The following is a 60,948-nucleotide window of genomic DNA, read 5'->3' as shown; positions in this document are numbered from 1 at the left end:
ATTTAGATAACAGGTTCATAAAGTATTCCACTGAAAATAATCTTGTATATTGTCTTTGGCTATTTGAATGAATTAATTATATAAACTAGTTGGGGATTCAGTCACTAAAACCATCTGAAAAGTACCTACTCTCAAACCATGACAAAGTGACATTTCACAATCATACCAGTTGTTTCCAAATGTATTTCTTACATTTAGTTATTAGATGTTTGGTTGCAGAGGTCTATGGGGTAGCGTGTCCCTTAAATTGTTTGGAATCAAACATGAGTCAAATGAATACAATACAGAAATCATTAATTCGCAAGTGAGTTGATTTACTTTAAGGTGAAGGAGCAATACCTACAATTCATAAAAAAAAAAATGTATTATACTCTGAAGAAAATGTGCAAATAAAGCATTGAATGATGCCTAAACATGCTCTCTGATGCAGGCATTTGGAAAAATATACAGTTAGAAATATATACACATCCAAAAGTAGCAGTATTACTTGTGTGGACATTAGCAAGTGTTGCTTGCATAGTTTAATGCATGCATAAGCAATTTCATGCAAAGATTGCTGTCATACATTTCATCATGGCGATCACTTTTCTGAATCTAAGTCAGTGCATTCTACGCGGGGAAATCTGCTTGGTAGCGCATAAGCCAAAAATGTGCACAGGCACAAGCTGTGATGACACAGAGAAAAACAGAAAAGGATAGGGCGGATCCAAACGCACCATATAAGGTGATCTTATAAAGACGTCCCCATGTATTGTCTTTAGCAATGTCTTTGATGGCCTTGAGTGTATCTTTTTTTCACATCGACCCTGTGTTCGTCTTAAGGAATGTTTCGAGATGTCTGGCAGTCTGAATGTGGTCCCCTGTAAGGCCTTGACCACCCGCAGTGACAGTGGTCACCAGTCGGGGGCAGAGGTGAGTGGAGTTGTTAGGGCACTCTGGGGGGCTATTATGTCACACTATGATGTCACTACTATTCCAAAATCAGTACAACCAGAGGGAGAGTGAAGAACCACAGTCCCAACCTTCCAAAATCTTTGAGCGATGTCACCTTCCTTGTATATTTCTAATGGGTCCCTTTAATGCTATTGGCAGGTATACACTCACCTCTAGTCCTGGATACATATAATGTCCTACATAGGCTAGCAAAATGTTGTTGCACAATCACTAATGTTAAATTGGGATTATGTTATCATACTGGGAGTTTAAGTTAAAATGAAAACCAAGAGTTGTTAAACTGGGATTATTCATTACGTAAATCTGGAATTGGAGTTGCTCAAACTGGAATTATCAGTACTGGACAACTAATACCAGTGAATTTGGGATTACAAATGTACCTGCATTGATAGTTCTTAATATGAGATTTGACATACATTACCACTGACCTATACTGTATCTAATTAGCTATTAACTGGTATTATGATAGGTATTGGTGTTTGTTTCATGGCTCCATATATTTAGATGCTCTGCCTGGTGTGGAATGTTTGGAACGATTTGAAAGTGGACCCAGAGGTTTTAAAAGTACAAAGAAGTCAGAGATGTAAAACACAGCTCGTTAACGACATCTGGTGACTGAGTAGTGTTCCACGTGTGATCTATTGTGTGACTTACAGGGATTCTCATCCTTACACTGCTTAACAAACGTACTTGCTCGCTACACAAGTTCCTTTCGACGTCTGCCCAAGACGAACCTTGTCAAAGTATGCTAAAGAACCAGGTAAAAATGTCATTACATGTGCAGTTCATATAATAATCCATTTGATTAAAATCATTTTTCAAAAAAAGAATTAACAACGCAATCCATACAAAGTGCTTTGTTACAATCCATTACTATATAATAAAGTGGACAGGGGCAGACTGTCATGTATGGCAGCTTGCAATCATCTGGGGCCAATGAAAAGCTAGAGGTGCTTTTCAAAAGTCGCTCCCAAAGAGGAGATGTAGTTCAATCTTTGAGACACCTTAGAGCTTCACTTCAACGATTGTTTTGGGTCCCCAAAGATATTTCACTTGGACTTCTGGGTGGTTCGTGAAGAATTGATGGGGATCTTTCGGGATGGCGGCAACCTCTTTTCAGGAGGTTTTTTCCCGTTAGCAGAGGCTTTCTCCACTCCACCTGTCTCTGCTCCGGAAGACTTGGACTTGGCGGAGGACAGTATAGAGTGCTTGGCTGGGTTGGACGTCTTGGAGGATTCCTTGTCTTTGGCCGAGGGTGTGTTCATCTGGGCCTCTGGGTTCCCCTGCTGGGCCCTCTTGGCTGCTCCATTCCCCACCCCTTCTCCAGTCTCCTCCCCAGCCCCCTCTTCTGAGTTGCCTTTAGCCTCGCCTGTCCCTGCTTTGGCCGTCGTGGTTGGCTTTCCCCCGTCCGTGGACCTGCGTGTCTCTTTCTGCCTCAGGGCACTCTTGAAGAAGTTGAGTCCCTTTTCCTCCGTCTTGCTGTTCCTACCAGGTCCCCTGGGTGACGCTGCTGAGGCCGCTGCCACGCTCACACTGGACGATCGCAGGCTGGTCATGGAGGAGCTGCTGCTGGTGCTCCTCCCCCCAGCCCTGCTCTCCGCCCCTCGCCCCGCCCTACCTTCGCCCCGGCCAGCGGCACACACTTCTCCTCCCCGGGACACACCACTGGCCCTGGAGGAGGGACCACCGTGGTTCACCCCCCTCTCTGACACTGAGGTGGTCCGCGACGTCTCCCGACTGGCGCTCCTCTCGGCTGCTCTGGTTCTCGCTGATGCGGAGCTCCTCTCCACCGTACCTCTGGGTGACGTCTTCCTCGGCGGGTGTGCCGAGGAACTCTGGGACCTGGGGGAGCCTCCCTTCCTTTGCTTTGCTGTTTCAGGGTGAAGTGTTTCTGGGGTCTGCAACGGCTCCTTTTTCGTGGGGGTGGCTGTTTTGGCTAAGGAGGTCTTGCTATTTTTTTTGACTGCACCCTCACTTTTTTCTTTGGGGTTGGACACTGTGGCCGCCACGCTCTTGGCTTGGGTTCGAGAAGGTGACGATGCGTGGGTCACAGAGGAGGTGTGGGAGGGGGACGGGGAGGGGGGTGGTCGGGCGCTTCTTGGGGCTCTTCTCGGTCTCAACAGTCTTTGCCGAGTTTCTCCTGGCCCCGGCACCCTCCTCTCCCCCTGCTCCTCGTTGTTTAGGCTCCTTAGCGATTGCTCCTTGACCCGGGCTGCCTGGCTCCATGACCGTGGCCACGTTACTATTACCCCCTGCCGGGCTGGAGCTCCTCAGCTCAGCCTGGGGAACGGCCTTGGAGTGCACCTGCTCCAAGAGCCTTTTAGCCCCTGCATTACCATCCAGCATCAGGGGTGTCTTACCTCCAGCCCTTACCTCGGGTTTCGCCGAGCCGCTAAAGCAGGAGGTGGAGACCTTGTCATCAACCGCCTCGCCTATCCTCTCAAGGGTGGGCGAGGAGGAGTGGGACTCCAGGGAGAAGCGCGAGGGAGAGTTGGAGCGCAGATGGAGCTTGGTGGAGAGGGACCAGGAGGGCTTCGAGCCGTTCTCGCTGAGGGCCAGAGGGCTGGCCATGTTGGAGCGCGAGGAGAAGGTCTGTCTCTGGATACTCCGCACCGCCGGGCGGGTAGAGAAGCCTTCTCAACAGAAGGGGACAGAGATGTACAACTAAAGCGTTGGTGTGGAGTGGAATAGACTGAGTGCATGTTCATCACCTCTTTTATCAGTGGGTTTCAAGCTAATAAAGTCTGATATTATATTATTATATTACAGAATGATACAGATTGTTCAGCTTTGCAAAAACAACTGAAAGTAGGCTAATGTATAAATAAGGCCTGCAGTGTCATCGTAACAATATATTTTGTATCAATTTTAGTTCCAAGTACTATCATTGTGCAAACATATTTGATATAGCAGAAATACAACATCTTGACAAATATGCATGAGAGGCTGTTTCTCACCATCGTCTTCGCTGCGTTCCCCAGTGAACTCGGCCGACTCCGAGAGGGAGGCCAGCGAAGTGCGTCTGGAGGAGCCAGATGAGGCCTGGCTAGGAGGACGACTCCCTATCAACCTGCTGATCCAGTGTTCACACAGAGATGAGCTGGTCGAACCTGGGATGAGTAAACAAAAGACATATACTGTATGTATACAGTTGAAGTCGCAAGTTTACATACACCTTAGCCAAATACATTTAAACTTAGTTTTTCACAATTCCTGACATTTAATCCTAGTAAAAATTCCCTGTCTTAGGTCAGTTAGGATCACCACTTTATTTTAAGAAGGTGAAATGTCAGAATAATAGTAGAAAGAATGATTTATTTCAGCTTTTATTTCTTTCATCACATTCCCAGTGGGTCAGAAGTTTACATACACTCAATTAGTATTTGGTAGCATTGCCTTTAAATTGTTAAACTTGGGTCAAACGTTTCGGGTAGCCTTCCACAAGCTTCCCACAATAAGTTGGGTGAATGTTGGCCCATTCCTCCTGACAGAGCTGGTGTAACTGAGTCAGGTTTGTAGGCCTCCTTGCTCGCACACACTTTTTCAGTTCTGCCCACAAATTTCTATGGGATTGAGGTCAGGGCTTTGTGATGGCTACTCCAATACCTTGACTTTGTTGTCCTTAAGCCATTTTGCCACAACTTTAGAAATATACTTGGGGTCATTGTCCATTTGGAAGACCCATTTGCGACCAAGCTTTAACTTCCTGACTGATGTCTTGAGATGTTGCTTCACTATATCCACATAATTCTCCTGCCTCATGATGCCATCTATTTTGTGAAGCGCATTAGTCCCTCCTGCAGCAAAGCACTCCCACAACATGATGCTGCCACCCCCATGCTTCACGGATGGGATGGTGTTCTTCGGCTTGCAAGCCTCCCCCTTTTTCCTCCGAACATAACGATGGTCATTATGGCCAAACAGTTCTACTTTTGTTTCATCAGACCAGAGGACATTTCTCCAAAAAGTACGATCTTTGTCCCCATGTGCAGTTGCAAACCGTAGTCTGGGTTTTTTATGGCGGTTTTGGAGCAGTGGCTTCTTCCTTGCTGAGCGGACTTTCAGGTTATGTCAATATAGGACTCGTTTTACTGTGGATATAGATACTTTTGTACCGGTTTCCTCCAGCATTTTCACAAGGTCCTTTGCTGTTGTTCTGGGATTGATTTGCACTTTTCGCACCAAAGTACGTTCATCTCAAGGAGACAGAACACGTCTCCTTCCTGAGTGGTATGACGTCTGCGTGGTCCCATGGTGTTTATACTTGTGTACTATTGTTTGTACAGATGAACGTGGTACCTTCAGGCATTTGGAAATTGCGCCCAAGGATGAACCAGACTTATGGAGGTCTACAATTTTTTTCTGAGGTTGGCTAATTTCTTTAGATTTTCCCATGATGTCAAGCAAAGAGGCACTGAGTTTGAAGGTAGGCCTTGAAATACATCCACAGGTACACCTCCAATTGACTCAAATAATGTCCATTAGCCTTTCAGAAGCTTCTAAAGCCATGACATCATTTTCGGGAATTTTCAAAGCTGTTTAAAGGCACAGTCAACTTAGTGTATGTAAACTTCTGAGCTACTGGAATTGTGACACAGTGAAATAATCTGTCTGTAAACAACTGTTGTAAAAATTACTTGTGTCATGCACAAAGTAGATGTCCTAACCAACTATAGTGTGTTAACAAGACATTTGTGGAGTGTTTGAAAAACAGGTTTTAATGACTCCAACCTAAGTGTATGTAAACTTCCGACTTCAACTGTATACATACTATATACATCATAAATGTATATATTAGACATACAGTATAAAAATATTTATATGTGCACATATGTATATGTCCATGATTTTAAATCACGTGTCTCAGTCGGGGAGGACATGACATCTACTCCAATTTGCTTACCAACCCAATAGGTCCACAGACGACGCAATCGCCATCACACTGCACACTGCCCTAACCCATCTGGACAAGAGGAATAGTAGCTATGTAAGAATGCTGTTCATCGATTACAGCTCAGCATTCAACACCATAGTACCCTCCAAACTCGTCATTAAGCTCGAGACCCTGGGTCTCGACCCCGCCCTGTGCAACTGGGTCCTGGACTTCCTGACGGGCCGCCCCCAGGTGGTGAGGGTGTGTAACAACATCTCCAACCCGCTGATCCTCAACACTGGGTCCCCACAAGGGTGCGTTCTCAGCCCTCTCCTGTACTCCCTGTTCACCCATAACTGCGTGGCCATGCACGCATCCAACTCAATCATCAAGTTTGCAGACGACACTACAGTGGTAGGCTTGATTACCAACAACGACGAGACGGCCTACAGGGAGGAGGTGAGGGCCCTCGGAGTGTGGTGTCAGGAAAATAACCTCGCACTCAATGTCAACAAAACAAAAGAGATGATTATGGACTTCAGGAAACAGCAGAGGGAGCAGCCCCCTATCCACATTGACGGGACAGTAGTGGAGAGGGTGGAGAGTTTTAAGTTCCTCGGCGTACACATCACAGACAAACTGAAATGGTCCACCCACACAGACAGCGTGGTGAAAAAGGCGCAGCAGCGCCTCTTCAACCTCAGGAGGCTGAAGAAATTCGGCTTGTCACCAAAAACACTCACAAACTTTTACAGATGCACAATCGAGAGCATCCTGTCGGGCTGTATAACCGCCTGGTACGGCAGCTGCTCCGCCCATAACCGGAAGGCTCTCAAGAGGGTAGTGAGGTCTGCACAACACATCACCGGGTGCAAACTACCTGTCCTCCAGGACACCTACACCACCCGATGTCACAGGAAGGCCAAAAAGATCATCAAGGACAACAACCACCCGAGCCACTGCCTGTTCACCCCGCTATCATTCAGAAGGCGAGGTCAGTACAGGTGCATCAAAGCAGGGACCGAGAGACTGAAAAACAGCTTCTATCTCAAGGCCATCAGACTGTTAAACAGCCATCACTAACATTGAGTGGCTGCTGCCAACATACTGACTCAACTCAAGCCACTTGGGAAAATTCACTTGCCACTTTATATTATTTATATTAGATCATGTTTACATAACCTACATTATTCATCTCATATGTATATACTGTACGCCATACCATGTACTGCATCTTGCCATCTTGATGTAATTAGATGTATCACTAGCCACTTTAAACAATGCCACTTTATATAATGTTTTCATAACCTACATTACTCATCCCATATGTATATACTGTACTCTATACCATCTACTGCATCTTGCCATCCTGATGTAATGTATCACTAGCCAGCTTAAACAATGCTGCTTTATATGTTTTCATAACCCTACAATACTCATCTCATATGTATATACTGTACTCCATACCATCTATAACATCTTGCCTATGCCGTTCGGCCATCACTCATTTATATATTTTTATGTACATATTCGTATTCATTCCTTTACACGTGTGTACAAGGTAGTTGTTATGGAATTGGTAGATTACTTGTTAGATATTACTGCATGGTCGGAACTAGAAGCACAAGCATTTCGCTACACTTGCATTAACACCTGCTAACCATGTGTATGTGACAAATAAATTTGATTTGATGTGAGGCAAAAACCAAATAAGACCCAGGTATTCTACTACATGGCTCCAGACTACAGCCGTTTAGTCGCATTTAGCGTCCCTTTGACTTGGCTGTGGGAGTAAAAAAAATGTCAGTAGTTTAATACACTTCTTAATAAAGCACTATCAATGAACATGATGATTACTCATTTTTCTATTGCGTGACGCCATTAATTGTTTTTGATGCGACCAAATCAAAGGTTGTTGCCAACAAGTGAAAAAGTTAGTGGCACCAGTGCCACCAGGGGAAAAAGTTAGTACAGGGCTCCAGACTATCTATGACATTGTTGCATCTTGTTGTTTGAAAAACGTTGCATCCCATAGAATTATGGAATGGTGCCCCCGCACATTGACTCTGTACCGGTACCCCCTGTATATAGCCTCGCTATTGTTATTTTACTGTTGCTCTTTCATTATTTGTTACTTTTATTTCTTTTTTTCTTAGGTGATTTTTTGGGTAATTTATTTTTAAACTGCATTGTTGACTCTGTACTTGTAAGTAAGAATTTCACTGTAAGGTCTACACTTGTTGTATTCGTGACAAATACAATTTTATTTTATTTGAATGATGAATTAAATCGTTTTTTCATAACAAATGCATATATTCTTACCTGCAACGGAGCTGTTAGCAGACCATGATGGGATGGTGGCCCGTCTTTGATAAAACAGTATGTAGGCGTTCTGCTTGCAGACTTCATCGTCAGATATGGCTTGGACATCGCTGTCGTCAAAGCAGTACCACATGCCATCGATGGAGTTTTTACAGTGAGCTGCAGAAGAGGACATAATAAGGATGGGATAAAGAGTCAATTATCATATTACCTAAAAAAAGAGCAGGGATATGGATGCCAATCACATTTTGATAGACATACAGTGCCAGTCAAAAGTTTGGACACACCTACTCATTAAAGGGCTTTTCTTTATTTTGACTATTTTCTACATTGTAGACTAAAAACTATAAAATAACACATATGGAATCATGTAGTAACCAAAAAAGTGTTAAACGAATCAAGATATACGGCTTTGCACACTCTTGGCATTTTCTCAACCAGCTTCATGAGGTAGTCACCTGGAATGCATTTCAATTAACAGGTGTGCCTTGTTAAAAGTTAATTTGAGGATTTTTTTTTCCTTCTTAATGCGTTTTAGCCAATCAGTTGTGCTGTGACAAGGTAGCTATGGTACACAGAAGATAGCCCTATTTGGTAAAAGACCAATTCCATATTATGGCAAGAACAGCTCAAATAAGCAAAGAGAAACAACAGTCCATCATGTCTTTAAGACATGAAGATCAGTCAATGGGTAAGATTTCAAGAACTTTGAAAGTCTCTTCAAGTGCAGTCGCAAAAACCATCAAGCGCTATGATGAAACTGGCTCTCATGAAGACCGCCACAGGAAAGGAAGACCCAGAGTTACCTCTGCTGCAGAGGATAAGTTCATTAGAGTTAACTGGACCTCAGATTGCAGCCCAAATAAATGCTTCACAGAGTTCAAGTAACAGATACATCTCAACATCAACTGTTCAGAGGAGACTGCGTGAATCAGGCATTCGTGGTCGAATTGCTGCAAAGAAAACCACTACTAAAGGACACCAATAATAAGAAGAGACTTGCTTGGGCCAAGAAACACAAGCATTGGACATTAGACCGGTGGAAATCTGTCCTTTGTTCTGATGAGTCCAAATTTGAGATTTTTGATTCCAACCGCCGTGTCTTTGTGAGACGCAGAGTAGGTGAACCGGTGATCTCCGCATATGTGGTTCCCACCGTGAAGCATGGAGGAGGAGGTGTGATGGTATGGAGGTGCTTTGCTGGTGACACTGTCTGTGATTTATTTAGAATTCAAGGCACACTTAACCAGCATGGCTGCTGCGATTCGCCATCCCATCTGGTTTGCGCTTAGTGGGACTATCTTCTTTGGCTATTTGACCAAGAAGGAGAGTGATGGAGCGCTGCATCAGATGACCTGGCCTCCACAATTACCTGACCTCAACCCAATTGAGATGGTTTGGGATGAGTTGGACAGCAGAATGAAGGAAAAGCATCCAACAAGTGCTCAGCATATGTGGGAACTCCTTCAAGACTGATGGAAAATCATTCCAGGTGAAGCTGGTTGAGAGAATGCCAAGTGTGTGCAAAGCTGTCATCAATGCAAAGGGTGGCTACTTTGAATAATCTAAAATCTAAAATGTATTTTGATTTGTTTAACACTTTTTTTGGTTACCACATGATTCCATATGTGTTATTTCATAGTTTTGATGTCTTCAATATTATTCTACAATGTAGAAACATAGAAAAACCCTTAAATGAGTAGGTGTGTCCAAACTTTTGACTGGTACTGTACATGGAGTAAGTGGCTTTCTCAAGGGCAGAACAGCATTGTAACCCCATTGGGATTTGAGTCAGCAACCCTGTCAATTTATAGCCCTACTGCTGCCGGAACATATTAGAGTGTGTGTCCATACGTGTGTTGTTTGCTAACCTGTGTAATGACCTCCCGCCATTGTCCCGTGGTGGTTACACACAGCGTACAGGTCATACAGGTAGTCCTCGGGGTCGCGGCCCATCCCGTAAGGTCGTCTCCATGGTGACCAGTGCGAGGGCAGGCTCCAGCTGCTCTGGCTCCGCTTGACCATATGGGGCGCCATGTCCATCCCGATCAGAGGAAACTTCACCATGTTCTGCATCTTCATCCTCCGGTCTCCGTCCTAAGAAGACACCATACACATACGCACAACAGCAACAAATTTGATGATGTTGGTTGAGGGTGGAATGCTTACTATGCTAACGCAGATTGGTTGAGTTTACAATGCTGACTGAGCTTGTAAGAATTAACATAATATTAGTGTTGACATACACTAGTAATATGATCTACACACGTGTACTTTGAATGAAATACTATTTTGAGTTTATTCCTGGGGTAATATAATGCTAACTGAGCTTATACACTTTGATTATGTATTTGTATGAATGATGTTGATGTATGGTGTAGTGGTCTGTAGTGTACTGTACCTGTCTGAAGCGTTTGAGGTGCAGTATGAGGATGTCAGGCAGGGTCCAGAGGCTCAACTTGATGCTGCCCTGCTGTAGCTGCTTGCAGTGTGGGCAGCGCCAGGCATCATCTGGAGCAAGCTGAAACACACAGAGCAGAGCTCTCAGACACACAAACACACACACACATACACACAGGCACAGGTACACACGTACCTGTTCCTCTTTGGTGTAGAGCTGAAAGCACTGGGCGAGGGAGCATGTCTGAGGCTGCAGATGTCCGTCTTTCTGTTGACGTACACTCTCAGCGTCTGGGATGTACTCGTCCTCGGTGCGTTTGAACAGACTGCAGTCAGACACAACAAAATACACGGTTCACACAGAGGTCGCACCACAAGCTTCAAAGGAAACCGTGAAAGTTCTATCGAAATGTGTTGACAAACAGAAACGAGGGAAACGTCTGACACCTCAGTCACAACAATTGCTTTGAATTCACATTCTCTTCAAAGAGCAAAACAATTTTTCTCACCGTATGAGTGACTGCCAGTCAATGCTAAATGTGTGCACTGGATCATGATGAAAGAGGTGGGCGTCTTTCCCTCTCAGCATAGTTTTTTTTTTTGTCTCATTACACTTACTAGTCTTTTGTCTCTTTGTCCCATTCCACCACAATCTTGACATGTGGGGGGCCTCCTGGCCCACAAGATTTGTACGCTCTGCAGACAAACATTGGATAAATAGGAAACCAATGCAACGTTATCTTTGAGCCCTATGACAGCTCAATGTGGAAAACAGGGTACGCTACATATGGAACAACAACCCAGACGGTTTAGCACATGTGAAAAAAACACGGAAGGGTTAAACAAAAAGGCTAAACACACTGAAAGGTTGAACACTTGCTAAACTAACTCTTGCTACCTGTCCTCTATCAGTGAGAGACAAGCACCCTCTGGTGGCGCTGCGTGACATTACCTCTCCACAGAGGGGTGGCACAGTGGTTGCTCCTCTTGAGGTAAGAGATACGTGATTCCAACCACCCCCACTACACGCAAACTGAAGGGCCCAACCTGAGGGACGGCAATACGTTTAGTTACACCGTGTACATGTGTGTGTGTGTGTGTGTGTGTCTGTGTTGAATGAGTGTCTGTGTAGATAACCTGCACCCACCTGGACAAAGACCCCAGGACGCAAAAGGTGACGCATCTTCTCCAGGATCTCCTTCTGCAGAATGTCCCAGGTGACAGTCCGCTCCAGATACAGCACAAACGGATGACCAAACCTAGAATCGTCATAGACAAGGTGAACAACAAGATTTTCCACATCCATCATACCTATATCAAATTAGTTTTCATCTCCACTGCATGAACATGTTCCTTGAGATCTTATTTTCCTGGTGCTGCTTTGCTTCACCACATTAAACTGGAATGTTTATTGTTGAAATCTTGAGGAGTTGCTTTGTGTACCTGCGTCCCTGCTGTCCAGCACAGGCTCTGTTACACACCAGCAGAATGATCTTGTCAGCCCCGCTGATCTTAATGGGGCTCGGAGGGGGAGTCACTGACTCTTCCATTTTTGTTGACACCTGTAGTCTGTTGTTGTCTGTCCCATACTTCAAGTTGTTCTGATTCAGATTAGCATGGGGACTTCCTGCAACACATTGCAGTATATACTGTAAATGTATACACAGCACTATATGAACAAACTTTTGAGTTCTAAATCGAAACTACCCAATGCTGCGGTTGCTGTCACATTATCGTAAGGTTAAATGAAACAAAGATCAAAGCCTGCTACAGGTCAGTGAGATGCACATTTGTTGAATAAGGCTGTTAACCTGCGCAATATGTTGGATTCTGGCATAGGGATGCATATCTGTATACCCAGTTCTTATTGGGCTATCAATTTTTTGGCTCCAAAAGATACTGTACACGCATATGCAGTGAGGGTGAACATAGGTAATCACATCCAGATTAAACATGATTTCCTATTAAATCCAATTGCAAAATCCATTTGTAATCTAATCTAGACTCTTACCTCCTTCATACGGCCCAGAGTTAAACTGATTTACGGGGAATCATAACATGAAGTCAAACCTCGCTGAGACCGGATCTGCTCTGGTCTAAACAACTCCGGTGTTTCAAAGGCAAATATGGAGTCGCTCTCTTGAATGATCTCAAGGTCGTCATCGTCGTCACAGAAGGAGCGGTGAAAGCCATCGGAGTACATTTCAGTAAGGACAATCTGCACACACATATGGATCATTAACAGAGATGGGGTTAATCTAATTCAATTAAGTTATATTAAGATTTGAGCCTCTAGTAACATTTTGGCCTCCATCGAGGAAGGTCTCACAAAGGTTTAAACCTTTACAATTGTGGGAATTGGCCTATATGGATAGAGCTAAATTGAAATGTTTCTTACAGAAGAAATATGAAAAGCATGTGCATAACCATGGTAGCAATTGAAAGGGAACATTTTAGGTGATTATGGGACAATTATTAGACCAAAAGGTGAGGACACAACAGTTCACCTGACACAAGACTAAATCCAAACATTACACTGTTGATTTTATGTGCATTTTACATTTACTGTACTTTTTGCCGCATTTGTTCATAATGAAATCTGAAAATATTCTAGATATATTCAGTAACATGCTAAAAATGTTGGGTAGGTGGAACTGGTAGGTGGTAGGTGGAACTAAAAGGGTTTGAGTGAGAGGATTAACTGGTGTCTCCAGTTACTACATTGAACTAAAATATAAACGCAACATGCAACAATTTCAAAGCTTTTACTGAGTTCCAGTTCATATAAGGAAATCAGTCAATTGAAATACATTCATTAGGCCCTAATCTATGGATTTCACTTGACTGGGAATACAGATATGCATGCATCTGTTGGTCACAGATACCTTAAAAAAAGGTAGGGGTGTGGATCAGAAAAGCAGTCTGTATCTGGTGTGACCACCATTTGCCTCATGCAGTGAGACATCTCCTTCACATAGAGTTGATCAGGCTGTTGATTGTGGCCTGTGGAATGTTGTCCTACTCCTCTTCAATGGCTGTACAAAGTTGTTGGATATTGGCAGGAACTGGAACATGCTGTTGTACATGTCGATCCAGAGCATTCCAAACATGCTCAACGGGTGACATGTCTGGTGAGTATGCAGGCCATAAAAGAACTGGGACATTTTTAGCTTCCAGGAATTGTGTACAGATCCTTGCGACATGGGGCTGTGCATTATCATGCTGAAACAGGTGATGGCGGCGGATGAATGGCACGACAATGAGCCTCAGGATCTCGTCACTGTATCTCTGTGCATTCAATTTGCCATCGATAAAATGCAATTATGTTCGTTGTCCGTAGCTTATGCCTGCCCATACCATAACCCCACCGCCATCATGGGGCACTTTGTTCACAACGTTAACATCAGCAAACCGCTCACCCACACAATGCCATACACACTGTCTGCCATCTGCCGGTACAGTTGAAACCGGGATTCATCCATGAAGATCACACTTCTCCAGCATGCCAGTGGCCATCGAAGGTGAGCATTTTCCCACTGACTTTGATTACGACACCGAACTGCAGTCAGGTCAAGACCCTGGTGAGAACGACAAGCACCCAGATGAGCTTCCCTGAGACGGTTTCTGACAGTTTGTGCAGAAATTATTTGGTTGTGCAAACCCCCAGTTTCATCAACTGTCTGGTCTCAGACGATCCCGCAGGTGAAGAAGCCGGATTAGGAGGTATTGGGCTGGCGTGGTTACAGGTGCTCTGCGGTTGTGAGGCCGCTTGGACGTACCGGTATTACCAAATTCTCTAAAATGACGTTGGAGGTTGCTTACGGTAGAGAAATGAACATTACATTCTCTGGCAACAGCTCTGGTGGATATTCCTGCAGTCAGCATGCCAATTCCACACTCCCTCAAAACTTGAGAAATCTGTGGCATTGTGCTGTGTGACAAAACTGCACATTTTAGAGTGGCCTTTTATTGTCCCCAGCACATGCTGTTTAATCAGCTTCTTGATATGCCACACCTGTCAGGTGGATGGATTATCCTGGAAAAGGAGAAATGCTCACTAACAGGGATGTAAACTAATTTGTGTGCAAAGTTTGAGAGAAATAAGCTTTTTGTACATATGGAACATTTCTGGGATCTTTTATTTCAGCTCAAGAAACATGGGACTAACACTTTACATGTTGCGTTTATATTTTTGTTCTGTATATAAGGTGCTGTTTTGAGCTATCCTAGCTGTGCCGTTGAGGAACTGGAGCAAGCCCACTTGAAGCTGTTTTGTTTGGAACACAACCCCTGCAATCACACAATTAACGATCCATTATAAATCGCAATCTGGGTCAGGTGGGCATCATTTGAAAGCTTGTTCTATTGCAAACATGTCTAGCTAAGTTTTAAAACAACGACATTAAAGTTTTACACAATCCAGTTCAGGGAAACAGATCATAACTTTGGTGAGCATTGAAAGGTGTCGAGTGCATTCAGGTGCGTGTGCCGCGCAAATGTTCTTCACAATAGACAAACAGACTCATTCTGTTCAGAACAACCCAGGGTATGACACCATTTCATCTTGTAACTGTACATCAAACATAGTGATCATAAACGCTGACACTATATTGTGTGTTTTATTCCTCTTGTGTTCATTTTTTTCTGCATTGTTTGGAAGGGCTCGTAAACAAGCGTTTCATGGTTATGTCTACACCCGTTGTATTCGGAGCATGTGACACATAAAATTGTATTTGATCCGATTTTGACATGACTCGTGATTTGAAAATGCGAAGTGCACATTCCGACTCACAGGTATTTGGCTCGCTTGTATGACATCAAAGCGGTATTTATTATAATCCTCGAGGTCTCATCTTTCAAAAAACATAGAGTCCTTTTCATTTACAGCATTTCCCTCACTTTTCCCAGACAACAAAACATTTACAAAAGTTGCCCAATTAGCGGGAGGGATGGAGGCAACTTTTTGACGCGCGATGTGCTCAAGTTCAGAACGTCTGTCAGTCAAAACCCATGCAGCACTGTGAAGCGCAGAGCCAGAGCTCCGACGTCATGTATAGCACGTTATTGCATTTATCAGTGCCCAAATCTGCCATTTTTCAACTCGTATATGGGTACGAGTGTAAAGGGCTACAAAATCTCAAAAGGGGATCAATTTCATACTGAAGAGCCAACATAGGTACACTAGGCATGAGGTGTGTGGTTTATTCATATGCAATTCATATAAGATTCATAAGATTGAGTAACACACATGAATTATTACACAGTAACTCAGGATTTATACAGAGTAGTAGACCATATAAAATAGGATGAGCAAACAATATCACATGATCTGAGCCTCCCATCATGACTCTAGGGGACACATCAAACACAAACAGTGGATTGTTGAAGGCTGAGACAATAGATTTCTCTGTAATGAAGATGCTCACAAGGGCCTTGAGTCCCTATCATTGGCTGAACCTAAAAAACAAACACCTACTTTGACAATGAATGAGCATGACTACCACTTAAATACCTACTTCAATGCCTCAAGTTTTGAATTTAATAGTGTTGACATTTTATGTTTCAGTTTGAATAGTGCTGAAGATTGCTTTTTAGTAGGGTGGGCATTTTCAATCATTGCTGACAGTTTCACTTGTCTCCTATCCATTCATCTGTATACATGTTTTACACTTTGAGGCTCGATTTCAAAGGTATTGGACTTGGTACCTGTTCAGAGGGTATTTTGGTCTCCTGGGCTACAGCGTTTCTCAGTCTGGAGACAGTGCTGGAGAGAGGCACAGCCACACCCACTCTCATACAGTGGGAACACTTTCCCTGGTACACCACCGTCACATACAGGGGCCTGGGAGGGACACACAGGACAATTGAGTTATCTTAACCCACGCTTCAAGGAACACCATCATCTCATCATGCTTCTACATTGTTTGTGGTTTGTCTCTGGCATCCTTCCGTGTATCACTGCCAAGTTAGACACTCAGTTGTAAGTTGAGATCAAATACAGCAGAACAAGACCCGGTCTTTCTGTCATTTGTAGTGGGGTATACTGTTTGTGTGTCAGATATTGCCTTATCAAGATATTAGATATCGTCTTACCGAGTGTGCGGTACCGGGATGGGCAGTGAGATGCAGAGAAAAGGGTCAAAGGTGTTGCTCTGTTTCTGGCAGTGAGGGCAAGTCAGGGAGGACCTATTTGCGTGGAGACAAACAAAAAATAACATATTCACTTCAAACCGCTGTAACATTTGACAGTGTCAATGTGAAAGCTACAATCACAACGAGCCAAACGTTCGTTGTCAAATTAGCATTAGAAAACTGTATAGCTCACTTGTGTTAGGATCTACTCTATCAACAGTGCGTCTCGATCTATTGTAACTATATTCTGAGTGCAGTGGGGTGTCAATCAGGGGATTACTTTGAGGAATGACTCACCTGTATTGAGCCTGAAATAGCTCTTGTACGAAAGAGCCAGCTGCTGGTAATGAGGATCCTTCAGGGACATTTTCTTCCTCCAACGGAGGCTACGGAGACAGCGAGCAGACAGATGACAGTCAGGAGAGACGACATATAGTAACACAGTATTTAGTCAGGAGATACATACTTAACAGCCCACATTAACGCCCGAATAGAGTAACACGAGATTTAAAAAAAATAAAACAAAGTAAACACAATCAGATAATTGACAGTTAAGGGAGATACAACAATGGAAATGCAGTAAAGGGGATACAGCCAAGATGATACAGTTGGAGGAAATACAATGCTGTCTGTTCAGTACAGAAAGGAACCAATCCACAGTCTAGAAGCTTCAGAACCAGTAGAGTTGGCAGCGATGCTCCCAGACATGGCTATAGGCTATATCTAATATCATTCAACGGTCTGAGATATAATCCCCAACTTGCAACTGATGTAATGAACGTAAGCATGCCCAAGTAAAGTTGGTGACCTTCCTGGGGGGTCTGCTGCTGGGCAGGACGATGTTGTTGAGGTCCTCGTGAACTCTGTCCAAGAGCCACAGCAGGAACTCCTGGGCGTCGTGCTGGGCGTTGCCCCGGAACTGCAGGGCACTCTTCGACACAACGTTCTGGAAAACACAAATTCAAAGATGAATGGTAAAAGTAAGGCCACAAGTTAATGTGAGACATTAAACAGATCATTTTTGTTTTTGTTTTGTTTTGATTGGTCCGTCTTCAAATTGAGACATGGCTGTAGAGCAGTAGCTGAAGCAAACCAAAATGTTGGTTGGAAAAGGCATTGATGAAACAACATGCTCCTTTCTCTATGTTGGACAGTACGTGCCTTTCTACTGTAACATCGTGACGAGAAACCCTGAAGAAATAACACTTTAATAACGCTTTAATAGCCCGGTGAGTGACAGATTCAGTCATTTGAGGACACCTCCGTGCGTGGCGACAGAGCCATCCTTCCAGGCCAGGTGTAGTCACCTCTGGTCACTGGCTATCAAATGTCACACAAGGGCAACGATGCAATCAGAACGCCGAGCGCTGTTCCTCCCAGTAAACCCCATAGGGAAACTCTTCTCCTTTTGAAACCATTAGCACTGCAGCCCCAGCACTTTAAAAGCCTCTGTGTGCATACTAAAGGAGAACAGTAGAGTAGGTGTAGGATGTTTACTGTACGTATACTGTAGCATTGTATGCCACAGTAAAATATCTAACCAGAAAAACGACAAGGTAAAATGGAGGTTGAGTGCGGTTGAGTCCTGGAAAGTCATCTGCATAATCTGCCTATGGGACTTGCAGTATAATACAGCCAGGTAAACTACTGATGATATGTAATTAAACAATTACATTTGTATAATGGCCTAATTAGTCAATGACTGTGGAGATAGACAATTTATCACTCGATCCAGCAGTCGATGTACAGGAAAATGGATCGGGCTATCCCCTTGTGTATCTATCGTTCATGTCTCGTTAATGTCTTCGTTAATGAGTTGTAAGTGCTCTCAAGTTTTCTTCTCAATGATGTGGCCTCAGACAGCAGCTATTCTGTCTGCTCAGCCTCATATTCAATTCAACATGGTCGTGATTTGAAAAAGGTCTATACCTTCTACTGTCAATGATGGAAACTCAAGTTAGCTCCAATACAATATGGCTATTTGGTTACCAAGAAACTTGATGACGCAAACTGGGAAAATCATGAAGAAATTAGGTGTAAGAGGAGCTCGGTATACTGTACTTTTTAGCGCTTTACTCAACAACCCAGCTCCGAGATATTGTGACAATGCCGGCCATCGCCTTGTCCACTTAATGGCTTAAAAAGTACACGTAATTATAAAACTGTGTAAAATACTTCATTTATTGTGCAAAATAAGCAAGGCAAAACAACAAAACAGCTTGGCAGTTCAAAGGTGCTAAAACCAACCTCTCACCTTTCAGACATGGCTCTATCGAACATTCTGAACACAACTGTTTTATACTGTGGCTTAAGCAATGAACTAACCAGGTAGACCTGTGAAGTGACCTGCCATGAAAAACTGAGCCAATACCAATTAAAGCACAATTAACTAAACATTTAACTGATGAAGGTCGGGACTGATAGTAAGGGCTGAGTTATGGAGATCAAATGTAGCTGAATCAATCAATACAAAACATATAAACACACTTTCTCTTTATAACTTGCATATTTTATTCAAATCAGATCTTATCACATCAGATCTTTTTCAGAGCTGATCTGATTAGTCAAAAGACAAATTAGTGGAAATTATATCAGAATTGGGCTGCCTGTGTAAACACAGCCAACTTCATAAATATGACCGTGGCTCTACACTCCAGAGTGAATAATCTATATAGAATAAGACAGTTTGTTCTCTGGCTGTCAACCAAGGGAGAAAAATGGACCGAAATAGAAACATTGTCAGGAATAAGCAGTGTGCTGCTGGATGGACCTGTTCAATTCAATTCCCCTCCAATATTTACTTTGAACCGGTAAAGCAGGACATGTAGTTATAAGACCGAAATAGACAAAAAGAAAATCCCTAGTGCAAAGAAATGGAGGTTCACAGAGAAATCTTTAGTGAGTGACTTTGAAAGGAATTCTGGTGCTGGTGATGGGAGGGTAACCTGAGCTTTCTAAGGGGAAACAACAGTAGAACGCTGACCAGGCTAATCTGCTGGGACACAAGCTGGTAGATTCAGATGCTGCTACACATTTCAATGTCCATCGAAAACTCTACAGGAACACAACATCTCTGCTCTTCAGAAAGTCTGAAATCTGTGGAACCCCGACTTGATTTCACCGGGTGTGTTACCTTGGCGTGCTACTTTGTTCCGAATTTGCTGTTCTCACTGACCCTGGTTCCTCTCTAGGTTTCTTCCTAGATTCCTGCCTTCTAGGGAGTTTTTCCTAGCTACTGTGCTTCTGCATCTGCATTGCTTGCACTTTGGAATTGTAGGCTGGGTATCTGTAAAGCACTTTGTGACAACTGCTGATGTAAAACGGGCTTTATAAAAGAAATGTGATTGATTGAGGGGCAAAAGCGTTTATGCCATTCTCAACTAAACCCTGTAAATCTGTCGGATTAGGGAGATCCAACGGATAGGTGAGATTCACTGCTCCTGAATCCATCCATTCAGCATATCTGCCACTGCTAGTCAACCTGGAGGCTGTTGCTAATTGATTTGATTAATCAAGAGAATGGTACAGTAGGCTCTAATTGAAATTGACACGTTAATACATGAATGATCAATCGTTAAATGTAAATCTATATCAAAATTATGAATATGTTCGCAGATATCTATATAAGTCCATTAATGATAAGCCAATCATAAAAAAAGTGTACGCTTTGGTTCCTGGTGATAATATAAACGTGTTATGTGTCAATTTTAACTATAGCCTACCGTACCATTCATCACCAGGAAACAAAGTGTACACTTTTTTTATGATTAGCTTATCATTAATGGACTTATATAGATATCTGCGAACATATTCATAATTTTGATATAGGCTTACATGTAGGGGCGGCAGGTAGCCTAGTGGTTAGAGCGTTGGACTAGTAACCGAAAGATTTCAAGATCGAATCCCCGAGCTGACAAGGTAAAAATCTGTCGTTCTGCCCCTGAACAAGGCAGTTAACCCACTGTTCCTAGGCCGTCATTGTAAATAAGAATTTGTTCTTAACTGACTTGCCTAGTTAAATAAAGGTTAAAAATAAAACATGTAACTATTGATCATTAATGTTTTGGGTGGTTCTTCCTCTTTCATTCATCTTGTTTGTTAGACCATGTGGCAGACATGTACAGTGCCTTCAGAAAGTATTCCTACCCCTTGACTTATTCCACATTTTGTTCTGTTACAGCCTGAATTCATATATTTTTTCCCCCTCACACATCTACACACAATACCCCATAATGACAAAGTGGACACATGCCGAGAAATTTTTGCAAATGTGTTGAAAATGAAATACAGAAACATCTCATTTACATAATTATTCACACCTCTTTGCTTTGAGTAAATACTTTGTAGAAGCACCTGTGAGTCGACTTGGGTATGCCTGTATCAGCTTTGCACATCTGGATTTGGGGATTTTCTCCCATTCTTCCTTGCAGATTTTCCCAAGCTTTATTACAAGTCTTTCCACAGATTTTCAATGGGATTAGAGTCTGCGTTTTGACTGGGCCAGTCAAAGACTTTCACATTCACGCACCTTTTTCTCAGGAGTGGCTTCCGTCTGGCCACTCTCCCATAAAGCCCAGATTGGTGAAGTTCTGTAGAGACTGTCGTCCTTGTAGCAAGTTCTCCCATCTCAGCCAAGGAACTCTGTAGTTATGTCAGAGCGGTCATTGGGTTCTTGGTCACCTTCCTGACCAAGGTCCTTCTTGCCCGGTTGCTCAGTTTTGTCGGACGGCCAGCACTAGGCAGAGTCTGGGTAGTTCCATATTTTTCCATTTACCAATGATGGAGATCACTGTGCACTTGAAAACTTTCAACACTCTAGAAATAGTTTTATACCCTATATGCCTCATAACAATTCTATCTCGGAGCTCTATGGACAGTTCCTTGGACTTCAAGGTATAGTTTCTGCTCTGACATGCACTGTTAACTGTGTGACCTTACAGTGCATTCGGAAAGTGTTCCATTTACTTTTTCCACCTTTTGTTACATTACAGCCTTATTCTAAAATGGATTAAATAAAAAACATGTCCTCATCAATCTACACACAACACCCCATAATGACTAAGCGAAAACATGTTTTTAGAAATGTTTGCAAATGTATTAAAAATAAAAAGCAGATACCTTATTTACATAACTATTCACACCCTTTGCTATGACACTTGAAATTGAAATTCCTGTTTCCATTGATCATCCTGGAGATTGGAGTCCACCTGTGGTAAATTCAATTGATTGGACTTGATTTGGAAAGGCACACACCTGTCTATATAAGGTCCCACAGTTGACAGTGCATGTCAGAGAAAAACCAAGCCATGAGGTCGAAGGAATTGTCCGTAGAGTGCCAAGACAGGATTGTGTCGAGGCACAGATCTGGGGAAGGGTACCAAAAATGTTCTGCACATTGCAGGTCCCCAGGAACACAGTGGCCTCTATCATTCTTAAATGGAAGAACTTTGGAACCACCATGACTCTTTCTAGAGCTGGCCGCCGGGCCAAGGAGATGGTCACTCTGACAGAGATCCAGAGTTCCCCTGTGGAGGTGGGAGAAACTTCCAGAAGGAAAACCATCTCTGCAGCCCTCCACCAATCAGGCCTTTATGGTAGAGTGGCCAGACGGAATCCACTCATCAGTAAAAGGCACATGACAGCCCGCTTGGAGTTTGCCAAATGGCAGCTGAAGGACTCTTAGACCATAAGAAACCAGATTTTCTGGTCTGATGAAACCAAGTTTTAACTCTTTGGCCTGAATGCCAAGCGTCACATCTGGAGGAAACCTGGCACCATCCCTACAGTGAAGCATGGTGGTGGCAGAGTCATGCTGTAGGAATGTTTTTCAGCGGCAAGGACTAGGAGACTAGTCAGGATCAAGGGAAAGATTAACCGAGGAAAGTACAGAGAGATCCTTGCTGAAAACCTGCTCCAGGGTGCTCAGGACCTCAGAGTGGGGCGAAGGGTCACTTTCCAACAGAACAACGACCTTAAGCACACAGCCAAAACAATGCAGGAGTGGCTTTGGGATAGGTCTCTGAATGTCCTTGAGTGTCCCAGCCAGAGCCCGGACTTGGAACCCAATCAAACATCTGGGGATTTTGGGGATTCCAAGATGGCGTAGCAGTCAGACGTCTTTGTCCTGTCGTGTCCCTTGTATATATCTTTTTACATCTTTTTCTTCGCATATCTTTTAAAAATATTTTCCTAAACCTCAACTTCTAAATACTCTCCTGCAACCCGCCTCACCCAATGTGGCGTGGATCTGTTTTTTTTGTAAAGTATTTCTATTTACTTCGGATCTGGAATCCCTCAACTGAAGCTAGCCAGCTAACTACCTACCAGCTATCAGTCAGCAAACCATTGCTAGCGGTCATCAGCTCACCTTTAGCTCGGAAAGCTCTCGCCAGTTCGAACAACGTGACTCAAACCAGAGCATAACGGACCTATTTTTTTTTCTCTCCATACCCCCGGATTCCTACCGCAAACTCGGAACATTTTCATCTGGATCTTCGCAACTAGCTAACCGCAACCCCGGGTGACTACTCCTGGCTAGCGTTTCCATCCCGGAGCAAGCACCAATTAGCCTGAAGCTAGCCTGGCCAGGGCTCCAGTGCTACCACCGAAGCCCACTCCTGGGCTACAATATTCGGACCCCTTCTACTGCCGGTACGGGGCACGGAACCCTGCCGATCCTCTACGACTGGAATACCGACATAATCTGCCCGAGGATTCCAACAGGCCCCTCAGGCGCGACGTCCACTAAAGGCCCATTCTGCTAACCGCGGCCTACTAGCTACCTAGAGCTACTTGGAACCCTACTAATCCACGACTGGTCTATCGACGTCACCACACGAAGAGGCAAAAACAGACTTACCTCCATCGCGACATCCCCAAAGGCCCTTCTGCTAACTTGTTAGCCCCGGTCTGCTAACTGCTAGCTTGCTTGCCCCGGTCTGCTAACTGCTTGCTTGCTAACCCGGTCTGCTAACTGCTAGCTTGCCAGCCCCGGTCTGCTAACTGCTAGCTTGTTTAGCCCCGGCCTACAAGCTGTTAACTTGTTAGCATCGGCCTGCTAACTGTCTGAATCGCCGTGTCCCCAGTCAGCCTAACCACTCACTGGACCCATATGTTCACTTGGCTACGCATGCCTCGCTCTATTATCAATATGCCTCGTCCATTGCTGTCCTGGTTAGTGATTACTGTCTTATTTCACTGTAGAGCCTCTAGCCCTGCTCAATATGCCTTAACCAACCATGTTGTTCCATCTCCTACATATGCGATGACATCACCTGGTTTAAACGTCTCTAGAGACTCTCTCTCTCATCATTACTCAATGCCTAGGTTTACCTCCAATGTACTCACATCCTACCTTACCTTTGTCTGTACACTATGCCTTGAATCTATGCTATCGTGCCCAGAAACCTGCTCCTTTTACTCTCTGTTCCAAACGTGCTAGACGGCCAGTTCGTATAGCCTTTAGCCATACCCTTATCCTACTTCTCCTCTGTTCCTCTGGTGATGTGGAGGTTAATCCAGGTCCTGCAGTGCCTCCACTCCCACTCCCCAGGTGCTCTCATTTGTTGACTTCTGTAACCGTAAAAGCCTTGGTTTCATGCATGTTAACATTAGAAGCCTACTCCCTACGTTTGTTTTACTCACTGCTTTAGCACACTCTGCCAATCCGGATGTCTTAGCCGTGTCTGAATCCTGGCTTAGGAAAACCACCAAAAACCCTGAAATCTCCATCGCTAACTATAACATTTTCCGCCAAGATAGAACTGCCAAAGGGTGCAGTGTTGCAATCTACTGCAAAGATAGCCTGCAGAGTTCTGTATTACCATCCAAGTCGGTACCCAAACAATTCGAGCTTCTACTTCTAAAAATTCACCTTTCCAGAAACAAGTCTCTCACTGTTGCCGCGCTTGCTATAGACATCCCTCTGCCCCCAGCTGTGCCCTCGATACCATATGTGAATTGATTGCCCCCCATCTATCTTCTGAGCTCGTGCTACTAGGTGACCTAAACTGGGACATGCTTAACACCCCGGTCATCCTACAATCTAAGCTTGATGCCCTCAATCTCGCACAAATTATCAATGAACCTACCAGGTACAACCCCAAATCCGTAAACACGGGCACCCTCATAGATTTCATCCTAACTAACTCGCCCTCCAAATACACCTCTGCCGTTTTCAATCAAGATCTCAGCGATCACTGCCTCATTGCCTGCATCCGTAATGAGTCTGCGACCAAACGACCACCCCTCATCACTGTCAAATGCTCCCTAAAACACTTCTGCGAGCAGGCCTTTCTAATCGACCTGGCCGGGGTATCCTGGAATGACATTGACCTCATCCCGTCAGTAGATGATGCCTGGCTATTCTTTAAAAGTGCCTTCCTCACCATCTTAAATAAGCATGCCCCATTCAAAAAATGTAGAACTAGGAATAGATAGTCCTTGGTTCACTCCAGACCTGTCTGCCCTTGACCAGCACAAAAACATCCTGTGGTGTTCTGCATTAGCATCGAATAGCCCCCGTGATATGCAACTTTTCGGGGAAGTTAGGAACAAATATACACAGGCAGTTAGGAAAGCTAAGGCTAGCTTTTTCAAACAGAAATTTGCATCCTGTAGTACTAACTCAAAAAAGTTCTGTAACACTGTAAAGTCCATGGAGAATAAGAGCACCTCCTCCCAGCTGCCCACTGCTCTGAGGCTAGGAAACACTGTTACCACCGATAAATCCACTATAATTGAGAATTTCAATAAGCATTTCTCTACGGCTGGCCATGCTTTCCACCTGGCTACCCCTACCCCGGTCAACTGCCCGGCACCCTCCACAGCAACCCACCAAAGCCCCCACCATTTCTCCTTCACCCAAATCCAGATAGCTGATGTTCTGAAAGAGCAGCAAAATCTGAACCCCTACAAATCAGCCGGGCTAGACAATCTGGACCCTCTCTTTCTAAAATGATCTGCCGAAATTGTTGCAACCCCTATTACTAGCCTGTTCAACCTCTCTTTCTTATCGTCTGATTTCCAAAGATTGGAAAGCTGCAGCGGTCATCCCCCTCTTCAAAGGGGGTGACACTCTAGACCCAAACTGCTACAGACCTATATCTATCCTACCCTGTCTTTCTAAGGCTTCGAAAGCCAAGTTAACAAACAGATTACCGACCATTTCGAATCCCACCGTACCTTCTCCGCTATGCAATCTGGTTTCAGAGCTGGTCATGGGTGCACCTCAGCCACGCTCAAGGTCCTAAACGACATCATAACCGCCATCGATGAGACATTACTGTGCAGCCGTATTCATCGACCTGGCCAAGGCTTTCGACTCTGTCAATCACCACATTCTTATTGGCAGACTTGACAGCCTTGGTTTCTCAAATGATTGCCTAGCCTGGTTTACCAACTACTTCTCTGCTAGAGTTCAGTGTGTCAAATCGGAGGGCCTGTTGTCCGGACCTCTGGCAGTCCCAGAGTTCAATTCAATTCAAGTCTCAGGGTTCAATTCTCGGGCCGACTCTCTTCTCTGTATACATCAATGATGTCGCTCTTGCTGCTGGTGATTCTCTGATCCACCTCGACGCAGACGACACCATTCTGTATACTTCTGGCCCGTCTTTGGACACTGTGTTAACTAACCTCCAGACGAGCTTCAATGCCATACAACTCTCCTTCCGTGGCCTCCAACTGCTCTTAAACGCAAGTAAAACTAAATGCATGCTATTCAATCGATCACTGCCCGCAACTGCTCGCCCGTCCAGCATCACTACTCTGGATGGCTCTGACTTAGAATACGTGGACAACTACAAATACCTAGGTGTCTGGTTAGACTGTAAACTCTCCTTCCAGACTCACATTAAGCATCTCCAATCCAAAATTAAATCTAGAATCTGCTTCCAATATCGCAACAAAGCATCCTTCACTCATGCTGCCAAACATACCCTCGTAGAACTGACCATCCTACCAATCCTCGACTTCGATGATGTCATCTATAAAATAGCCTCCAACACTCTACTCAACAAATTGGATGCAGTCTATCACAGTGCCATCCGTTTTGTCACCAAAGTCCCTTACACTACCCACCACTGCGACCTGTGTGCTCTCGTTGGTTGGCCCTTGCTTCATACTCGTCGCCAAACCCACTGGCTACAGGTTATCTACAAGTCTCTGCTAGGTAAAGCCCCACCTTATATCAGCTCACTGGTCACCATAGCAGCACCCACTCGTAGCATGCGCTCCAGCAGGTATATCTCACTGGTCACCCCCAAAGCCAATTCCTCCTTTGGTTGTCTTTCCTTCCAGTTCTCTGCTGCCAATGACTGGAACGAACTGCAAAAATCTCTGAAGCTGGAGACTCATATCTCCCTCCTTAGCTTTAAGCACCAGTTGTCAGAGCAGCTCACAGATCACTGCACCTGTACACAGCCCATCTGTAAACAGCCCATCTATCTACCTACCTCATCCCCATACTGTATTTATTTATTTATCTTGCTCCTTTGCACCCCAGTATCTCTACTTGCAAATTCATCTTCTGCACATCTACCATTCCAGTGTTTAATTGCTATATTGTAATTACTTCGCCACCATGGCCTATTTATTGCCTTAACTCCCTTATCATACCTCATTTGCACTCACTGTATATAGACTTTTTGTTTTCTTTTGTTCTACTGTATTATTGACTGTATGTTTTGTTTATTCCATGTGTAATTCTGTGTTGTTGTATGTGTCGAATTGCTATGCTTTATCTTGGCCAGGTTGCAGTTGCAAATGAGAACTTGTTCTCAACTAGCCTACCTGGTTAAATAAAGGTGAAATAAAATAAAAATAATCTCTAGATAGACCTGAAAATAGCTGTGCAGCGAAGCCCCCCCCATCCAACCTGACAGAGCTTAAGAGGATCTACAGAGAAGGATGGGAGAAACTCCCCAAATACAGGTGTGCCAAGCTTGTAGCGTCATACCCAAGAAGATTTGAGGCTGTAATCGCTGCCAAAGGTGCTTCAACAAAGTACTGAGTAAAGGGTCTGAATACTTATGTAAATGTGATATTTCAGTATATATATATATACAGTACCAGTTAAAAGTTTGGACACACAAACCCCTGAATGAGTATTTCTTCATTTTTAGTATTTTCTACATTGTAGAATAATAGTGAAGACATTAAAACTATGAAATAACACATATGGAATCATATAGTAACCAAAAAAGTGTTAAACAAATCAAAATATATTTTAGATTTTGGATTCTTCAAAGTAGCCACCCTTTGCCTTGACAGCTTTGCACACTCTTGGCATTCTCCTTGCATCGCAAAGGGGTGTAAATACTTATGTAAATGTCATATTTCTGTAAGTGTTTAAAAAAATAAATCAAAAAACATATTTTGACTGTCATAGGGTACTGCGTGTAGATGGGTGAGACATTAGGCTGTAACACAACAAAATGTGGAATAAGTCAAGGGGTACGAATACTTTCTGAAGGTACTGTATCTTCTTGACTCCTGACATACTGTATGCAACGGCTCAGGACTGCCCTGAGTGTGCTCTCAACATTCAGATATCCGTTGGAAGTAAATCGTGTGTATATCTCCTGAACTGCAAAGCACCAGAGGCCCATGCACTAATACAGGATTGGCCAACCATTCTACTTGTCTGGTTGACACCAGCTCTGGAAGTATTCCTCACTGGGTAGTCACGTGGGTCACAGGCTACCATTCTGCTGGACTGAGTGTGCAGCTTTTCTTATCCAGCCCTTCTCAAACACACCTAGCCTACCTGCTCTAACACACACCTACTCATCAACTGCGCATGATATGTTTCTGCTAATGACAGTCACTTTGAATGAATCAATAGTAGGCCTACAGTAGTTTGGTTTGACACGTTCAATCCCCCACAGACAACCAGTAGATTGGCTTTACTGTACATGAAACTGGCGCGAGTTTCTGCAACAAAGTAACGCCATGACAGAACGAACCAATGAAACAATCAGTTGCATTTGTGCGGTTACATTGTAACGGTTGGCAGGTGCATGTTAGTCACGTACTGCGTTGCAACAACCCATGCCGACTATTTGAATGACTTTCAAGTGTGCGCCCCTCGCAGTTTATAATCCATAGGATGAATCCTATTTCCATCAAACAATAGACAACGGTCAAAAACAACGCACACGATTCAGTTGCCAGGGCGTGCATCCACATACCTTGAATTCGCGACTGTGTTGTGGGGTGTACTCAAACGTCCACAGAGCGCGGACGAGACCAGAAAGTTGCTCGGTGACTTCACCTGACTCCTGCTGGTGTCCCTTTCTTTGGATACAGACACCGTTTGTTGACTTCGGTTTATTCGGTTCAGTCGATTTGTCATTAGTACCGTGACTGTTGTCCTCTCCACGGTATTGTTCCAATGCTAGATATTCAGCAAATAGCTCCGTGTTGCTCAGACATTGCAAGATAGCGTTCATGAAACAGGTGTTGCCATGGTTCTTGAGTCCGGCAACTCCGGGGACCTTGTCCCCAAACAGGAACCCGCCACAGTCACTGTCGTCGGAGGGAACAGAGCCGCCAGTGGTGGCCGGGATGGAACTTGCATCGTCCTTGTCTTCATCTTGATGCTCCTCGTTACCGAAATGGGACAAAGTCGACAGAGTCCTGAGAACTCTGTTCATAAAGCTCCCCACTGAGCGTACTGAGCCCCTTCGGAAGAGCTTCTTGCTGAATGATTTTTTCTCTTTAGTGGCAGCTTTCGACATGATCACAGTCGGGCTGGGGTTTCTCAATCTTTAAATCTTACTAGAGAGAGAGAGCACCTCTGGACAATAATTTGATCAGTCTGTCATTTCCATTGACAAAAGCCAACCACAGTGATAATAATTATTTATGTTATTTATGTTCCTCACCGATGATGACAGTAGTAGGCTATAAAACACTATTTTAGAGGAAAGGTGGAGCATTTGAGGGTCTTATCACCAGCAGCCTATAGCCTGAACAAAAGACCCATGCCATGTCTCTTATCTCAATTTAAACACTGCGTCGGGTTGCATAAATATTCTCCATGGGGAGATGCTATCATGCCATTCTAAATTAGGTAGCCTAGAGGGTCTCCACGTACGAGCAAATGGTAATATTCTCGTAGTCTTATCAATGTAGGGTCATGCCATGCAGGTGTAACATTTAGGATGCACAAAATGATCCGCGTTCATTAGAAAATCAGCGACTAACAATACTCGAACATCAACAGCAATAAATCAACCCATAAATTGGGATCACAGTGTACCGTGCGGGGCTCATGTTTTATTAAATAAACCGCAGCTCCACCTATATAATCCTATTCCAGAATCTTTTAAGAAAATAAATATTCCACGATATTGCCCAAAGCGATTGTATTGCTGATGTTTATAGACTCGTGGATGTCTTCACTAAATCGCCCATACCGTGGAAGCGCTTGCAGAAGCGCTCTTAAACTGAAAAAGCCCCCACAAAAAAACCCGGAGGGAAGCATAGTCCACCGCTCCCTCCATTCGGTATAATACTATCCATCGTATAAGCGCCGTAAAATAAACATCGTTCGATACCTCCGTCGCCAAGTTTAAAGCAGTATCTCATCCTGGGATGGCTTATTTCCCTCTTAATTGTGATTCATCGCAAGGCCGCTTCTCCTGTCTTCATCATCTGGAGTCACCGATACTGCAGGCAGGCAGGGCGGTGACGGCTGACGTCACGGCCAAACACTGATCCATGTTGGAGGAGAGCAGGTAGCGGCATGTGATGCTGGCGAATTCTGTTCACTGTGATGACTGGGGTCTGTCTCATTCTACTTTCCTGCTGGAGGACAGAATGCTCCACTAAAAAACAGACAGTGACACATACACAGCTAGGCCTAAAATATATATAACATTTTTTTTTTTTACATTGGGAAAGATACTCCGATAATTTGGTGCCCAGATAATTCAGATCCTCACTACAGTTAGCCTATCCTACAACTGTTTTACTGCAGGCCAGGGGTCACTAGCGGTTCTGGGAGGGGGTGCAGTGCCCCTGTGACAACAATTTTGGACCCCCTTGTGGCCCCCCTAAATGTGGAGTATGAAATAATTTTTACATACATTTTTGCTATGGTTCTTTTTTTTACATCCGTTATTAGAAGAAAACGATATGACAACAATAACGTCTAATGTAACTGGCCCCTCTAACAGTACAACTGGCCCCAGCTTGCCCCCCCCAGTTGAAATGGTCTAGAACCGCCACTGCCAGGGGTAGGCAACTAGATTCAGGACAACTTTTGTCTGACGGATGGTCGGGCCGGAAACATAATTCTAATCATTTGTACACTGCAAATTGACCACAACTAAGCTCCAAAAGAGATTGTATTTAAAAATAACAATTTCAGACATGATCACATCTTTTTTTCCTTTTTTTTTGAATATTTTATTTTTGCATTTTCCAATTAAGAACATTCAAAACAAAAGTGAAAATATGTTAGACAACAAAGGACAAAGTGACGGTAACAGACGAGCGTAATAAAAAATAAAAATTATATATACGGGCATACATAATACATAAAAAACATACATGATACATAAATCATAATAAAATAAATATTAATAATAATAATGAGACATTGATTCATATGGTCACCTGCTGTAAGCTACACATTATACATTACGTGTGAAACATTATATAAGAATTATATAGAGATTCAATCAATGTGGTGTGGGGGGAGATTCTCCATATAGTCAATAAAAGGTTGCCAAATTCTGTAAAATGTCTTTAACTTATTCCTCAAGCAGTAAGTGATTTTCTCCAGTGGGATACAACTATTAACTTCCGATAGCCACATTGCCACTGGTAGGGGGGAATCCGATTTCCATTTTAAGGCAATACATTTCTTGGCAATCGCTAGCAATATTTCTGTTAGCTTTATAGTATGACTTTGCCTAAGATTGGTGTTAGTATAGTTACCCAGTAGGCAGACCTCGGGGTCTAAAGGGAATGCAACCCCGTGGATTGAGGATATGGTATCGCATACCCCCTGCCAGAAACCATGTAGTTTTGAACACTGCCAAGTGGAATGGAGGAATGTTCCTTCATCTGAGCCACATCTAAAACATAGGGAGGAGATATCAGGATTGAACTTGTGCAGTCTAGATGGGGTGATATAGAGCTGATGGAGGAAATTAAACTGGATCAATCTGTATCTGGAGTTCAATGTGGATGTAACACCATCCCTGCATAGGTCACTCCATAGGCCCTCATCAAGATCAATACCCAGATCTTTTTCCCATCTAAGTCGGGGTTTATCTAGCTCAGGCAGTGTTAGTACTGACATTAGAGCATCGTAAACACGGGAAATGGTCTTGAGTAGTGGTTGGTCTGCATGGCAGAATTGTTCAATAGGTGACATCTTAGGTAGGTTCCATTGTCCCTTGAGAGTCACCCTAATAAAGTATCGTAGTTGTAGGTAGCTAAAGAAGTCCCTGTTAGACAAGTGGTATTTCTGTTTCAGCTGTTCAAAAGACATAAGAACTCCCTCCTCATAACAGTGTTCCAGAAGAGTGATCCCCTTATCAGACCATGGTCTAAAGTTACTATTCTGGAAAAACATAGGGATCAATCTATTGTTCCATAAAGGGGTTTTAGGGGAGAGAAATCCCCCTTGTCCGAACAGCTCATGCAGTTTACACCATGCCAGGACAGAATGTATGATTAAAGGGTTGTCTGTGATGGTTTTTATAGATTTTCTGTCCCATTTGTAAAACAATTCTGCCCCCGTGTCATCATTCATCTCAAGCTTTTCAATGTTCAACCATGAGGGGGAGGGACCATTGTCAAACCTCTGAGCCAGAAACCTAGACTGTGCAGCCCAGTAGTACATTCTAAAATTGGGGAGGTTTAAGCCCCCTTGACCGTAATCCAGGGTCAGTTTGTCCAGGCTAACCCTCGGGGTTTTGCCATGCCAGATAAACCGTCTGGTCAGCTTGTCAAGAGAGGAAAAGAATGCTGCGGGCACAAGGATAGGGAGAGATTGAAACAAATATAGAAATCTGGGCAGGATATTCATTTTAATCACATTGATTCTACCCAGTAGGGTGAGAGGCAAGTCCATCCACCTACACAGGTCACCCTCCACCTTCTGCAACAAGCCGGCCAGATTGAGTTTATAGAGGTTGTTCAGGTTACCATCCACCATTATGCCCAAATATGTGAAGCCCAGAGGCGACCATCGAAAAGGAAACTTGTGCTTGATGGTATGATGGTCAAAGACAGACAGCGGTAAGATTTCGCTTTTATCGAAGTTAACCTTATATCCAGAGAAAGAGCTTTAACACTGTAGTAGGATCTGCAAGTGAGAGAGGGAGTGTTCTGGGTTTGTTAGAAATAAGATAAGGTTGTCCGCAAAGAGTGATAGTTTATGGGTATGGGGGCCCACCTCAAAGCCATGTATGTCAGGGCACGATCTAATAGCCTCAGCCAACGGTTCGATGGCGAGGGCAAAGAGGTGGGGGCTAATTGGGCAACCTTGTCTGTTCCCCCTATAGAGAGGGAAAGAGGAGGAAGTAATCCCATTGGTAGCAATCCTAGCTTTAGGAGATTTGTAGAGTGATTTTATCAAATTTACAAAAACGGTACCTAAACCAAACTTTTCCAAGACGCGAAAGAGGTATGGCCATTCAACCCTATCAAAGGCCTTTTCAGCGTCGAGGGAGACTGCGACACTAGGTATTTTGTTTTTGTTAGCAAGGTGAATTATATCAAAGAACCTTCTGAGATTATTGGAGGACAGTCTATTAATTATGAAGCCAGTCTGATCTGGGTTGACCAACAGGGGAAGACATGACTCCAGTCTCTTAGATAGCATCTTGGTGACCAGTTTACAATCTGTGTTAAGGAGAGAGATTGGTCTATAGGAGGCGCACTTTAGCGGGTTTTTCCCTTTCTTGTGGATTACAGTAATCACTGCTTGAGAGAAAGACTCTGGAAAGCAGTTGTCTTCCCCGGCTTTTTTAAGTACCTCCATAAGGTAGGGGACCAACAGCTCCCTAAATTCTTTATAGAACTCTGGAGGGAAGCCATCCTCCCCAGGAGATTTATTAGAAGGTAAGGATTTAATGGCTTCCACCAATTCAGGAACAGAGAAGTTTTCACTCAGGCGCTCTCTGTCTTCCTCTGACAGGCATGGGAGGTTGAGAGAGGAGAGAAAGGAGTCGATCTCCGGACAGATCATCGCTTGATTGGGAAGTGTAGAGGTCTTCATAGTATTTCTTAAAGGTATCATTAATTTCGGTAGGGTCGAAAGATATCTCATTAGTAAGGGTTTCTATAGCATTAATTGTCCTCTTACTTTCCTCTGCTTTCAGTTGCCATGCCAGTACTTTGTGAGCTTTCTCTCCAAGCTCGTAATAACGATGTTTTGATTTAGTGATGGCCCTCTCAGCTCAGATATGTGTTCAGAATATTATATTTCAGTTTTTTATTTACCAAAAGCCTATATAGATCTTTAGTCGGGCCTCTTTGGTAGGTTTTCTCCAGCTCAGAGATTTCAGATTCAAGGACATTCAGTTCCGCACCGTATTTTCTCTTCAACCCTTTAGTATAGGAAATGATCTGTCCCCTCAGATAGGCTTTCAATGTGTCCCAAAGAATGAAACTGTCAGGAGCGGAGGGTTTGTTTGTCAAAGTAAAAATATTGATCTGCTCTTTGATAAATGCACAAAATTCTGGTTGCTTTAGGAGTGTAGGATTTAGTCTCCATCTATATGCTCCGTTTACCTTGTTAGGAATGGAGATTGATAATACCAGAGGAGAATGGTCGCTAAGCAATCTGGGGAGATACTCGATATCTAACACTCTATGAAACAGTTGGGTCGATAGTAAAAAGTTATCTATGCGTGTGTGTGTCTTGTGTGGGTGTGAATAAAAAGAGTAGTCCCTATCCTGTGGGTGCAACTGTCTCCAGATGTCTAGTAAGTTAAGATCTTTCATGAATGACATGGTGAGCTTGGCGGCTTTGGTAAGAAGGGAGGGTTTATCCGAGGACCTATCAAGGACTGTATCTAAACAAAAATTTAGATCTCCTCCAACCAGTAGCCATCCTGGTGGTGCTTGAGCGACCTGAAGGAAGACATTCTGTATAAACATATGGTCATCGAAGTTAGGAGCATAAATATTCAGCAGGGTCCAAGACTCTGAAAACATATGCCCCTGCACCAAAACAAACCTGCCCGAGGGATCAGAGATAGTGTTGTTGACGCAGAAGGGGATGTGTCTACTTATCAAAATTGCAGTTCCTCTTGCTTTGGAGTTAAAAGAGGACGCAAAAACTTGTCCTACCCATTCCCTCTTCAATTTCTTGTGTTCGCTGGCTGTAAGATGTGTTTCTTGTAGAAACACAATATCGGCCTTTAATTTCTTAAGGTATGTATAGACTCTTTTCCTTTTAATCGGGCTGTTAAGGCCTTTTACGTTGAATGTGACATATTTTAGTGGATTAAGCATAGGTTGGGTTTGAAATATGTAACCGAATGGAAATCTCTCATATGTAAATAGTCAGGAAATGTTTCAACTTTGGTTTGAACACAGAAGTGACCTATGTGCCTCTTTAGGAAGGAAACAACAATAAACATGGAAAAAAAAGGGAAAAAAACCCACCCACCCCGATTGTCAGACTAAAACAACAATCCCAACAATCAAACATGAATACACTTGTAGAGATACGTTGCTGCTCGCTTTCCACCTTACTCTTACTTGCTAAACCTTGGCGTAAACTAAAACCTGCGAGCTCTCTAAATTGAAAACAAACGTTGTGAATAGGCATTTATGGCTGAATAATTACTGCCCACGGTAAGGGCTGCTTGAGTCTCTTTTCGGGAGAGGAGAAACATAAATGGGGGGGAAGCGGTGGGCCTAAACCCACTTATTGCTTCGTCCAGTGGATATTGACTAAACCAAAATATAGTCTCCTGTAAATGTAATAGAACTCACCCCGGGAAAAACGGTTAGTTGAAAATGTACAAATCAATTATAGCGACCGGATAGCGGGGTAGACGGCTCCGATATCAGCAGATCAGTCCAGATAAGAGAAAACAAACAGATTGGATCTTATCCCCCAGAGAGACCGTTTTTCAGTCGCGGTTCGGTTCTTTGAGAAAAGTGAATACTTCTCCCGGTGTGTTGAAGATATGGCATCGGCCTTTGTACTGAACTTTCATCCGCGCAGGGTGGATGAGGTAGCCGGTGATGTTCTTCTCCTTCAGTGCTTTGGCGGCAGGTCTGAACTGCTTGCGACGTCTGGCGAGATCGGCACTCATATCCGGGAAAAGGCTGACCCTCTTGCCATCGAAGGTGATGTCCCCTTTGGCTCTTGCGAGTTGCAGTATCTTCTCTCTGTCTTGGAAACGGAGGAACCTGACCAGAACGGCACGTGGGGGCTCCTCTGGCCGGGGTTTCGGCGCTGATGTTCTGTGGGCGCGTTCGATTTCCAGCGGCTTGGTGAAGTTGATTATGCCTAGGACATCCGGGATCCATTGAGTGAAGAAGCGGACCGGGTCACGCCCCTCGCTGTCCTCTTTCAATCCCACCACACGGATATTACTGCGTCTGCTCTGGTTCTCCATCTGGTCTACTTTGTTTTTGAGGTAGGCATTATCCTTCTGCAGGTCTATCAGAACCTGGTCATGTCGAGCGACGGTGTCCTCAACTGTGCTAATGCGCATCTCGGCCTCAGTCGTTCTCAGAAGGAGATCATTCATGGAGGATTTCAGGTCGTCGATGGAAGAATGGAGTTCAGCCGATTTCTTGTCAATTTTCATAGAAAGACCTTTGTTACCATCCTGAATTTCCCGGAGGAGAGTAGCCAGCATGTCTTGCGAGGCTGCCGAGAGCAATAGTCTGGAACCGTCGTCTGAGATATGAGGGCTAATGCTAAACTTGCTAGCTGTGGCGTTATCGTTGTCTTGGGATTCAACAACGTTTTGGTCGTCCTTCTTGCCTCTCGGTCGGAGGTCCATGGCTCTTTGGGAAGGTAAGTATTTGACAATTTATCAGCCGATGTTAGAATATTGTTTCAACGTTGTTATTTAGGTAATAATAGGATACATTTCAAGAGCTCGGTTTGTCAACGTCTGTTCAGCTCCGCGGCATCACGTGTCTCCGATCACATCTTTTTTTGGTGGGAAAACTTGGGAACATATTTCCTAAATTAAAGAAATCAGTTGAATTCCTGGAGATTTTAGTCCATTTAAAAAATAAATAAAAAAGCTTTGGCCTGTTGCCAACCCCAGCATTACAGTATGTTAATTATTTTCTGAGATGAACAGTCATACTGTTAAACATAGCCTACGTGAACAATACTACCCTTGCTGTGGCAACAGCATCCTCAGTTAATCAGACATTTAGCTTGAATCTTCAATTAATTGCATTATCAAAGACAACAAGGCCACACATTTATTAAATTAGTGGACAGATTCCAGTACATTACAAATAAGCAAAACCAATTCTACCTTGATTTACCCCAATATAAGTGCAAATGAACAAAAATGTACCATAATAGAAAACAATATTTTTTTTTCTAACAGAGTAGCCATTAGTATGATGCCAAAGCAGTTTAAATATTTGATTTTGAAGATGTTGCATGATGGGAATATCCCCAAATGGATACTTCTCAGTTCTGTCATACCATGGGTCCAGACTCCAGATTGTAGTTATCATATCTATAAAGAGGAAAAACAGTGAGGAACAAGCAATTTGAGTAGGATCATAATTTTTACATTACATACTTCCATATTTACAATGCATATAAAAAAAAAAAAAAATGATATTTTTTTCTCTACATTCTAAGACTGGATTTGTTTTTTGGTCAGGTGTAAACACATTTGAGCTCAGGCTGACCAACACAGGAGGTGAAGGACACAATGTATTTGTGTTGGGACGAGAAAAAAAAAAAACTGGGCCCTATACTTTTAATGTTGGACATATGTGACAGAGACAGTGTACATTCATCAACATTTTAGTGTCATTGTGCCAGAGTTAGCACAAGAGCTTATTTTTTGTTCATAGTCCGTTACCGGTTTAGAGTGTGACCGTAGTCAGTGGTCCAGCCCTCTCAGGGCAGCGATGGTGGACACCAGTCTGCGGGGCAGCAGTTTGGCTGTCTGTCTGTACTCCTCTGGCTTGGCCCTCAGCAGGGTCACTATCTGCTGAAGGGTCCTGGAGGGCTGCAGGCCCAAAGCGTCCATCACGTTGCTCAGGTAGTCTGTGGGGAGTTCGGAGACACATGTTGAAGACAAAACACTGTGTGGCACTAACTCACTGAAAACATAGTATGGACCTAATATAGTCATTAATAGGTAATAATATAGTATGTGGCAGGGTCTACAGACAATCACGGATTACAAAGGGAAAAACCAGCCACATCGCAGACACAGACGTTTTGCTCCCGGACAAGCTAAAACACCTTCTTCGCCCGCTTTGAAAATAACAATGTCACCGACGTGGCCCACTCCCAAGGACTGTGGCGTTCTCCGTGGCCAACGTGAATAAGACCTTTAAGCACGTTAACCCTCGCAAGGCTGCAGGCGGCATGTCCTCAGAGCATGCGCAGACCAGCTGGCTGGAGTGTTTACGGACATATTCAATATCCCCCTATCCCAGTCTGCTGTCCACCATTGTTCCTGTACCCACTGCTTCTTGACACAATGCCCACTTAACCCGGAAGCCAGCCGCACCAATGTGTCGGAGGAAACACCATACACCTGGCGACCGTGTCAGCGTGCACTGCGCCCGGACCGCCACAGGAGTCGCTAGTGCGCGATGGGACAAGGACATCCCTGCCAACCAAACCCTCCCCTAACCCGGACGATGCTGGGCCAATTGTGCGCCGCCCAATGGGTCTCCCGGTCGCTGTCGTCTGCGACAGAGCCTGGACTCAAACCCAGGTTCTCTAGTGGCACAGCTAGCACTGCGATGCAGTGCCTTAGAACACTGCGCCACTAGGGAGGCCACCGTAGCACTCACTTCTGTCATCATGAAGTGCTTTGAGAGGCTACAGTAGTTAAGGATCATATCACCTACACCTGACCTAACACACTAAACCCACTGCAATTTGCATACCACCCCAATAGATCCACAGACGATGCGATCGCCATCGCACTGCAGACTGCCCTATCCCATTTGGACAAGAGGAATACCTATGTAAGACTGCTGTTCATTGACTATAGCTCAGTATTCAACACCATAGTACCCTCCAAGCTCATCATTAAACTTGGGCCCTGGGTCTGAACCCCGCCTTGTGCAACCGGTTCCTGAACTTCCTGACAGGCAGCCCCCAGGTGGTGAAGGTAGGAAACAACACTTTCATTTCACTGATCCTCAACACAGGCCCCACAATGGTGGGTACTCAGCCCCCTCCTGTACTCCCTGGTCACCCATGACTGCGTGGCAAATTGGTCTACATGGACAAGTTCTGGCCTGGTTTAGATCTTATCTCTCGGAAAGATATCAGTTTGTCTCTGTGAATGGTTTGTCCTCTGACAAATCAACTGTAAATTTCGGTGTTCCTCAAGGTTCCGTTTTAGGACCACTATTGTTTTCATTATATATTGTCATTTTCCTTATGATTTAAACTGAGGGCTTCCGGTTTGGAGCGAGCAGCCGCACCACGCTTCGCTCCACAGGTAATATTACACTTCACTACATTACAACGGCTTGATTTGTTTGATCTGAGCAATTCTTCTTAGCTAGCTACATAGCCGTCTTTGTATCAAAGATAATTGTGTAGTTTAGAGTAACTGAGTAATTATCGAGGCTAGCTATCTTCGTCCTCCTAACGTAGTCAACACTGCTAGCTGCTAGCTAGCTAGTCATCACTGCTAGCTAGCCAACTTCTACCGACTAGCAGCACTGCAGAAACTATTACATCGTAACGACTTGATTAGTGTGGTGTTAGTGTTAGTTAGCCAGCTACATAGTTGTCTTTGCTGTCTCTGTATCTAAGATAATTGTGTAGTTTGAGTTTGAGTATTATCGAGGTGAGCCAGCCAGCCGCGACGCGGCGCCAGACTTACTCAACACACCTAGTCATCATTAACCCACTGCCAGCTAGCCAACCGTTACCGACTAGCAGCGCTGTAGATACTAATACTTTACAACGGAACGATTTGACTAGTGCAGTGTTACCTAGCTAGCTACTTAGTTGTCTTTGTCATAGCTTGATAATTGTTAGCTAGCCAGCCATCGAGGTTAGCTAGCCAGCTATTTCCGTCCCCCGCGACGCCATTTTTCCTAACCCAGCCAACTATTACCGACGAGCAGCATTGTTGAAACTAAATACACTACAAGGAACGTCTTGATTAGTGTTATGTTAGCTAGCTACAAAGTTGCTTTGTATCATGACAAGGTGTAGTACTGAAACTACCGAGGTTACCTAGCCAGCTACACGTTCAAAGTCAACAACGCAGCCACTGCTAGCTAGCCTACTCCACCAGCCAGCAGTACTGTATCATTTTAGTCAATAAGATTTTTGCAACGTAAGCTTAACTTCCTGAACATTCGAGACGTGTAGCCCACTTGTCATTCCAATCTCCTTTGCATTAGCGTAGCCTCTTCTGTAGCTTGTCTACTATGTGTCTGTCTATCCCTGTTCTCTCTCCTCTGCACAGGCCATACAAACGCTCCACACCGCGTGGCCGCTGCCACTCTAACCTGGTGGTCCCAGCGCGCACAACCCACGTGGAGTTCCAGGTCTCCGGCAGCCTCTGGAACTGCCGGTCTGCGGCCAACAAGGCTGAGTTCATCTCAGCCTATGCTACCCTCCAGTCCCTAGACTTCCTGGCGCTGACGGAAACATGGATTACCACAGATAACACTGCTACTCCTACTGCTCTCTCCTCGTCTGACTACGTGTTCTCGCATACCCCTAGAGCATCGAGCCAGCGGGGTGGTGGCACTGGAATCCTCATCTCTCCCAAGTGGACATTCTCTCTTTCTCCCCTGACCCATCTGTCTATCTCCTCATTTGAATTCCATGCTGTCACAGTTACCAGCCCTTTCAAGCTTAACATCCTTATCATTTATCGCCCTCCAGGTTCCCTTGGAGAGTTCATCAATGAGCTTGACGCCTTGATAAGTTCCTTTCCTGAGGATGGCTCACCTCTCACAGTTCTGGGTGACTTTAACCTCCCCACGTCTACCTTCGACTCATTCCTCTCTGCCTCCTTCTTTCCACTCCTCTCCTCTTTCGACCTCACCCTCTCACCTTCCCCCCCTACTCACAAGGCAGGCAAAACGCTGGACCTCATCTTTACTAGATGCTGTTCTTCCACTAATCTCATTGCAACTCCCCTCCAAGTCTCCGACCACTACCTTGTATCCTTTTCCCTCTCGCTCTCATCCAACACTTCTCACTCTGCCCCTACTCGGATGGTATTGCGCCGTCCCAACCTTCGCTCTCTCTCTCCCGCTACTCTCTCCTCTTCCATCCTATCATCTCTTCCCTCTGCTCAAACCTTCTCCAACCTATCTCCTGATTCTGCCTCCTCAACCCTCCTCTCCTCCCTCTCTGCATCCTTTGATTTCCTCTGTCCCCTATCCTCCAGGCCGGCTCGGTCCTCCCCTCCTGCTCCGTGGCTCGACGACTCACTGCGAGCTCACAGAACAGGGCTCCGGGCAGCCGAGCGGAAATGGAGGAAAACTCGCCTCCCTGCGGACCTGGCATCCTTTCACTCCCTCCTCTCTACATTTTCCTCTTCTGTCTCTGCTGCTAAAGCCACTTTCTACCACTCTAAACTCCAAGCATCTGCCTCTAACCCTAGGAAGCTCTTTGCTACCTTCTCCTCCCTCCTGAATCCTCCCCCCTCCTCCCTCTCTGCGGATGACTTCGTCAACCATTTTGAAAAGGTTGACGACATCCGATCCTCGTTTGCTAAGTCAAACGACACTGCTGGTCCTGCTCACACTGCCCTACCCTGTGCTATGACCTCTTTCTCCCCTCTCTCTCCAGATGAAATCTCGCGTCTTGTGACGGCCGGCCGCCCAACAACCTGCCCACTTGACCCTATCCCCTCCTCTCTTCTCCAGACCATTTCCGGAGACCTTCTCCCCTACCTCACCTCGCTCATCAACTCATCCTTGACCGCTGGCTACGTCCCTTCCGTCTTCAAGAGAGCGAGAGTTGCACCCCTTCTGAAAAAACCTACACTCGATCCCTCCGATGTCAACAACTACAGACCAGTATCCCTTCTTTCCTTTCTCTCCAAAACTCTTGAACGCGCCGTCCTTGGCCAGCTCTCTTGCTATCTCTCTCAGAATGACCTTCTTGATCCTAATCAGTCAGGTTTCAAGACTGGGCATTCAACTGAGACTGTTCTTCTCTGTGTCACGGAGGCTCTCCGCACTGCTAAAGCTAACTCTCTCTCCTCTGCTCTCATCCTTCTAGACCTATCTGCTGCCTTTGATACCGTGAACCATCAGATCCTCCTCTCCACCCTCTCCGAGCTGGGCATCTCCGGCGCCGCCCACGCTTGGATTGCGTCCTACCTGACAGGTCGCTCCTACCAGGTGGCGTGGCGAGAATCTGTCTCCGCACCACGTGCTCTCACCACTGGTGTCCCCCAGGGCTCTGTTCTTGGCCCACTCCTATTCTCGCTATACACCAAGTCACTTGGCTCTGTCATATCCTCACATGGTCTCTCATATCATTGCTATGCAGATGACACACAATTAATCTTCTCCTTTCCCCCTTCTGACAACCAGGTGGCGAATCGCATCTCTGCATGTCTGGCAGACATATCAGTGTGGATGACGGATCACCACCTCAAGCTGAACCTCGGCAAGACGGAGCTGCTCTTCCTCCCGGGGAAGGACTGCCCGTTCCATGATCTCGCCATCACGGTTGACAACTCCCTTGTGTCCTCCTCCCAGAGTGCTAAGAGCCTTGGCGTGACCCTGGACAACACCCTGTCGTTCTCCACCAACATCAAGGCGGTGACCCGATCCTGTAGGTTCATGCTCTACAACATTCGCAGAGTACGACCCTGCCTCACACAGGAAGCGGCGCAGGTCCTAATCCAGGCACTTGTCATCTCCCGTCTGGATTATTGCAACTCGCTGTTGGCTGGGCTCCCTGCCTGTGCCATTAAACCCCTACAACTCATCCAGAACGCCGCAGCCCGTCTGGTGTTCAACCTTCCCAAGTTCTCTCACGTCACCCCGCTCCTCCGCTCTCTCCACTGGCTTCCAGTCGAAGCTCGCATCCGCTACAAGACCATGGTGCTTGCCTACGGAGCTGTGAGGGGAACGGCACCTCCGTACCTTCAGGCTCTGATCAGGCCCTACACCCAAACAAGGGCACTCCGTTCATCCACCTCTGGCCTGCTTGCCTCCCTACCTCTGAGGAAGCACAGTTCCCGCTCAGCCCAGTCAAAACTGTTCGCTGCTCTGGCACCCCAATGGTGGAACAAGCTCCCTCACGACGCCAGGACAGCGGAGTCAATCACCACCTTCCGGAGACACCTGAAACCCCACCTCTTCAAGGAATACCTGGGATAGGATAAAGTAATCCTTCTAACCCCCCCTTAAAAGATTTAGATGCACTATTGTAAAGTGGTTGTTCCACTGGATATTATAAGGTGAATGCACCAATTTGTAAGTCGCTCTGGATAAGAGCGTCTGCTAAATGACTTAAATGTAAATGTAAATATATTTTACCTCTTGGGGATGTCATTCGAAAAGATGTTAAATTTCACTGCTATGCGGATGACACACAGCTGCTGTACATTTCAATGAAACATGGTGAAGCCCCAAAATTGCCCTCGCTGGAAGCCGGTGTTTCAGACATAAGGAAGTGGATGGCTGCAAACTTTCTACTTTTAAACTCGGACAAAACAGAGATGCTTGTTCTAGGTCCCAAGAAACAAAGAGATCTTCTGTTGAATCTGATAATTAATCTTGATGGTTGTACAGTCTCAAATAAAACTGAAGGACCTGGGCGTTACTCTGGACCCTGATCTCTCTTTTGACAAACATATCAAGACTGTTTCAAGGACAGCTTTTTTTCCATCTGCATAACATTGCAAAAATCAGAAATTTTCTGTCCAAAATTGATGCAGAAAAATTAATCCATGCTTTTGTTACTTCTAGGTTAGACTACTGCAATGCTCTACTTTCCGGCTACCCGGATGAAGCACTAAATAAACTTCAGTTAGTGCTAAATACGGCTGCTAGAATCCTGACTAGAACCCCAAAATTTGATCATATTACTCCAGTGCTAGCCTCCCTACACTGGCTTCCTGTTAAGGCAAGGGCTGATTTCAAGGTTTTACTGCTAACCTACAAAGCATTACATGGGCTTGCTCCTACCCATCTTTCCGATTTGGTCCTGCCGTACATACCTACACGTACACTACGGTCACAAGACGCAGGCCTCCTAATTGTCCCTAGAATTTCTAAGCAAACAGCTGGAGGCAGGACTTTCTCCTATAGAGCTCCATTTGAATGGAATGGTCTACCTACCCATGTGAGAGATGCAGACTCGGTCTCAACCTTTAACTTCTTTGGGATAGGGGGCAGTATTTTCACGGCCGGATAAAAAAACGTACCCGATTTAATCTGGTTACTACTCCTGCCCAGAAACTAGAATATGCATATAGTAGATTTAGTAGATTTGGATAGAAAACACTCTAAAGTTTCTAAAACTGTTTGAATGGTGTCTGTGAGTATAACAGAACTCATATGGCAGGCCAAAACCTGAGAAGATTCCATACAGGAAGTGCCCTGTCTGACAATTTGTTGTCCTTCTGTTGCATCTCTATCGACATTACAGCATCTGTGCTGTAACGTGACACTTTCTAAGGCTTCCATTGGCTCTGGGCAAAGTCTCTGGGCAAAGTACAACAGCAGAGTTTGTAAGTGGTCAGCCTGGGGACAGTGAGACTGAGATGCGCATTCACGAGACTTCTCTATTTTTTTTCTGTCAGCCTTTCAATGAATACAACGTTGCCCGGTTGGAATATTATCGCTATTTTACGAGAAAAAAAAGCATAAAAATTGATTTTAAACAGCGTTTGACATGCTTCTAAGTACGGTAATGGAATATTTTGTTTTTTTTGTCACGAAATGCGCTCGCGCGTTACCCTTCGGATAGTGACCTGAACGCACTAACAAAACGGAGGTATTTGGATATAACTATGGATTATTTGGAACCAAAACAACATTTGTTGTTGAATTAGAAGTCCTGGGAGTGCATTCTGACAAAGAACAGCAAAGGTAATCCAATTTTTCTAATGGTAATTCTGAGTTTAGTGAGCCCCAAACTTGGTGGGTGTCAAATTAGCTAGCCTGTGATGGCCGAGCTATGTACTCAGAATATTGCAAAATGTGCTTTCGCCGAAAAGCTATTTTAAAATCGGACATAGCGATTGCATAAAGGAGTTCTGTATCTATAATTCTTAAAATAATTATGTATTTTGTCAACGTTTATCATGAGTAATTTAGTAAATTCACCGGAAGTTTTCGGTGGGTATGCTAGTTCTGAACATCACATGCTAATGTAAAAAGCTGGTTTTTGATATAAATATGAACTTGATTGAACAAAACATGCATGCATTGTATAACATAAATGTCCTAGGAGTGTCATCTGATGAAGATCAAAGGTTAGTGCTGCATTTAGCTGTGATTTGGGTTTATGTGACATATATGCTTGCTTGGAAAATGGCTGTGTGATTATTTGTGTCTATGTACTCTCCTAACATAATCTAATGTTTTGCTTTCGCTGTAAAGCCTTTTTGAAATCGGACAATGTGGTTAGATTAACGAGAGTCTTATCTTTAAAATGGTGTAAAATAGTTGATTGTTTGAGAAAATTGAATTGTGGTATTTTAGTTGGTTTTGTATTTCGCGCCGTGCGATGCCATTGGCTGTTGGCTAGGGGTTCCGCAGGCGGAACGGGGTTTCGCTAGCGGAACGTCTGTCCTCAACAGGTTAAATCTTTATTGAAGACTCATCTCTTCAGTAGGTCCTATCATTGAGTGTAGTCTGGCCCAGGAGTATGAAGGTGAACGGAAAGGCACTGGAGCAACGAACCGCCCTTGCTGTCTCTGCCTAGCCGGTTCCCCTCTCTCCACTGGGATTCTCTGCCTCTAACACTATTACAGGGGCCGAGTCACTGGCTTACTGGTGCTCTTCCATGCCGTCCCTAGGAGGGGTGCGTCACTTGAGTCACTGACGTGGTCTTCCTGTCTGTGTTGGCACCCCCCCTTGGGTTGTGCCGTGGCGGAGATCTTTGTGGGCTATACTAGGCCTTGTCTCAGGATGGTAAGTTGGTGGTTGAAGATATCCCTCTAGTGGTGTGGGGGCTGTGCTTTGGCAAAGTGGGTGGGGTTATATCCTGCCTGTTTGGCCCTGTCCGGGGGTATCATCGGATGGGGCCACAGTGTCTCCTGACCCCTCCTGTCTCAGCCTCCAGTATTTATGCTGCAGTAGTTTGTGTGTCGGGGGGCTAGGGTCAGTCTGTTATATCTGGAGTATTTCTCCTGTCTTATCCGGTGTCCTGTGGGAATTTAAGTATGCTCTCTTTAATTCTCTCTTTCGGAGGACCTGAGCCCTAGGACCATGCATCAGGACTATCTGGAATGATGACTCCTTGTTGTCCCCAGTCCACCTGGCCGTGCTGCTGCTCCAGTTTCAACCGTTCTGCCTGCGGCTATTACTATTATTTGACCATGCTGGTCATTTATGAACATCTTAGCCATGTTCTGTTATAATCTCCACCCGGCACAGCCAGAAGAGGACTGGCCACCCCTCATAGCCTGGTTCTTCTCTAGATTTCTTCCTAGGTTTTGGCCTTTCTAGGGAGTTTTTCCTAGCCGCCGGGCTTCTACACCTGCATTGCTTGCTGTTTGGGGTTTTAGGCTGGGTTTCTGTACAGCACTTTGAGATATCAGCTGATGTAAGAAGGGCTATATAAATACATTTGATTTTGGATAGACGCACTTAACATAAATGGTATCGTTGCGTCTGTCAACAGTCTGTGGGATGCAACGACTAACGAGGAACTCTGTTCTGGTACGCTGATTTTTCACCACTGAACATTTGGACAAATTACAATTTTGCAGCTGCTCGCATATTTCAAATTTCAGAAGGGGACATTTGGCCAATAGACTTGCCTGAAACTTGTAGAGTTTCCAATTAAGGGAGGGGGGGATACTTTGCAAGTCAAGTTCACATCTCGCCCTGAACTTAATCGAGCGTCAACATATTAGTTCTGGGTTTCCGATATTAATTACAAATAGATGTAGAGAGTACCTGCCAAGCCTAATGATACACTTTATTGATGCTTTGGCAAGAAGGCCTTTGAAAAACACATACTTGATGATGCTCTATTACTATCAACATCAATGTAGTTACATATACAACCAACTCCAGATGATCGTATAGCAAGAAGCAATGACATTCAGTACTTATAACCACGTTGGCTCCATGTACAAAATTGATCTAGAGCTATCAAACATAAATATTCCATGAACGATTCAATATGCCTCTAAATACATGGGCCCCAATACCATACACAATGCAGATAGTCCGAGTAGCCATTTTATTAGCTGTACAGGAGTCTTATGGCTTGGGGGTAAAAACTGTTGAGAAGCCTTTTTGTCCTAGACTTGGCACTCCGGTACCGCTTGCCATGCGGTAGTAGAGAGAACAATCTATGACCGGGGTGGTTGGGGTCTTTGACAATTTTTAGGGCCTTTCTCTGGTGTAGAGGTCCTGGATGGCAGGCAGCTTAGCCCCAGTGATGTACTGGGCCGTACGCACTACCCTCTGTAGCGCCTTGTGGTCGGAGGCCGAGCAATTGCCGTATCAGGTAGTGATGCAACAACTCAGGATGCTCTCAATGTTGCAGCTGTAGAACCTTTTGAGGATCTCAGGACCCATGCCAAATCTTTTTAGTTTCCTGAGGGGGAATAGGCTTTGTCGTGCCCTCTTCACGACTGTCTTGGTGTGTTTGGACCATTCTAGTTTGTTGGTGATGTGGACACCAAGGAACTTGAAGCTCTCAACCTGCTCCACTACAACCCCGTCGATGAAAATGGGGGCGTGCTCGGTCCTCTTTTTCCTGTAGTCCACAATCATCTCCTTAGCCTTGGTTACGTTGAGGGATAGGTTGTTATTCTGGCACCACCCGGCCAGGTCTCTGACCTCCTCCCTATAGGCTGTCTCGTCGTTGATCAGGCCTACCACTTTTGTGTCGTCTGCAAACTTAATGATGGTGTTGGAGTCGTGCCTGGCCATGCAGTCGTGGGTGAACAGGGAGTACAGGAGGGGACCATTGAATGCAACCTTGCACAGCTCGCAAAAATGATTGCTGTCCTTTACAAAATGACCCTGTTCATGTAAAAATTACCAAAAACATTTCTTATGGTGAACCTGAACAATCGGAATAAAATCTGAATGATTGAAAACCTTAAATCAGTAGTTGGATGTGAGTTGCGTCCACTCTGGTAGGCTACACAACTCCGGTAAAACAATTTTCTACAGCACATTTGGTAACAATGAACCAGCAAATTACATTGGTTGTCACTCAACTAATAAAGCCTATAATTTGACATTGTGGAAGCCATTTTACAGGCCTCTGAATGCTGAAAGTGCCGCACAGATGTACGAATATCCTATTAGAACAGGGATAGGCCGACCTCTCGTTGGCACCAGCAGCTGTATCTCCCAGCTGTGCGCACAGTTGTTATTTGACAGTCAAATGCAGTTACAGTCACAAACGTTTGACAGGCTACTGAACTGAAGGAGAGGACGCATCAATTCAGTCACAACAGATTAGGTATTTTCGGAATAAAACAATACGATTAAAAAAACATTAGTGAACCGGCAATTCGTAACATTTGAACATCGGTATGTTTTGGGCTCCCGCAGAGCGATGCACTCATATCTTAAACATTTTAACCGGGGACCAATGCGTATCGGTGAATCGTTACATCCCTAATATTTTGGAGGTAAGTGACGGAGGTACAGTACCGATGTCGGTGGCCAGCTGTTTGGTGGAGTGGGCGGTGAGCTCTGGGATGAGAAGGATGGCGTCACAGTACGTTTGCATGGTCGCCCTGGCGATGGAGCCCAGCCAGTAGTCTGCTGTGTTGTCCAGCTCCGGAAGGTCATCACCTGAGGTTGAAACAATGTCAAACAAACAATGTCAGGCATGGCCAGTCACACACAGAAAATGGCAAGGGCAGCTATTGAAATTAGGACAAAGAGAGGGAGACTGGAGGAGAGATGGAGTGTGCAAGGAGAAAGAAAGAAGAGACCAGGAGTTTAGGGCAATAGGTAAAGTGGGGGGAAGACTGAGAAGAGAGGGGAGAGGTATGGGGAGATAGAAGAGGACTGGGGAAGAGAGGAAAAAGGTGGAAAACCTGAAGAGAGATGAGGAGCAAAAGAACAAGGGAGACGGGTACCAGACAAGAGGGGCAAACATCTAAAAGGAGGGAAGGGTAGAGACACAGATGGAGGGATAGACCGAATGAAAGGGGGGGGGTCACCTTGCTCAGGAGGGAAAGGCAGTTTGCCTGCGTGCAGGGCCAACTCCAGCGCCGGGTCTTCTTGCGCCACAAAGGGCTCCAAGTGGAGCGGCAGAGACATGATGTACTGTCCTATCTTTCAAGGAGAAACACAGGCAGTAAGCCACCTCAACACAATCTGACGAACCTGAACCTTCATAGTACTATAGTAACACTAACGGTGAACATTCACAGCAGAAAAACCACCACTAAAGATTTTCCAAAGACAGCTTGCAAGGACAGGTTATATTACATAATACATATACAATAACACTTGAATTATATAACCTGTAGATGTTGTGCCCATAGTTAGGCCAGACATACATTTGTGATGTACTCCTGTGGGGACAAGCTGAAGGTAGGCAGGTCTTCAGCATAGCTCTCTCCAAAACCTCCTGCATCTCGGCTCTGGTAACAGCCATGGTACAAGACGGAACATATGTAAGTATTGGTCGGAACTAGAAGCACAAGCATTTCGCTACACTTGCATTAACACCTGCTAACCATGTGTATGTGACAAATAAATGTGATTTTTTTAAAAATTACATTTACATACAGAAACAAGATTCACTGACTGCACACACACACACACACACACACCTCCATTTTGGAGACCAAGCAGAGTTGATGTTTGATCTGCAGGAAGACCGAGTCGAAGGCCAGCTGGTTGGCCTGCTGGTTGAGACGGGTCAGAGCCACTCGGGGCTCAGCCAGAAGACTGGAGTTACCTGTCCCCTTCTCCTACAAAACAATGGCAACTTGAACATGTCAGACCTCACAGACCTAACTCCCTGAAAACATAGTGACACTTAATTGATTACAAGCCTTTATTGAAGCAAAAATGACAGTCGTAGATCACAACTCTGTATTTTCACTATGAAAATAGTTCAAATTGGACATTTGACCATTTATAGGCTACATTCCAATCCTAGCCAATAACCAACAACTATTGTAACATCACACCCAAGGTGTGACTTAAACCCTAATGACAGTTAACAGTGCCAAGTCATCTCCGTTTTCCCCCAGTATGACCATCCATACCTTGAGGGAGTAGAGCAGCTCCATCAGGCCGTTGTACTCTGCCATGTTGCCCCTCTGCAGGTAGTTATACTCCTGCCAGGGGTTCCTGCCGCTTGCCTTCCTCTCCATGGAGCTGGCCTCCTGGATGCCCGCCAGGCTCCTAGGGCTGTACGACTCAGACAGGTACTTCCCCGCCGTGGCCAGGATCCTATAGGATCATACCGTAAAGTGTGTTGAGGCCCATGTACAATGCACTTTGAAATAGAACGTATTTAAATAAAGTTGACCTATAGGACATGGCAAGAGAATGGGGGAAGTATGAATGGATATAAGTAGGGGAGTCAGGTAGCTAGGGAGTAGGGCCTGGGGGTTGGTCTTACTTGTTTGACAGCTGCAGCTCATAGGCTCCACACTGTCTCAGCAACTCCCCACAGGTGGCAATGATCCTGTAACGCAGCAGATACACGGGGTCTCAAAAATAATAGACAGTTCATGCACAATGACCCTTTTCATACTACTGAGCCAAGACTACTGCATTGGCCTGGTTTAACGTTATGGGGGGGGGGGTGTAGATTTCTGCCTAAATAGACCCAAAAGTTATTATTTTTTATGAAATTACCATAAACAATATCTAGTAACGCTGCATAGTTCTAGAAAGGTCTGGAACTGACCTTTCTGGTAAAAAAAATAATAATTATACAATTGCTGAGGTGTACTCACTTTTGAGGACACAGGCTCAAGTATATAATACAAATATTCTGAAAATATAAAACAATATCCTGTCCTATTCAACAAAAGTGGGGGAATAGGGCTTGAAATGACTGAAATGCTGTATAAATATAGTACAATCAAATTCTAAACAATTTACGGTAATATTCAACCTTATAAACGAACTGTAAAATCAATATGATCATATTTAGTGACAGTAAAAGTTTGGATCCATTTCATATAACTGACGGCACAGCATGTTCTACCAAGCGTCCTCTTAGCGAAGCAGAAACACCACTCGAATGTGTACAGACTCGTTACAACTTCAACTTTGAGCATTAACTTAATTCGTCCCTCTGTGGCCAAGAGAAAGTGTTCGTGTTTCAATTCTACAAAATTATTTAGCATTTATTCATGTTGAGAGCTCCCAATCTGGCTCAGAATATCACAGCGAGACGAAACCACAATGGACGGAGTCCCTAGACTGTCCCCTTTAACATGGCATTTATTGTCATGAACCTTGCCCTGGAGGCAGCTCTGCAGAGTGGGCACTAGCTAGCACAGCCAAAAAGTCAGAAAAACTGAATTTAACCCTAACCTTAACCACACTGCTAACCCTAATGCCTCACCCTCACCTTAAATGAAGACCAAAAATGTTGACTTTGCATCTGGCCCATCTAACAGAAATCGCTCAATTCTGCCTTCAGAGCAAGATTCATGACAATAAACGTCAATCTGCCTTTAACATGCCATCTGGCAGGCTGGGCACCGTCGCTCAGAGGCAAATTAAATCGATTCTTTGTCTAGATAGGGCAAAAAATGTGATACGTCACTCCCTATGCAAATCAGGGTGTAAAACCTGACACTTAAAGTCAGCTCTGCTGACAGAGTGGTAGCAGAAATATGGGGCTTTGTAACACACTATATATACACAAAAGCATGTGGACACCCCTTCTAATTAGTGGATTTGGCCATTTCAGTCACAGCCGTTGTTGACAGATGTATAAAATCAAGCACACAGCCATAAAATCTCCATAGACAAACATTGGCAGTAGAATGGCCTTACCGAAGAGCTCAGTGACTTAACGTGGCACTGTCATAGGATGTCACATTTCCAACAAGTCAGTTCATCAAATTTCTACCCTGCTAGAGCTGCCTCAGTCAACTGTAAGAGCTGTTATTGTGAAATGGAAACATCTAGGAGCAACAACAGGGAAGTGGTATGTCACACAAGCTCACAGAAAGGGACCGCTGAGTGCTGAAGTGCGCAGCACGCAGAAATGGTCAGTTCTTGGTTGCAACACTCCCTACAGAGTTCAAACTGCCTCTAGAAACAACATCAGCACCAGAACTGTTCGTCGGGAGCTTCATGAAATGGGTTTCCATGGCCGAGCAGCCGCACACAAGCCTAAGATCACCATGTGCAATGCCAAGCGACGGCTGAAGTGGTGTATAGCTCACCACCATTGGACTCTGGAGCAGTGGAAACGCGTTATCTGGAGAGATGAATCATGCTTCACCATCTGGCAGTCTGACGGACGAATCTGGGTTTGGAAGATGCCAGGAGAACCATGTTTGCCCGAATGCATAGCGCCAACTGTTAAGTTTGGTGGAGCAGGAATAATGGTATGGGGCTGTTTTTCATAGTTCGAGCTAGGCCCCTTAGTTCCAATGAAGGGAAGTCTTAACGCTACAGCATACAGTGACATTCTAGACAATTCTGTGCTTCCAACTGTGGCAACAGTTTGGGGAAGGCCCTCTCTTGTTTCAACATGACAATGCCCCCGTGCACAAAGCGAGGTCCATACAGAAATGGTTTGTCGAGATCGGTGAGGAAGAACTTGACTGGCCTGCACAGAGCACTGACCTCAACCCCATCAAACACCTTTGGGATGAATTGAATGGAATGGGAACACCAACTGCGAGCCAGGCATCAGTGCCCAACCTTACTAATGCTCTTGTGGCTGAATGGAAGCAAGTACCCTCAGCAATGTTCCAACATCTAGTGGAAAGCCTTCCCAGGAGATTGGAGGCTGTTATAGCAGCAATGGGGGGACCTACTCCATATTAATGCCCGTGATTTTGGAAAGAGATATTGGACGAGCTGGTGTTCACTTACTTTTGGTCATGTAGTGTAAAATAAGACACTGGACCCTGTGACATTAACAGAGTGCTTTGTACACCAAAATGTCAGTCAGAACCGGTCCAAAACCGCTCAGTCACCTAAATATGGGACTTAACATCTAATTAACCATGGTTGTTGGAAGCGTCCTGAAAATGACAATGTGCAAAGGAAAATATCAGAGCCAGCAGAGTTTGATTCGGGTTCACACAAAACCCACCTGACCGAGTTCTGGAAGGCAGTCCAATCCTCTTGGAACACAGCAGCACTGGGCGTGTCCTCCAACCTGCACTTCTTCCTGACTGACTGCAGAGTGGTGGAGAAGTCTGACACATACCTGTAGAAAACATGGCCAAGACACATATATGTGAGAGCAATGGACAAAAGTAAACCTGAATATTCACACAAATATTGAAATGTGCGTGTACTGTGTAGTATGTGTATGAACTGTCAGTGTTTCCCCTAGGATTTTTTTCAGCAGTGGTGGCATAGTTAGGGTTGGGGGAGTAGTGGGTGTCCTCTTGGCCGCAGAGACAAAATTGTTATGTTTTAAAGCTAATTTCCTTCAATTCTACACATTTTACCATGGCTTATGCCGTGTTCTTATGCGATCTGAGTGACAAACATAACAAGATCAATTGAGGCCCCATGCCATGACGTTTTTGGAATGGCGATTCTTAGTTCTCAAAGATGATCTTATTTAAAAAAAATATATACTTATTATTATTATTATTATTATTATTATTGTTATCATCATCTTTTCTACATGCTGTTTAAGTTTACACTGAAAAGTTTTAACATTCCACCCCCCAAAAAATTATCAATAAAAAAAAAGTGTATAGTCGTGTATAATTACTTGGCGAAGAGGGCTTTGAGGGCCTTGAGGAGGCCACACAAGGCCAGGCCGTCAGTCAGTTTGACACAGTGGTCAACAGCAGCACCGGCCAGGCCAAACAGCTTCCCCACTGAGTGACTCAGCTCCTCTACACAGTCTATCACCTCACCACGCTCCTGACAGAAGGAGGGGGAAAAGGAGGGGAATAAGGAGAGAGAGAAAGAGGAGCGGGAGAGAGAAGAAAAAGTACGATGAAGAGAGAAGGAAAGAGGTACACGGTCAATGGTCACAAGGTCCTTCCCACTCGCCTTCCCCAAAAATGTAATTACCATTGAATAAGGTTTGGTTTGTGCGTGTGTTTGTGCGCTGGTATCCTAGCAGATAAGAGCGTTGGGCCAGTAATCAAAACGTCGCTGATTCGAATCCCCGAGCCAACTAGGTGAGGAAGGCACTTAACCCCAATTGCTCCTGTAAGTCGCTCTTGATAAGAGCGTCTCTTAAAATGACTAAAATGTAAATGTGCCTCACCAGGGGCACGGCGCTGATCTGGATGAGGAGGTGGGACTCCTCCAGGTCTCCATACTGCAGCTGGTAGGGTTTGTAGGGGTCGTACAGGCCACTGACCAGCTCATTCACCTTCAGCAGGTTGTTCTCGCCTGAGAGGAACAACCACAACACAAGTCTACCTTGTGAGCACTGAACTTTCCCCCCCCCCAAAAATCGCTCAGATGTCAACCCTAAGGAAAAGTTTGAATTACCTGGGTGGAGCTCAAGTTAGGATTCAGCGTTAGAGATAGATATATATCTATCTATATATATATATATATATCTATCTATCTATCTATCTATCTATCAATACAATTAATTAGCGTCACTATCAAGATTTCCATAAACATGTCATGAGCAGATCTTTCAAATACTTCAGTTTCCCTACTATAATTATTTTACCTATGGAATAGTCCCAAAAGTGCAAAGTCCAAGCCAAATCAAGGCCACCTTCCAAGTATTTGACAAGTATTTTGACTCAGGGCTGATATCATTACAATCTTATAATCTATATAATCAATCTCACTGCAGATTAACAAGGGACTAGGGATGAAAATAAACTGTGTAGCTAAATCCTAAACTATTTTACACCTCAGCATTGACAGACTTGTTGATTAATGTGCAAATGATAGGCCTATAAATCATTTAATAAATACATAGGCGCAGTAGCAGGCGAACAGACCCAGGTGAGGCAACATGGCCTGCGCCAGGCTCCTGCCGAAGGTGGCAGCAGTGTGGTGGAGCTCCAGCAGGGTGTCCAGCCGCTGCTCCTGGGGGGCGCGCTCCATGGCCGTGCTCAGACACACAGGGATGGAGGGAACCATGGCCCCCAGGGTCTGGATTAGCAGCACTGTCACCACCTCGTATGGATTCTTAAACACCTGGTGGTGGAGGGTAGATAGATTCATATACAGTCATATGGGGTTAGGTTGTAGATGGAAGATTGTGGACCCTCGGCGGACATGTTTTTTACAGCAAGAAGAAAATGTGCGTTATTGTACAGTCTATTAGTGTAAGTCATGGTGTGTACATTTATGGTAGTGTGAGTAAGGATACCTAGGGCAGGGCTGCACGATATGGGCGAAAAAATACAACTGCTATTTTTTTTAACCAAATAGTGTGATATAAATCAAAACACTTGGGTGAACGGTTGGAATCATATAAATATTTATATTAAGAAGCAAACTGGAAAGCAGCATCGTTTGTGTTTGGAACAATCTGTTGACTGCATGACGGGAACTGCATGCAAACTTACATTTATAAGTATTTATATATATATAAATATATATAAACTTATTTATATATCAAACAGTGAGGAGGCGGAACTGCGCTGCTTTGAGTGACATGGGGCAAGGCTTGTGGAAAGCAGCCGCAAGAGAAGAGAGATGACAAAGTACATTTTAAAAACCGAGTGGCGTTTTAAAATATTGCATACGATATGGATCTCTTGAGATATGGATACTGCAAATGTCAATATTGCAACTTCGATGTGAACTGAATTACTTGTGCAGCCCTAACTGAGGGAATGTACAGTGTAGGAAGGATACTTAGTTGTGTGTGTTGTGTTACCATGGAGCGTGTGTGTTATGGTATGATACAGAGCAGTGGTATTCAAAGTCGGGGTCGAGTGGGAATTGCAGTGTTTTGCCAGTTTTTCACATAATGAAATACATAATTGGGGGGAATTTGTTTTTGAATATTTTGAATATATTGTGAATATTTTTCATTGTATGGGACAAAATACAAACCTTTTTGAAATATAATTAGAAAAATACAGTTTTTAATTGTGATGAGAAAAATGAAAATTTATTTGAAGGTTGTGTCATTAGATTTGGGGTGGGGGTGGGGGGGTTGCCAGAAATTCTGCTGAAAGAAATGGGATCCCCCCCTGAAAACCACTAGACTGTGTGTGAGTATACCTGGCTGCTCCACTGTAGCTGGGAGTGCCAGGTGGAGAGCAGGGTGTCGTAGAACTCAGCCAGCTGCTGATTTAGACTCAGCTCACTCTGAGACAGGTCCTGCCACACACTCACCAGCTGACCCTGGAAAAACACACACACACACACACACACACACACACACACACACACACACACACACACGAGAATTCAAGTCAACAATTGGAAAACACCTACCTACAAAATAAACCATGTAAGCAGTTACAATAAATTAAAAATCAGTGATAATCTAACACATACCTTATGACACTTGTAGTAGTAGGCAAGAAGCTGTGGCATTCTGTCAATCTCTGTGAAGACTTTCACAAAGAGCTTGGCTTGGTCTGCAGAACAAAAGAAAACCAGAAACCTAGTCAAAATCAGGTTTCAGAAAGACCGGTCTAAACTAACACGGATTGAGTATTCCATCTCAACCCAATCATAAGTTATTTGCAGACCGTCTCTTACCTATAGACATGGAGTTGAAGGTGGCTACTATCTGGGGGCTGGCCAAGGCCTCCAGCCTGTTCTTCAGAGCCTCCAGGTGCACACATTTCTCAGAGTAGTCTGGTGTGTCCACCAGCATAGCCAGGCTGTTCTGCATGGCGGTCAGTTTAGAAGAGATTACAGCCATGTCCTGGGGGAACGAGGGAGTGGCAGAAAGTTCTGGTTGAATGGAAATCGATGTTTGGTCAAGTCAAAAATGAAAATCACTAGAGCTTGTGTGTTCCCGTTAACGTGGGATATCTTCTGCCTTTGAGAAGTTGGTCACTTGTTATAAATCGACTCAGCAAAATGACGTTGTCACGATGCAGCACCGCAGATAGTGAGATGAGCGAGATGCAAGACTTTGCTCTCTCACAGTATCTGCGCATGTGCAGGGGTTAACTTCACACTGTTCACAGCATGGTAGCCAGGGCACCAAAACAGCAGAGAAGTTGATCCTCACGCTTCAACGCTCTTAGCTGTCGCGGAAATCAACCCACTATGCTGTTTACTTTCTGCATCTACGTCATAATAGTCTACCTGTGTCTTGAAGGTCTCCTCGATGTCTGCACTTAGCGTGCTCCATTTGTCTGCCTCCTGTAGTGCATCGGAGGCTAGGTGCATCCGAGACTTGACCTGATCGAGCTCCACCAAGACCTGCAACACAGAATCCACACGCCAGACTTAGTGCTGTATAACTGACAACACATACAGTTGAAGTGGGAAGTTTACATACACTTAGGTTGGAGTCATTAAAACTGGTTTTTCAACCACTCCACAAATTTCTTGTTAACAAACTATAGTTTTGGCAAGTCAGTTAGGACATCTACTTTGTGCATGACAAAAGTAATTTTTCCGAAAATTGTAAACAGACAGATTATTTAATTTATAATTCACTGTATCACAATTCCAGTGGGTCAGAAGTTTACATACACAAAGTTTACTGTGCCTTTAAACAGCTTGGAAAATTCCAGAAAATGATGTTATGGCTTTAGAAGCTTTTGATAGGCTTATTGACATAATTTGAGTCAATTGGAGGTGTATCTGTGGATATATTTCAAGGCCTACCTTCAAACTCAGTGCCTCTTTGCTTGGATTTTTTTTTAAAGAAATCAGCCAAGACCTCAGAAAAGGAAAAGTCTGGTTCATCCTTGGGAGCAATTTCCAAACGCCTGAAGGTACCACGTTCATCTGTACAAACAATAGTACGCAAGTATAATCACCATGGGACCACGCAGCCGTCATACTGCTCAGGAAGGAGACGCGTTCTGTCTCCTAGAGATGAATGTACTTTGGTGCGAAAAGTGCAAATCAATCCCAGAACAACAGCAAAGGACCTTGTGAAGATGCTGGAGGAAACAGGTACAAAATAATCTATATCCACAGTAAAGCGAGTCCTATATCGACATAACCTGAAAGAAGCCACTGCTCCAAAAGCACCATAAAAAAAGCCAGACTACGGTTTGCAACTGCACATGGGGACAAAGATCGTACTTTTTGGAGAAATGTCCTCTGGTCTGATGAAACAAAAATAAAACTGTTTGGCCTTAATGACCATTGTTATGTTTGGAGGAAAAAGGGGGAGGCTTGCAAGCCAAAGAACACCATCCCAACTGTGAAGCAGGGGGGTGCAGCATCATGTTGTTGGGGTGCTTTGCTGCAGGAAGGACTGGTGCACTTCACAAAATAGATGGCATCATGAGGCAGTAGAATTTTGTGGATATATTGAAGCAACATCTCAAGACATCAGTCAGGAAGTTAAATCTTGGTCGCAAATGGGTCTTCCAAGTGGACAATGACCCCAAGCATACTTCCAAAGTTGTGGCAAAATGGCTTAAGGACAACAAAGTCAAGGTATTGGAGTGGCCATCACAAAGCCCTGACCTCAATCCTATAAAAAAATGTGTGGGCAGAACTGAAAAAGCACGTGCGAGCAAGGAAGCCTACAAACCTGACTCAGTTACACCAGCTCTGTCAGGAGGAATGGGCCAACATTCACCCAACTTATTGTGGGAAGCTTGTGGAAGGCTACCCAAAACGTTTGACTCAAGTTAAACAATTTAAAAGGCAATGCTACCAAATGCTAATTGAGTGTATGTAAACTTCTGACCCACTGGAAATGTGATGAAAGAAATAAAAGCTGAAATAAATCACTGTCTCTACTATTATTCTGACATTTCAAATTCTTAAAATAAAGTGATGATCCTAACTGACCTAAGACAGGGAATTTTTACTAGGATTAAATGTCAGGAATTGTGAAAAACTGAGTTTAAATGCATTTGGCTAAGGTGTATGTAAACTTCCGACTTCAACTGTATTTGCCACACTGTGAGCTTGTTATCCTATTTGAATAGGACAATATCCTGCGCATAGTACTATAGTATTATGCGACTGTGTGTATGTCGCCGTATCTACATGTACTGACTGTGCTGCATATTCGCGTGGTGTGTGTATTTGCTTAGTCGCAAGTCAATTCCGATGAGGTATCTGTCTGATGTGCATTTATAATGCAAATGTCTCCCATACCTGCATGGACTGAACAGTGTCCTGCTCAAACTTCCTGATGTCCTCTTTGACAAGGACCATCTGCTCCTTCAGGAATGACGCTTCTTGCTTCAGGGCCTCCACGTCCCGCAGCACTCTGGGCATGTTCTGCAGGGCCTGGTTACTGCTCTCTGAACAAGGAGAAATACAATTCAAATGTTTCCCATCGTGTACGTCAATGGTCAGAGATGCTGAAGACATCGAATCATGCTTCGTAAACAACAGGTGTAGGCTAACAGTGAAATGCTTACTTACGGGCCCTTCCCAACAAGGCAGAGAGAAAATAGAAAATAATAATCAATACATAATGAGTAACAATAACTTGGCTTTATACACGGGGTACCAGTACCGAGTCAATGTGCAGGGGTACGAGGTAATCCAGGTAGATATGTACTTAACTACGCATAAAGTAACTAGGCAACAGGTTAGACAAACAGTAGCAGCAGCGTATGGCATGAGTGAAAAACGTTTGTGCATTTCTCCAGGTTACGGCGCGTGTTTACGGAAGACAGAGTTCTGTTCTAATTAGCAATCTAGCATGCTCCGAACACCTGTGTGTAATGGAAGAAAGCCACCAGAACGTGTTGTAACTGGAAAATGATCAGCTGCAATGAAGTCTGTTAAAACAGTGTACAGTAAGTCTGTTATAACAGTGTACAGTAAGTCTGTTAAAACAGTGTACAGTAAGTCTGTTAAAACAGTGTACAGTAAGTGTATAATTATTTTTGATGTGATATGAAATTAAAGGGCTTTGTGTTTCTAAACCCATATCACAATTGAGAATCGACTCACGTTTAAATTGAATATTTGGCTGTTTTGGCTGCCAGAGCCAGTCTTCCTCTGAAAATAACAAGGTCTTTGGACAATTATTAGGTTACTGTAGCCTATGACTCTTGGTTCTTCCAGTTCACTTAACTGAACCTGGAATACTTATGTTTCTTGATAGTTTCGGGGAACAGGCAGCAATAAAATAGCATGACATGAGACACATAATTGACAGTATGTCACAGTTACCCTAGCTTTGGGTCAAACATCGGGATATGGTGCTCGTTCACAACACAGGGAGTCCAACCAATAGACTCCCGATGTTGTCCCAAAGCTTAGTTACCCTCAATTGCATTGTTGACTTCCTGGATGAACAACTGCAGTTTCATGACCAGCGTTGCCGCGTGCGCATCTGCCTTCCCAGGCACATCCTTCTGCATCTTGAAGGCCCCATTCACCCAGTCCTTCACGTCGAAGTCATCGTCCAGAAATTTGGAAAAGTCCATTTTGCTGTGCGACAAACTTCAGGTAGCTAGCGATGAATGATGTCAAGAAGACCCAAAATTCTGAGTGGGGATTAAAACAAGTTGGACAACATTGAAGACAGCTTTGTTAGCTAACAATAATATTCACTATATTAAAAGTAATACTTACCATTTCACTTCTGAATGTGACATGAACATAAATTGGCCATACAGGCTAGCTAGCTGCTTTTCTTAATTTGAAACAATCTATGTTTTCTAAATTACAGGTTTAGAAACGAACAG

At 44.4% G+C, this 60,948-nt stretch overlaps 2 protein-coding genes across 2 annotated transcripts in view; both read right to left on the bottom strand.

Annotated features, from left to right (window-relative positions):
- Positions 1–293: 293 nt before the first annotated feature.
- LOC106579183 (ubiquitin carboxyl-terminal hydrolase 31) lies at positions 294–30,441 on the bottom strand. Its single transcript, XM_014158846.2, is given in 17 exon segments — positions 294–2,927; positions 2,929–3,587; positions 3,912–4,064; positions 8,150–8,308; positions 10,021–10,246; positions 10,551–10,670; positions 10,746–10,875; positions 11,168–11,245; positions 11,502–11,596; positions 11,697–11,808; positions 11,993–12,176; positions 12,620–12,767; positions 16,256–16,391; positions 16,643–16,735; positions 16,979–17,067; positions 17,490–17,627; positions 28,870–30,441. Coding segments are annotated over 17 exon segments (3,993 nt in total). The 5' UTR covers positions 29,419–30,441; the 3' UTR covers positions 294–2,003.
- A 6,644-nt stretch (positions 30,442–37,085) lies between these two features.
- LOC106579184 (conserved oligomeric Golgi complex subunit 7) overlaps positions 37,086–60,948 on the bottom strand; it is a 24,048-nt gene continuing 185 nt past the window's right edge. Inside the window, exons 1-19 of the mRNA XM_014158847.2 lie at positions 60,836–60,948; positions 60,525–60,747; positions 59,399–59,547; positions 57,413–57,529; positions 56,855–57,023; positions 56,648–56,730; positions 56,369–56,491; positions 55,132–55,330; positions 54,432–54,559; positions 53,925–54,079; positions 53,289–53,405; positions 50,619–50,684; positions 50,260–50,446; positions 49,819–49,959; positions 49,543–49,626; positions 49,201–49,315; positions 48,683–48,826; positions 37,729–37,916; positions 37,086–37,374 (exon numbers count right to left, since the gene is read on the bottom strand). The exon at positions 60,836–60,948 is cut by the window's right edge and continues 185 nt beyond it. Of these exons, the coding sequence (XP_014014322.2) occupies positions 37,750–37,916; positions 48,683–48,826; positions 49,201–49,315; positions 49,543–49,626; positions 49,819–49,959; positions 50,260–50,446; positions 50,619–50,684; positions 53,289–53,405; positions 53,925–54,079; positions 54,432–54,559; positions 55,132–55,330; positions 56,369–56,491; positions 56,648–56,730; positions 56,855–57,023; positions 57,413–57,529; positions 59,399–59,547; positions 60,525–60,687 (2,307 nt within the window). The 5' untranslated portion in view covers positions 60,688–60,747; positions 60,836–60,948 and the 3' untranslated portion in view covers positions 37,086–37,374; positions 37,729–37,749. The remainder of the gene's footprint in view (positions 37,375–37,728; positions 37,917–48,682; positions 48,827–49,200; positions 49,316–49,542; positions 49,627–49,818; positions 49,960–50,259; positions 50,447–50,618; positions 50,685–53,288; positions 53,406–53,924; positions 54,080–54,431; positions 54,560–55,131; positions 55,331–56,368; positions 56,492–56,647; positions 56,731–56,854; positions 57,024–57,412; positions 57,530–59,398; positions 59,548–60,524; positions 60,748–60,835) is intronic.

The sequence above is a fragment of the Salmo salar genome, chromosome ssa19 (genome assembly GCF_905237065.1).
Source record: "Salmo salar chromosome ssa19, Ssal_v3.1, whole genome shotgun sequence".
In the NCBI taxonomy this organism is placed as follows: Eukaryota; Metazoa; Chordata; class Actinopteri; order Salmoniformes; family Salmonidae; genus Salmo; species Salmo salar.
The sequence above is the reverse complement of the archived record's forward strand: the minus strand, read 5'-3'. Positions and strand labels throughout refer to the sequence as shown.